The sequence below is a fragment of the Brassica napus genome, chromosome A2, assembly GCF_020379485.1.
Source record: "Brassica napus cultivar Da-Ae chromosome A2, Da-Ae, whole genome shotgun sequence".
Classification (NCBI taxonomy): Eukaryota; Viridiplantae; Streptophyta; class Magnoliopsida; order Brassicales; family Brassicaceae; genus Brassica; species Brassica napus.
The window spans coordinates 15,299,995-15,368,063 of NC_063435.1; the positions used below are offsets into that span (position 1 = coordinate 15,299,995).

At 33.9% G+C, this 68,069-nt stretch overlaps 8 protein-coding genes, 1 long non-coding RNA gene, 2 other non-coding genes and 1 pseudogene across 28 annotated transcripts; 5 read left to right on the forward strand and 7 right to left on the reverse strand.

The window, feature by feature from the left end:
• The first annotated feature begins 2,043 nt into the window (after positions 1–2,043).
• LOC106399247 (putative lipid-binding protein At4g00165) lies at positions 2,044–2,660 on the forward strand. Its single transcript, XM_013839725.3, has one exon. The coding sequence runs from the start codon at positions 2,066–2,068 to the stop codon at positions 2,531–2,533; it is 468 nt and encodes a 155-aa protein (XP_013695179.2). The 5' UTR covers positions 2,044–2,065; the 3' UTR covers positions 2,534–2,660.
• A 4,508-nt stretch (positions 2,661–7,168) lies between these two features.
• LOC125586449 (low-temperature-induced 65 kDa protein-like) lies at positions 7,169–10,066 on the forward strand. Of its 17 annotated transcripts, none has more exons than XR_007323076.1 (8): positions 7,170–7,779; positions 7,954–8,000; positions 8,357–8,419; positions 8,566–8,614; positions 8,717–8,766; positions 8,858–8,973; positions 9,057–9,272; positions 9,367–10,066. XR_007323076.1 is itself a non-coding variant. In XM_048756544.1 (4 exons), exons 2-4 carry the CDS (start codon positions 8,964–8,966, stop codon positions 9,522–9,524), a joined length of 384 nt encoding a protein of 127 aa, XP_048612501.1. In that variant the 5' UTR covers positions 8,701–8,766; positions 8,858–8,963; the 3' UTR covers positions 9,525–10,066. The 17 variants fall into 17 exon arrangements, 1 of the variants encoding a protein (XP_048612501.1); XR_007322998.1 differs by having other exon boundaries at positions 7,172–7,779; positions 8,299–8,419; positions 8,562–8,614; XR_007323010.1 differs by having other exon boundaries at positions 7,173–7,779; positions 8,562–8,614.
• A 3,981-nt stretch (positions 10,067–14,047) lies between these two features.
• Positions 14,048–15,324, reverse strand: LOC106401984 (glutathione S-transferase F3-like). Its single transcript, XM_013842613.3, has 3 exons — positions 14,920–15,324; positions 14,766–14,814; positions 14,048–14,690 (listed from the first exon to the last, which is right to left on the reverse strand). Exons 1-3 carry the CDS (start codon positions 15,067–15,069, stop codon positions 14,248–14,250), a joined length of 642 nt encoding a protein of 213 aa, XP_013698067.2. The 5' UTR covers positions 15,070–15,324; the 3' UTR covers positions 14,048–14,247.
• Positions 15,325–21,577: 6,253 nt separating this feature from the next.
• On the reverse strand, positions 21,578–22,111 carry LOC106403879. The gene has a single exon (XM_013844659.2). The coding sequence runs from the start codon at positions 22,109–22,111 to the stop codon at positions 21,578–21,580; it is 534 nt and encodes a 177-aa protein (XP_013700113.2).
• A 1,764-nt stretch (positions 22,112–23,875) lies between these two features.
• Positions 23,876–26,008, reverse strand: LOC106401411. The gene is made up of 3 exons (XM_013841924.3): positions 25,777–26,008; positions 24,660–25,015; positions 23,876–24,588 (listed from the first exon to the last, which is right to left on the reverse strand). Exons 2-3 carry the CDS (start codon positions 25,011–25,013, stop codon positions 24,001–24,003), a joined length of 942 nt encoding a protein of 313 aa, XP_013697378.2. The 5' UTR covers positions 25,014–25,015; positions 25,777–26,008; the 3' UTR covers positions 23,876–24,000.
• Positions 26,009–26,491: 483 nt separating this feature from the next.
• On the forward strand, positions 26,492–26,578 carry LOC125589604. Its single transcript, XR_007325774.1, has one exon. It is a non-coding gene; the product is annotated as a small nucleolar RNA R41 (small nucleolar RNA).
• Positions 26,579–26,648: 70 nt separating this feature from the next.
• Positions 26,649–26,721, forward strand: LOC125589613. Its single transcript, XR_007325788.1, has one exon. It is a non-coding gene; the product is annotated as a small nucleolar RNA Z155 (small nucleolar RNA).
• Positions 26,722–31,910: 5,189 nt separating this feature from the next.
• Positions 31,911–36,686, reverse strand: LOC106401410 (homeobox protein LUMINIDEPENDENS). Its single transcript, XM_013841923.3, has 13 exons — positions 36,367–36,686; positions 36,229–36,256; positions 35,747–35,877; positions 35,243–35,625; positions 35,054–35,147; positions 34,884–34,977; positions 34,657–34,786; positions 34,525–34,558; positions 34,404–34,447; positions 34,232–34,320; positions 33,424–34,011; positions 32,829–33,346; positions 31,911–32,598 (listed from the first exon to the last, which is right to left on the reverse strand). The coding sequence occupies exons 1-13, from the start codon at positions 36,532–36,534 to the stop codon at positions 32,074–32,076; spliced, it is 2,826 nt and encodes a 941-aa protein (XP_013697377.2). The 5' UTR covers positions 36,535–36,686; the 3' UTR covers positions 31,911–32,073.
• Positions 36,687–37,864: 1,178 nt separating this feature from the next.
• On the reverse strand, positions 37,865–40,198 carry LOC106398478 (transcription factor UNE12-like). The gene is made up of 6 exons (XM_048756545.1): positions 39,665–40,198; positions 39,433–39,558; positions 39,257–39,322; positions 39,104–39,169; positions 38,507–38,587; positions 37,865–38,437 (listed from the first exon to the last, which is right to left on the reverse strand). The coding sequence occupies exons 1-6, from the start codon at positions 39,983–39,985 to the stop codon at positions 38,198–38,200; spliced, it is 900 nt and encodes a 299-aa protein (XP_048612502.1). The 5' UTR covers positions 39,986–40,198; the 3' UTR covers positions 37,865–38,197.
• An 11,207-nt stretch (positions 40,199–51,405) lies between these two features.
• Positions 51,406–52,863, reverse strand: LOC125586605. Of its 2 annotated transcripts, none has more exons than XR_007323153.1 (4): positions 52,464–52,863; positions 52,206–52,362; positions 51,952–52,137; positions 51,406–51,783 (listed from the first exon to the last, which is right to left on the reverse strand). It is a non-coding gene; the product is annotated as an uncharacterized LOC125586605 (long non-coding RNA). The 2 variants fall into 2 exon arrangements; XR_007323147.1 differs by having other exon boundaries at positions 51,407–51,783; positions 51,952–52,130; positions 52,464–52,803.
• A 7,580-nt stretch (positions 52,864–60,443) lies between these two features.
• LOC125586621 (probable serine/threonine-protein kinase PBL19) lies at positions 60,444–62,506 on the forward strand. Its single transcript, XM_048756546.1, has 4 exons — positions 60,444–61,026; positions 61,108–61,359; positions 61,533–61,655; positions 61,789–62,506. The coding sequence occupies exons 1-4, from the start codon at positions 60,661–60,663 to the stop codon at positions 62,185–62,187; spliced, it is 1,140 nt and encodes a 379-aa protein (XP_048612503.1). The 5' UTR covers positions 60,444–60,660; the 3' UTR covers positions 62,188–62,506.
• Positions 62,507–62,714: 208 nt separating this feature from the next.
• LOC125574930 lies at positions 62,715–63,781 on the reverse strand (annotated as a pseudogene).
• Between the last annotated feature and the right edge of the window lie 4,288 nt (positions 63,782–68,069).

Sequence of the window (68,069 nt, forward strand, 5' to 3'; positions counted from 1 at the left end):
ACCATGATGAGGGTCGTTGTAATGAGTCGCACAAGGAACTGGCATGTGGTCACAAAAAAACCGGCTTGACCAGTAATATTCAACACCAAGGGAGTAAGAGAAAGCGTTTAAATAAGTATAGGAAAGTCATAAATAGTTTGAGGAAGGTATACAAGATATCAGAATGATTGCTTGTTCGTGTTCGAATGTTATTATAGTTGGGCAATGCAACTTTTTGCCTGATATTTTTTGTAATATTTGACATGAAAATAAAATTTTATTTTATTGGCGATAGATACAAGTATATTTAGGATTTATCTGTATTGTTAGATAACGATAGTTGTGTCTCTATCTCCTATTTGTAAGGGGTTTTAGAGGTTCCTCTGTTATGTATATATACGGCAGAAGCCGGTGTGAATAAAACACAAGTGTTCGATATCTTATTCTACATGGTATCAGAGCATCGATCATTCTAATCACAAAAAGTTCGTTCAAATTCTTTTGTTTGTTCAAAGTCAGAACAAAGTTCGTCAGTGACGATGTCGGACGTAGACACAAAGAGTGTAGAAGAAACTACGGCCATAGTAAAGAAGACCGGAGGTTCTGTCGCTGAGTCAGCGCCACCTTCACTGTATAGATTGTATGGATCCGATAATCCAGGGTCTATGATTACTTCAGTCACGTTGACTCGAGATAATTATAATCAGTGGGCAAACGAGATGCTTAACGCACTCCAAGCCAAGCGCAAGATAGGGTTCATAAACGGAACTCTACTGAAGCCGACGATGGAGAGTTCAGACTATGAAGATTGGATGGCTGTAAATTCAATGATCGTAGGATGGATACGTTCTTCAATAGATCCAAAAGTCAAGTCGTCTGTGTCGTTCATATCTGATGCTAGTCAGCTGTGGTCAGAATTGAAACAACGATTTTCGGTTGGAAACAAAGTAAGAATTCATCAGCTCAAAGCTCAATTGGCTTCTTGTCGTCAAGATGGGCAGAGTGTGCTTGACTATTATGGTAGGTTGTGTTCGCTCTGGGAAGAGTATGCGATCTACAGGCCGTTGCCAATGTGTACTTGTGGAGTTGCTTTAGATATCTCAAAAGAAAGAGAAGATGACAAAGTACATCAGTTTCTGATGGGTCTTGATGACTCACGATATGGTGGGCTGTGTACAACGCTTATTGGGACAGATCCGCTGCCAACTATTGGTGAAGTGTACTCAAAGGTAATCAGAGAGGAGCAGAGGTTGTCAGCTTCTCGAGTTCGTGAGCAACATCAGGAAGCAGTTGGCTTTGTTGCTCGACAAGGTGAAGATTCTTCTCGAGGTGAAAGTCAAAGCAGCTTGAAGAGTGACTCAATACTCCGTCCAAAGGATCGTGGGGTCACCTGTTCACACTGTGGACGTACTGGTCATGAGAAGAAAGATTGCTGGTCTTCGTGAAGTTAAATGGCTTCGCAAGCTGTTAAAAGGATTGGATGTTGAACAACTTGCGCCCACTAGGTTTTTCTGTGACAGCAAAGCTGCTATTCACATCGCTACAAACCCAGTCTTTCATGAGCGTACGAAGCACATCGAAAATGACTGTCATTCTGTACGGGATGCTGTCAAAAGTGGTTTGATTAACCTTCATCATATTCGAACAACAGAGCAGGTTGCAGACATATTGACAAAGGCGCTTGGTGTGCCCAGTTTAGTACATTGTTGTCCAAGTTGGGCTTTCGGAACCTCCACTCTCCAACTTGAGGGGGAGTATTGGCGATAGATACAAGTATATTTAGGATTTATCTGTATTGTTAGATAATGATAGTTGTGTCTCTATCTCTTATTTGTAAGGGGTTTTAGAGGTTCCTCTGTTATGTATATATACGGCAGAAGCCGGTGTGAATAAAACACAAGTGTTCGATATCTTATTCTACATATTTCTTTGGTGTACTTCGTTTTAGTAGATTAGATTATATTTCCTTAGCTCGTTTACGAACATAAAAAAAGTCATATTTTTGCCGCCGGATGTTCCATCAGTTTTCAATATTACGACAAAAAACGTTTTCCAGACTAGAGATAACACAAATGATTGCAGCCACATGCACGATGATAAATACCCCACCAGAGAAAGCAAATTAAAAGGCCTATCTTCTTCGATATCCCGTAGCTATAGAGCTTCATACGCAAACAAAGCAATGGCTATCTCAAAAGCTTTTCCATTGCTTCTGGTCTTGTTGCTAGTCCTCAACTCAACATTCTCCTTTTGTCATGCCGTTAAGCAATGCCCTCCTCCCAGAAAACAATCATCCATGAAATGTCCAAGAGACACGGTCAAGTTTGGAGTGTGTGGCAGCTGGTTAGGTCTAGTTCATGAGGTCATCGGTACACCACCGAGCCAGGAGTGTTGCTCACTTGTCAAAGGTTTGGCTGATCTTGAAGCTGCCCTTTGTCTTTGCACCGCCCTTAAAACTAGCCTACTCGGAGTCGCTCCGGTTAAACTTCCTGTTGCTCTCACTTTGCTTCTCAACTCTTGTGGCAAGACTCTTCCTCAGGGATTTGTCTGTTGATCTTGAACCAATTGTTATCTTGTAAACGAATTGTTTCTTTTTTTCTTTTATTGTATTTCATATTCCTATTTTTATGCAACATCTATTTTTATATAAAAGTCTTTTTATATAAAAATTTCTTCTTGAATTCTTTAGATTCGGAAATCTTAATTGTGAGGTTGCGAAGACAAGCTTAAACTAAAACCTAAAATTAACAAATCATTGATAGGGGTAAAAAATGTGAAGATATTGTAAGCTTCAAAGTCAATGGAGATCTTTCGTCTTTTACATGGTTTGGAGAAACAAAAAATTAAATGTATTTCAAAATGTAATGCTATTTATACTTATAAATGATTATTCTTGCTTGCACAGAAAATATAAAAAAAAAACAAATCTGGGATTTATATTTTGATTTGCTTCAAAATATTGTATAGGACAAAAAAAATCTTCAAATATGATGATATTCCAAAAAATCTCTGTAGTGAAGAATTTACAATTCATGGAAAACATAGAGCATAACAACGAAACAAAGATGGAACAAAACCAATATGATGACTGAAGTTATATTGATTGTGGACACTTGATTGTGTTGGATTAAAATCTAACGGAACACTTTGTCAAGTTCATGGTTGTATCAGTCCAGGGGCGTCCCTGAGGAGAGCCATTTGAAACATGGGCCTGGGGCCCCCATTATTAAAAGGCCCCCATTTTTAAAAAAATATTTTGTTTTTTTTTAAAACATTAAAAAAATATTTATATGTATAAATAATAAAATCGAGCAACAGAATTTAGTGGGACTTACATAAAATAAATCTTTTCTCTTCTCACATTTACAGTTTTTTTAGCTTTTTGTTTGAGAATTAGTTTTTTGTTTTCTGTTTTGCTTTAAAAAAAAAATTCTTGCTCATGAATTTTAAAATTTCAGTTATGTTAGAAGGGCCCCCATTTTTTCATTTGTTTAGAGCCCCACTTCTTTCAGGACCGCCCCTGTATCAGTCTGGCAGGAGGATTGTTCTACTTACTTGTTAATCCGTCAGTGGGATGGTCTGAGGGTATCAGAGTATAAAATGGTTTTATTGCCTTCACTTCTTTGGTTGGTTCTGATATGATATTTCCAGGAATAAAATTAAGTGTGTTTATTCATGGCTGGTCTAACTGTGTCCTTTATGTGGTTTCTCACTTATTTGCGAGTTTTCTAGCTGGAAGGGTGGATTTTGTTTCTCGAGTTAGGGAACTGGAAGGCTACTTACAGAAACAAAAAGGAAATGAGGATACAATTAGTCGGGGAGGGTCACAGGCTGGGGATGTATGTCTTTGGCGATTTTGTATATAAAGGTTGGATGGATATTTCTCAGTGTTTTTGAGAAAAAAATTATAGTGCTTTGTACAGATCAATTTTCTTTGCAGAGGAAGATCATGAGGAAAGTTAAATCGCAAGGGGAATATAGATACACACGGGATTGTATTCAAGCGTACAGGTGCATTACGAGGGGCATGACTTATATTAATTAGCTAGAGGGTATTGACTATTGAGGTTCAGACAGGAAACTACGGTTTTTGGAGAGAACATAGCAAAGCGAAAGATTGTTCTAAGGAACAGATAGACTATGTGAACGACCACCTCCCCAATCCAGCTATGGTCTGCAAAGTTTTGACACTTTGACAAAACAGGTGGTTTGCTATGGTGTTTACAGGTTCCTAATTCAAAAGAAAATGTTCATATGCTGGGGTTTAGTAAAGGATTTAATTCAGATTTTGACGAGTGGTGCGAGATCTTAGATCGAAGTTCACTTTGTTAGGATCGAGAGATGGAGATTGGTAAAATCGAAGGTTTCTTGGGATTCATATGGACAAGCTATATTTGGAACGGTTTGAAATTTTGGTGGATGATGTGTTGATTGGGGATGTCAAAGGATTTCGTTCCACTATGCTTACACCTATTATGCGATGACCACTTTCAAGAGCAGAGAAACAAGATCAAAGTAGATATGAGGACAACAATAGTGACAATAACAGGAGTAAGGATCTCTTTTGAGGTTCTTTCGCTTTTTAAATTTCTTATGGATAAGTGTTGGACTATTGCTAGAAAGTCCATGGTTTTTTCTTGGTTTTTATGTCTTGGCTTTGAGTTTGCTATATTTTAAAGAGAAACTAGATTCGGACCCTGCGCATTTGCGCGGATATCTATCCTATATATTCATAAATAAACATATGAAAACTATATAATTTGATGTACTCTGGAAGTAAAAATGATTTTTTTTATGTTTGTGTTATTGGTCATAATAATTTGTAACTTTATTGTTTCTGTATTTTGTTATTGATAAGTTTAGGAGTGGACAAAAACTCAAATCCGAAAAACCAATTCGAATCTGATTTGAAAAAAATAATAACCAACCTGAATCAAATTTCTTTAAATATCTGAGTGGATTCAAAATTTTGGTATCTAAAGAACCAAAACTGAACTGATCTAAACCAAAATGTTTTGGGTACTCTAATGTATCCTAAATGTATTTATAAACTAAATAAATTAGTAATATTTTAGATTTAATATATAAATGAAATATCCAAAATATATAAGATATTTTAATTTTTTCCAAAAGTAAATGTTTTAAATAGCTAAACATTACTCAAAACACCAAAAATATTTGAAATATCTATTGATTCTCTATCAATTATTTATACCAAACCAAGTTATATGTTAAGTTTAGGTACTTTGGCATACATTATTCAAATTTATATCTAATATATTATTTTAATTTTTATATTTTGAGAAATTTAGAGTACATATGAATTTAATTTGTGTATAAATACTTTTAATGGGTTATCCGAACCCGAACCAAATCCGCAAACATATGAATTTAATTTTTTTTTATTATATGGTTAATGTGATTGTTTAATTTATTTTAAAAATATAAACTTTCAAATATGAGAGAATCTCGTAATAAATAAATTGTATTAAGTTGTTATCGATAATTTGGTGTGCAAGTCAAGTTAGTATGAATAATATCTTGTTAAAAATCTTGTAGATAAGGATTATATTTTTGAAATATTTGCTGAATAATATCTTTGTAATTTTCTTGTAGATAAGGATTATATTTTTGAAATTAGTAGTTACAAATATTTTTTAAATAAATAATACATGTAATTCCTAACTTCTACTCTATTTTTTTTAAAATAGATTTTTATAAATAGATATCATATTTTGGCACTTTTGAAATTATATTATTGAAGTTTATATAATGACATGTATCTCTAAGTCTCTAAGTCATGTGTTTATAATGGCATGTATCTCTAAGCCTAATACAAAATCAATCAACTTAGAGTCAAGTAATGATATTACATGTATACGCACACCAAATAACCAAATGTGCATACTACCACAATCGAATGGTATGTCGATGTAGCACTTTAGGATCGAATCCACAGAGACCAACAATTACACTTTATCCTTATGGGATCAATACTTAGCTAAAACAATGATGGAGTTTTGAGATTAAGGTTTCGTAACAAGCAAGTAATAAGATTAATTAAAGATTTCAGATGATAAAAATGCTAGCCTAGGGTGGTTTGGTCGGGTGTTAAACAAGTGTGAGCCAAATAATTATTCAAGTTCGATTAAAGACCAGTCTAGAACTCGGATCACTCAAGTAGAACAGTCCACTGTCGTGGTACTGCTCCCTATGCTGGTCGATCTTGATACCTAAACTCTCGTTTGGATCAAGATGCGACAGCAAGCAATAGAGGTCAAGTCCGATATGTTCACAAAACACCCTAACATCTACTTTCGCTGGTTAGGGATGCAATGCTCATTCAAGTTATGTCTAGCAACCTATAACACTTTTGATGAATAGATTAAACCTAGAATCATGCACTAAGTGGTTAACTTGATGCAAGCCTTAAGAACAACAGTGAATGAAGACAATCGATTTATAACTTATTTATGTCAAGCTCACGGATCTAACACCCTAACACCCTAGACTAAGCAAGCTGACTACTCAGCCATGGAGCAAGAAAACACAGAGACAGAGACTGAATAAAACATGTGTAGATAAAATAAAATAAGGGTTCAGGGGGTTCTTCTCTATGGTGAGAGAGATGGAGCCTTCTCCCTTTACAAAGTATCAAATCACAAGTCTCCAACTCTAAGGTCTGGTTCCTTGTCTCCAAAACAGCGTAGTATGATAAAGAGAAACATAAAATATGATATATCAAAGCCACAGGCGGCTGGGAGAGAAAATAGGGATAATTAGGGCAAATCCCGTAATGATTGTAGTTCCTTAAAAATCTCTGCCGCTGGAACACTCACTCGGAACAATCACTCGGGTTGCTCCGCTATCCGGAACAGTCATCAAGACTGTTCTGCGTGAAAACCACCAAATTGCACTGTTTGCTGTCTCTTTTGTTCCAGCTGGTTCATCTTCCATCCAATGCAACTCCAGACCTGTAATGACTCGAAAGGACTAGAAAGACACGATAAAGACTTGAAAACCAATTTAAAAGCATATATACAAGATGTATAAAACACCATATATCAAGTAACATATATACAAAATGAGTTATCATATCTAATCTATACTATATTAAAAGGGATATATAATCAACAGGGAGACTGTCCACGTAGGACATTAAAATCATCCAATCAAGAGATCCCTTTTTGACACGTCATCAAGCCCAGCTCCGTAGCTTTGGTTCTTCTTCACGCCTTTCGCGATCCGAGAGGCGATAGATTCGACGTTTCTTTTTTTCATTTCTCCAGATCCCGTTTTGCTAGATCCAATCGTGAAACCCTTTGCTTTTCCTCTCTTAATCGACGTTATCCGGTGATTTTAAAAGAAGTGTTATTCTATCTCGAAAGATTCCGATGAGATCTAAACGCAGCGATGGAGGCTTGCCGCAGAAAACCTTGCCGTCGCCGGCTCAACCTCTGTCTGGAACCAGAGAACCGCGGCGGAGGAACAAAGAAGAAACGAGAAGATCGTGAGATTCATAGAACTTTCTCATGGATCGTCAACAAAGTACCTCAGCGACAACAATTGGAGACTAGAGCACGCCGCCCGTGCTCTCTGTGAACACCGCTATGATAAACCTGAGAAGAAGTCGAAGCCGGTGCCATTATCACACGATGGTAGTCATACTGAGCCGTGGTATCTGCACGGGTTCTAAGGGTATGAAGGATCGGCCGATACGATGCATGACGTCTTCAGTAAAGTGCCGCCGTTTCGTAATACCTCGACGAATTTCAGAATCGGGAGCCCTCCTTCTGCTAGGTCATCGTTTATTCATTTACGGTTTAGCGTAACTTTCTGTTTTGATTTATGGTTTAACGTGTCTTTGTGTGTTCTTGATATAGGGTTTAGCGTACATTAGTGTTCTTGGTTTAGGGTGCTTTTGTCTTCTGATAGTGTTTTGTTCTGTCTTTTATATGATCAAAAAAATTTTAGTGGTATGGCTGTTGACCAAGATTCAAGCAGAGTCACCTATAGTGGAGGTAGTAACCGTCTCTTTCTCTTCTCTCTGCACACTATAAACTACTGTCTTTGCTATTTATCTATATTTTTTGTTTGCTAAACATAAACTTAGCAAACAACCTATTGTCTCTTGCTGCTCTTTCTTTGAGCTGCCGAGAATGGAACTCAATGTTGATGTATACACTGCTTTCAATATAGTCTTTCATAAATTCAGAGGTTTTATACCAATAGAAATTGTCTTAAAACGGGACTTTTGGGGTTGGATACCATGATCGAAACTGAGACCTTTTCCTCTTCTTTGATATCATTACTCATTAGGTTGTTTGATTTCTGAGCAATCCAGACTTCTTTGAACGTGTTTACACTTTATAAACAGAGAGATCATGCAGATTAAGGAAGCAATTGGCATCCAAACAACTTTGAGTAGGCATTAACTGGTGTAAGTGAACTTTTATTTTTATATATACGTTGATTGGTATACTATAATGATTCAATGTTTTTTAGATGCCAATATCTAAGATTGTGTTTGCCTCTTGGCCCTTGATCGTACAGTTTAACCAATATCTGAGAACGTGAATCAGGTAGGAAGGCATTGCTACATCTCAATAAGGAGAAAGTCATTGTCTGTTATGAGGTTACATAGAACCAAAATAGTTTTTATAATGAAAAGGATTTTCTTCTCATATTTTTCTCTCTTGAGAAAACACTAAATATATCTTCTTCTATCTTTTGACAGTCTGATTCACACCCGAAGCTAGCAAATTGTTCTACGTCATCTCATGAAAGGTATACTTGTTTGCATAAAATATATTTTTTACGTTTGTTTAAGAAACATTAGAGTTAAGTATCTAATTGGTAATGTGTAATTGTTTATCAGGGTTCAATGCATGATAGTTTTGGAGACAAGGACAACTGTGTTTCAAAAAGAACAATAACAAAGACACACGAATCTTGATACTTTCAGAGTGAAACCCATCGTGAAGATGCTATTAGGTAATTTCTTAACTAATCTCTTCATCATGTATCTATATTCTATCTTAAAGAGTGAAAAAAACGTGAATTGGACTGGAGTTTAGTCAATGTGATAGAAACAGGTGCGAATCACGCAAGGTTCATGCAGAAATTAGGACAAGAGTCATGGAAAGAAGAAGAAGAAGAAGAAGAAGAGGATCAAGATATTGGAGCAAATAAAGTGTTCAAGAAAGTGAGAGAAAAATCTAAGATCAGGAACAGTCTTGATCATGAAGAAAAATATGACGAGAAAGAACCAGAAGAATGGCACAGTGAGCCAGGTTTGCCATTTACCTTAGAAAAAAAACATAAGCATTAGGTTTTGTGACATTAATGGTTTATTTGTTTTATCTGAATGGCACAACATATACACAGGCGGTGTAACAGATCAACCTGAGGCATTGAGTCATTCCGGAGAAACTAATTTTCGGCACAAGAGGAGATCGCTCCACCATGGAAAAAAGTTTTTCAGTTTGTGTCTTCGGATTATACCAAATCCATTGAAATGGAGCCATTACGAGATGATGAGATGATGGATACTTCGGATTTGATGATATGATGCCTCTTACATCTTTCCCCAAATCTTTGGAGTATAAAGTTTGATGCATGAAGATTTAATCTTTTCACCTATCATTTCGTTGTTCCGTAACCAAGAAGCTCAAATCCAGGTGTTCAAGTTTAAAAGAATCTTTGAGTAGACTTAGCTATCTCATGTTCTGCTTCATCGATGTCATAGGATGTCTGCTTAAAATTCATGGACGTGCATGAATCCAGCCGGTTTCTTTGAAATCAAGCAAGAGAAGTAAGGGCAAAACAGCCAAGCATCTCTGCAATGAATGACTGAAGGTTTATGTTCGTAAATGCTGCAATCTTACTATTGTGATTATAGATTCTAATTTTTTTTTTCAATCTGGATAATGAAACCATGACCTAATGTCACACAAGAAAAACCACTAAGGCTATATTCGTCTTGCATTTTTCATAAGTAATGAACACATTATTCCTAAGTAGTTCCTACAAACAAGAGTTGTATTCACATTATTCCTAAGTAGGGATACTCTCCCTGTTGATTTTATATGCTATTCTCTTTTTTTATGGTTTCCTTCTTGAATGTGCACTCAAAAAAACCTATTTAGAACTTATATATTGTGTGAGAATATTTGTTTGCATAGTCTAATCGTAGTAATTCGTTCAGGGATTGTAACGTATAAACGGTGTTCTTTATACTATGAGGCTGCAAGCAACTTGGTGTTTAGTTGGAAAACAGCTTAATTTAATTTAGTTGGTCATATGTTTTTGTTTGGTTTGTAACGTTCTCAGATCTATTAATCCCACTCAACTCTAAAATAACATATTAATTTAATCATTAGAGTTTTTATGAAAAAGAATCATTAAAATTACAAACTAACATAAAGAAAAGAGTAATGTTTTCGAGACAAAGCCAAAATTATTAATTGGAGAGTCATTGTTGGTTTGTATGATTTAAATTTCAAGTTTTGGTGATGGTTTGTTTAAAAAGTTTTTTATTTAATTTGGCTTGGTCTGTTTTATTTGTTTTTTATTTATAATATGTTTTCATGAGCTGGTTTGGAAATAATATTATTTTAGGTATGAATTGATTTTGATTCATTTTATGGTGTTCAAACTCAATGATTCTAAAGTAAAAACAAAGTTCAAATTAGTTTGTAAATTTTAGTATTGCTTTATTCCAAACCTAAAACATAAGATAAAAGTATTTAAATCCTAACTAAGTTTAATTAGTTATTAATCCATCTTATGTATATCCTATATTTGATTTCCAAAAAAATTGTGAGTTTTAATTATGTTTAATTCGGTAGTCACAAGATAATGAATAGATAAAAACCAATTTTATTATTCTACCAATTTGATAGTTTAAAATCGATTGCAATATATATACACAATTTTTATCATATATAAGTGCAAAAAAATAATTAAGTTAAAATAAATTGATCCAAAAAAAATTAGTTAAATTAAACACTTATACGATTATACGAGAACCCGGGCGTAGCCCGGAAAAAGTCTCTAGTCTATTATAGAAGCAAAGAGGAACCAAACATATACATGTTCGGTATAGAGAAAATAATATGATGTTGATAAGATAAAATTATAAATCAACTTAGAGCAAAGTTTAATCTATAGTAAAAGAGGTCCAAGTGAGAGTTATTGAATTGCTAGTATAATTGTAAATATACAATCGGTATAGTTTAATAGAGTAGATAGAAGATAATTCAATAGAACATAATTCGTTTGGTTGTTATAATATAATAGATTGTTGGTTTAATTTAAGTTATCTGGTTTTAATTTTATTGTATAATTAATTGTAACTAACATGATATGGTCCATAAATTATGTAACACACTAACAAACTTGAAACAGTCCAAAACTTAAATGACAACTTCAATGGTAGATAAATTTAGGACTCTATTTTAATAGAGTAGATTTGTAACTTTATTGTTTCTGTATTTTGTTATTGATAAGTTTAGGAGTGGACAAAAACCCAAATCCGAAAAACCAATTCGAATCTGATTTGAAAAAATAGTAACCAACCTGAATCAAATTTTTTTAAATATCTGAGTGGGTTCAAAATTTTTGGTATCTAAAGAACCAAAACTGAACTGATCCGAACCAAAATATTTTGGATACTCTAATGTATCATAAATATATTTATACACTAAATAAATTAGTAATATTTTAGATTTAATATATAAATGAAATATCCAAAATATATAAGATATTTTAAATTTTTCCAAAAGTAAATGTTTTAAATAGCTAAACATTACTCAAAACACCAAAAATATTCGAAATATCTATTGATTCTCTATCAATTATTTATACCAAATCAAGTTATATGTTAAATGTTCGGGCTAGTCTCACTCCCCTTCACGCAGAGATGGAAGCGCTACTCTGGGCAATGGTATGTATGAGGAATTTACGTTAATTTCAGGTTACGTTTGCAACGGATTGTTCTCAATTGGTGAAGATGGTTTCGAAACCAGAAGAATGACCAGCTTTTGCAAATTATTTGGAAGATGTCAAGAACCTGAAAGCGAGTCTCACCCGATCAGAGATTATCTATGTACCACAGACGCAAAATACAAAGGCGGATAGACTAGCACGCAGTGTTAGGAATCAGCCGTCTTTCATCGTTCACATGGATACAGATCACCCGGTTTGGTTTACAGAGTCAGTATGAGTCAATATAAGTCGATGACAAAAAAAAGGTACTTCGGTATACATTATTCAAATTTATATCTAATATATTATTTTAATTTTTATATTTTGAGACATTTAGAGTACATATGAATTTAGATTTTTTATAAATACTTGTAATGGGTTATCCGAACCTGAACCAAATCCGCAAAGATTTCATATGAATCCAATCGAAAGTTTATAAATATCCGAATGAGACTGAAATTTTTAACTCTGAAAACTCGAAACCCGATTAGATCGAACCCAATCCAAATAACCTCGACGCCTAGATAAGTTGGTCATAATAAGATTTAAAAGAAAAAAATTTAAATAAAACATTAATTTCATATATATTAACTCTTTTTATTTTTAAGGGTATTATTGATTACCGAATATATTATATATCTATGTCTAATTAATATTATATTCTAATAATTATTTTTGTGATAAAAGTATAGGATGATTAGTTAACTATGGAATATACGTAGGATTATAGGCAAGATCTTTATTATATATGTATTAGTTGTTAGGTTAGAAACTATAAAATTGGTTAATTTCCATTAATTTGGTATGAACATAACAAAAATATCTATTTGTTGCTATTAACTTTATTTTTATGATAAATGTTTTAATTTAATTGGAGTTGGACCATTAAAAACTTAAGTAACAACCTTTTAATAGTATATAAAAATATAATTTTATTTTAATATATTAGATTTGCCAAAACGGAACAGAAAAACATCATGCTTGTCCCTTTGGTATATTTTTTCCATAATCCCAAAACAAACCCTTGATTAATCAATTAAACACATTAAACTCAATTTAAAAGTTTGATTAAAACTTAAAATTTTTAATTAAAAAACGTTAAAATTTAAAAGTTTAATTTTTTATAAAAAAGTTTAATAAAACTAAAAAGTTTACAAACGTTTTAAACTTTTTATAAAAATAAAACTTTCTAAAACCTTTTTTATAAAGTTTTATTTAATGTTTTTGATTCAAATTTTTTTATATATTTTTATTTTTATATTTATAAATTTTACAAAGTTTATTTTTATTATTTTATTTATTAAAAACGTTTTACAAAGTTTTATTTTTATCAAAAACGTTTTACAAAGTTTTCTTTTTCTTTTTTTACAAAAAATTGAAAAAGATTAAAATTAAAAAGTTTAATTTTTTAGTTAAAAAGTATAACAAAAAGGAAAAAAATGTTTTTAAAGAAAATGTTTAATAAAAAGGAAAAATGAATACACTTTTTAGGAAAGTTAGAAATAGAATATTATAAATATTTATTTTGATATTTTTGACTAGGTAAATTGACATATACACGTTTTAGAGAAGTTAGAATATTATAAATATTTTTAAAATATTTTTTTATTCGAAATTTTCATAATTTTTGCCAAAATCAAGTTTTATTATCCGTAGAAAGACACTTTCACATTGTATAGAACCAAGACAAAATTCTCGTAAACAAATTTTACCTCATGTAGTCGTTTGCTTTACCTACGCTTAAGTTGGTCAAGGTACAGACCAATCCGGTTAGGATTCGTTTCTGTAATTTATATATTTGAATTTTCTTGTGTTCATTAGAAATCTAATGTGTGTTTGCTTTGTCAGACTTTTAGCTAAGAGCCTAAGACCATCTCTTACTTGTCTATCATTTTCAGATCCGACAAAGCAAGGAGACTTTTTAAGGATGAGAATGTCCAAAGTCTTATGCCTACAAAGTAAGCACTAAAAGTCTTTGCATACTATTCTCTCACTAACAAGTAACTCCTTAGTTAAGACATTGCAATCTTCTGTAATATTAAATAACTAACTAATCTGTTTTATTATAGAAGAGTTTGAAGATTAGGAAATAACTTTTGATTCAACAAAGATCTCTCAAGAACACAAACACATACAACATTAAACTGAAAATAAAAAACAGAGGACATAACAGAAAGACAAAACAGAGCACTGAGAAATTGGGCAATGAGGCAGCCACTTATTTAGTTTGAGCATATTATTACTGTGACTGAAGCAGAATCATTTTCTTTTCCTTTTGTCTCACTGAAGGATCTTCTGGGAAGCTGGCCTGTTGGTGATCTCTGCCACCCACTCGCTGACTAGTGGACGCTCGTCGAAGAGCTTTTTGGTGGGAGTTCCAAGCAAGTACTGAATCACTGGAATGTGGTGAAGATCGGTCAAAGTAAAAGTTTCACCAGCCAAATACTTGAACTCCTTGAGCCTAGCCTCGTACACATCAAGGACCGTGGCTAACTTGGCCTCTTCTTCTTCAACAACGGCTTGGTCTGTGGTCATGCCATAGAAGAGCTTGAACACTTGTTCCCAAGCAAGCTTTGAAGCCACTGGGTCGAAGTGGTGAGCTTCTACTTCCATTCCAATGGCCATGATTGCGTAGTGGGATATGTTCTTGGAGTCGGCTGGGAGAAGGTTGGTTCCTTCCTCTTCATATCGGTGAGCTATGTACTGAGTAATCGCTCTTGATTCTACACGAAAGGATCAAATCTTGTTAGTGAAATTTTCAAATGAGAGATGATGATGATGCAAGAAAACGTTCATACCGAAGAGCTTGAGGTCTCCATCTTCAAAGGCGGGAACTTTACCAAAAGGCTGCAAACATCAATCAAACACAAAAAAACATTCAAGATTCAGACCAAGATTTGTCAAAAGTGGTTGGTCTTGTCTCAAAACTCATGGTTATATATAAATACTTACGTTGCGGGAGAGGAAGGGCTCTTTCTTGTGCTCGCCGTCTTTGAGCTCGACATGAACGAGCTCAAAGTCGAGGTTCTTCTCGTGGAGGGTGAGGAGGACTCTCCTGGTGGCAGTGGAAGCAGCGTGTCCGAAAACTTTGATACCTGCCATTGATTTTTTTTTATTACAAAAGAAACTCTTTGAAATGTGATGTGTTTAATTAATGTTGAATGTGAAGGTGATGAAACAAGAGACAAGTAATGATCGTATTTATACAAGTAATAAACAGAGCATTTTAATGGATTCCCATTAATGTTTAATATTGTTTTAGCTGATCAATAATGCATCTACAAAACCGTCGCAAACCAATATTGACTAGTCTTCTTTGGAGGATTTGTCAAATTGGAATTGGATTGTTTAAACGTTTGAATATTTGTTTTTTACAATTTGGTTATGAGATATAGTTTTAAATAATAAAGCATTCAATGAATGTCATCAAAGAAAAGATCAAACAAGTGTGTACTAACGCCCAAATGTCTCAAACTTCCACCTAATAGTCATGCTCCACCTAGTAACGTGACATACACCTTGGTTATTACCGGTTCAGTATTGTTTCGGGATGCTTTTAACCGGCATGATTTCTCGGTTAAATGGGTTTCTATTGATGTGAAATTTGGTTGTACATGTTTTACCCGGGTTTTGGTTTACAACTTTACTTGATTGACACACTCTTGGTTAGCATATCGGGCATGACTTCTTCCCGGTTCAAAGGTTTTTTTATGTGGAATTCTGGTTGAAAGGTTCCTTTTAATGTTGAGTTATTACCATTCAAACTCGTGACTGAAACTTTTTAAAAATTAGTCAATGCAAGGTAAGCATGAACAAATGTAATAAAGAATGATAAGCAAAGCTGTTAAGATGGCATTTTCAAAGGATTGTTTTGTTCGTTTGTTTCCACTCTTCTTTTGTTGACCATCTGTAGGAAAAATAAAGACAATTTTGTAAGGCAGCCTATCATATTCCCTTAAGCTGTCCCAAAAGACCTGTCAAGCTCATCCATTTCTCAAATGCACTAGCCGATGACACAAACGCGAGCTTAGATGACTCTCTATCGTTCTTGTTCACTGCGTAACCAAGTTTCAGTAAGATCTTTATTATGTTTTTTTAAATGGATGAATTTGATTCTTGTGTATAGGGAATTTAAGAAGAATAACGAACCTGATGTAATAAGAGAAGCTAAATATGAATTAAATGTTTCCACTTCTGTATTTTTTTCTGGGTTTGAACTCAACTGTCAGTACAACACAAAGAAGGAGCTTCAACATACAGTAAAAAATCTACCTTGTGGAAAGTGAGAGAGGAAGGGAGACAACATGGATGTTTTGACATATAAATATAGTCATTTGATTTGACCATTGTGAGTTGGAAGGAGCAAGCAAAAGACCTTTGTGAAAGCCAAATTAACGGTTTTGACCCATCCGGTATCAATGCCTTTCCCTAAGACCAAACATGCAGCTTCCAGATCATTGTTCTCAATGGCTTGTCCTACTTTGCTTAACTTGTAAACAAGATCCTGCAAATACCCTACAAACAAAACACTCACAGAAAAAAACAAAAAGGTCAAAAGCTTTTCCATCTATTGGTTCTGATTACTTAATCAATCATCATCAGATTAGTTCGATGTAAAGTAACAGTAGAACAAGTTAGATAACAATATGTAGACCATATACCACAAAGACAAGACCTATATCTCTTCTTTTTTTTTGAAACATACTTATATTAATGAACTCAAACTAGAGTAGGTGCAGCCGTTAAGGCTAGTTCAGCAGACAAAATCTGCTTTGCTAGCAAATCTGCTTCTACATTTCTCAATCTAGAGATCAAAACAAAGGAGATACATTCAAAAGATGAAGCCAAATCTTGAATATCAGCCAAGATCCCATAGAGACCAGTGATGGCAGTCAGATTCACATTTGATTCGCGCCAGACTGAGCTCCCCGCATTTTCAGGTTGCTTCCCGTAGCGCGAGTGCTTCAGCTGCTAACAGTGTTCTTACATGCATGGTGCGCCGAGACCGAGAACGATGAAACTCTGTTCTGAGAATCCACTGTCCAACCTAGACCTGCAATATTTAAGTTTTCATTCCAAGCAGCATCTGATTTGATTACAACACAGTTTGATGGTGTCCCAAGCGGCTGTGGCCCGTAATGCTTCTCTTGCCGGGATTGCTCCGTGAACAACTTTCCATGCGAAAAGCTTTGTCTTTGGTGATGTCTTGAGGCTCCAAATTTCCTTTTCCAGTTAAAACTGAGGTCTTCTTGCGCGATATCCATCACATCTGATCGTTTTGATATAGCTGGTACATACCCAGACTTAGTTGAGTAATTCTCCGAGGATGCACCTAGCCAAGATAGCTTGTCTGGAGCTCTAGAGACATTAGGCTTAAAGAAACTGATTTTTTGTTCCTCAAACGGGAGCACTAGTCGTATCGTGTCAACATTCCATTCCCTGCTATCGGGTAGGAGAAGATCAGAGACAGTGAGGCTTCAGAATTCTGATGGGGCCGGGCCCATAGGTCTTTCCAGATTATCAACGCTGAGCCACGGTGTATTCCAGATGTTAATACTCTCGCCATTGCCAACCTCCCAGCCTGCATTGCTCATGTTGATGTCTCTTCCTATTAAGATTCCTCTCCAACTGTGGGATATGTCACTTTTTTCTGAGACCGTGAGGAAATCTTCATTGGGGGCAGTACTTGCCAATTAGGATCCGTGCTAACAACATCTATGGCTTGTTTATGATCCTCCAGCTGAGTTTGGCTAAAAAGGCCTCATTGAAGCTTTGAATATCTATGAAGTCAAGACCGCCTTGCTCATTAGGTCTGTTGAGCTTTTTCCATGCAATCCACATCATTTTCTTGCTGTCCATACGATCGTCCCACAAGAAACGGGTCAGCACTGATTGAATTCTTTGACATAGGGAGATTGGGGCGTGAGAGGGAACAGCTGAGAGGACACTTTTGAGCATAGCCATCTTCCATGCTGTTGATAAGAACCTATTTGACCAGCCTCTAGCTTTTTGTCGGATGCGATCCACAATAGAGGACAAAAGGTCACACTTCGATCTCCCGAAGTGCTCCGGTAATCCAAGGTATTTACCTGTCTCTCCTTCCTTTTGGATTGATAGTGTATCATGTACTACCATTTTCTGTGATCTTGGCGTCCTTCGGGAGAATGTGAAAGAGGATTTATCTGTGTTGATTGATTGTCCAGAAGCTGTCTCGTACCGTTTGAGGATACGGTTTAGCTCTGCGCTGCATTCCTTGCTGGTTCGTACGAAAAACATTGTGTCATCCACCTGAGAGGCGATGGTTTAGTCTAGGAGTCCCCTGAGCTACCCGGACCCCTTTGAGAGATCCGTTCTCTTGTGCTTTGTTACATAGACCCGAGAGAACCTCGCTACATAGTATGAAGATGTAGGGAGAGAGTGGGTCTCCTTGACGGATACCACAGCTCGGTGTGACTCTTCCTCTAGGTGAACCGTTAATGAGGAAGAAGTACGTAGCAGTAGATACACATTGCATAATCCACGAGATACACTTGGGGTGGAATCCTAATATCTGAAAAACCAGTTGTATGAATTCCCATTAGAGTCGGTCATAAGCTTTACTCATGTTGGTTTTAACCGCCATGGAACATCTCTTTGTGCGTCCGATGTTTTGAGATAGTGCAGTATCTCGTGAGTAATTAGGACATTGTCTGAAATTGCTCATCCCGGGACGAAAGCGGACTGGTTCTCCGAAACTATATCTGACAGCAGAGATTGGAGTCTTTTTGTCAAGATCTTGGAGATGATCTTATAATAAACGTTGTAGAGCGCTATGGGTAATGTACTCTGTAACTCACTGTGGGATGGGAATCCTTGGTATGAGCTTAATGTGGGTCTCGTTGATCTTGGGTGGCAAGCTATCCGAGATGAAGAAGAAGTCTTGGATCTCTACCACGATGCCATTACCAATGGTGTCCCAGTTTGTTCGGAAGAAACTTTCCGAGAATCCATCAGGTCCGGGAGCTTTGTCCGCGTGAATTGAGAAAACTTCTTCTTTGATATCCGATGCAGTCGAAATCATGATAAGTTTTTCATTCATCTCATCGTTCACCATTCGTGATAAGGCATACATCACTATCGCTTCTCTATCACCCTCAATCGCTTTGAGAAGTTCTTGGAAGTAGTTTACAATAACTTTCCCTATATGATCTTCCTGATACACCATCGTTTCGTCCTCGTCTTCAATAACAGAGAAAGCATTTGATCTCTTCCTGTTATTGGCAATGGCATGAAAATAACTGGTATTGCGATCACCGAGGCTAAGCCATAGAAGGCGGCTTCTCTGCCTCCAACATTCCTCCTCGGAGGCATAAGGATCATTTAGTTTGTTGGACACCCTCGTGATAAGCTCAATATCGTTTTGTGGGTCAGTAAGTGTTGATTCCAGTTCTAATCTATTTTGCTCGATTTTCTCTCTACTATTTTGGTATTGCTGCTTGCTCCATTGTATTAAAGCTGATCGTACCACATTAATTTTGTCATTGACAGAGGTATTGGAGGCTGATTTCCATGCTTGGCTGATCAGCTCCTTAACCTCTGGATTATCCTTTAGCCTTCTGTCGTAGCGAAACATGCCTCGCCTCTTCTTCTTATTCGGCTCAAAGAAAGACTCAATGGGTTTATGGTCAGACCCTTCGTACGTAAGGTATTGAGATCTTGCGTTTGGGAATAACTCGGCCCAGTGCATGTTTGATGCTGTTCGGTCCAAGATAGGCAATCACCATGGTGTTGCAGGTCATATAAGTCGCCTTCGGAGTAGAAGGTTCTCATGTCCGTGAAGGAGCCTTCTGGCCGCGCTGGTTTTGCGACCTTCTCTGTGTTGTTGAGAAGATCGTTAAAATCTCCGGTTATGAACCAAGGAGCATCTCTTTCTGCATTACATTCAATCAGACATTCCCATAAGGACCTTCTTTTTGGTATGCCAGTATCCGCATAGATGAAAGAGGCAAATAATTTTTTTCCTTCAAACTCAATACATGTATCAATACAATTAACAGAGGAATTTAGAATTTGAAGATTAATTTCATATTTCCTGAAGAGAGCTAAGCCGCTAGCTCTGTGTCCTGTTAGTGGCACTGTGTGAGATTTCTAATACTGAAGTTGTTCCGTCTTTTTCATGACGAAACTATCAGGTTTTTTTTTGTTCCATCATGAAAAGAATGTCTAGGTAGATGTCTCTTTTCATCTCCCGTAAACGTCAAACTGTTCGGGGATTCTCCAACCCCTGACAGTTCCAGCTCGCTACTTTTAAGGACCGAGAGTAGATGGATTTTGAAAATCCATCTTTCTTTTTGCCGCCGCTGGTATCATCCTGCAAATTGGTTGATCGTCTGAGTTTGCAGAGCCACCTGGGTCCCGAGAGGGGTGAGACGCACGGGATGCTCCCGATAAAGGTTTTGTGCGGCCTTTGGGTGAATCAGCAGCTCGAGCTCTGCGCAAAGGTGGCGGTTTAGTCGTGTAAGTTTTTCTCCTTCTAGAGGTGGATCCTACCAACAACTTCTATTTTGATTGGTCCGTCTTTTTCCTCGGGGGACATCCTGGTTTGCGTTTAGTTTGAGTAACATTGTTACTCTGTAGCTCACCTTTAGTTGTTTTTTGCGTTCCAAGCATCTGGTGAGCTGGGACTCTATTAGTTGGTAACGATTCGAGAATTACTTGTGTTCCTAGTCTTTGGCTTACTGAGACTCTTTCAGCGGCGGGGGTATAGTCTCTGATCCAACTCTATCCCCCATTGAACAGAGGACATTGTTCGGTTGAGAGTTTTCGACTTCTCCCATAGTGTTTTCGACTATCCCTGCTGCTACTATTTCAAATTCGTCAGGTTCTTCAGCCCTGCACATTCTATTTCTTCTTGATGCACTTTCAGTTGGGTTTGCAACCTGAGTGTACTGAGCCATAGCTTCTCTAACGTCCCCTAGTGCTTCGTCAAACGATTTGCGCTGTGTGGGAGTGATTGATGTCTGCGGAGGATTCCCTCTAGCTGACTGTTCCCTAGAAATTTTTGTAAAGCTAGTTTCATCTCTCCAATTAACTCTCCTATCTCTTGAAGCGTTTAAATGATCGTTCCGGTTTTGGGTGCTAATGCGATGTCTAGCATCATCTTTTGTAAGCCTGGTGTGATGAGAACCCTCATGTCTTTTGTTATAGGAGCGACTGTAACAAGAGTGCCAGTCTCGGGGAGGCTCCTTGTAAGCTCACCTGGAGTGACTTTCTTGATCATGGTGTGGCTTGTAACGCTCTCCAGAGCGTCTTACTCTGTGCCTTTGCTCCCCACTCTCATGTCTATGTTGTCTTCTATGATCCACTTCTTCATCTTTGGAAGCTGCAAAACGATATGGTTCCGATCTTTCAAGGGGCCAGACTTTGTACCTCCTTCCTAGCACCGTCTATAACCGAGTCTCTTGTTGACTGTGCCTGCATTTGTTCTCCTCGGGCTTAGTGTTTTGCTATAAGGCAATCTTAACTTTGTGGTCGAATCGGAAACATTTAGAGCAATGCTTACCAATTCTTTCATAAATGAAGGAGGCTGTAACCTCATCATCATTCGGGTACTCAATAATTGAGGATTTTATCAGTGGTAAAGGCGATTGACCTGAACACGCCTTTTCACTGAGAAATCATTGATTTCCGCTTTCTCAAAAATCTCAATATCAGCACCTAGACTCTCGATTGTGTCCTCTGCCCACAGGTGAATCAGGATCCCTTGAACCTTGATCCAAAAAGGGATGAGAGATGGGAAGGAGGAAGCAGTAGTAGGTTCCCATCTCTGTAGGATAACCATCCATTTAGCATAATGGAATGGTCTTTTTTCGAAGACACCTATTAGGTCTGATTCGTTCTCAAACTGGAATTGAAAGCATCCATTCCCTAGGTCTGAGCCCATTGGTCTTCCATGGGGCTTCCACATCTCAGTGAAGATGGGAATGAGCGACCAAACTTTTTGAGCAGTACGTTTTGTTACTCTCCCGATGATTGTGAGTGAGAGTTTGTTATAGCGGTCATTGTTAACAGGAGCCTGAGCTTTAATCCATCCTGCGCGAGGTGGTTGGAGAGGGTTATTTGCGTTTCTTTTTCCTTTTGCATCTTTGGAAAGTCTTCTTTCCATGGTTTTTGAAATGGGTTTTGCTCTTTGGATTTCTGGGAGGCACTAAACAGGACACGAGAGAAAATTTCTATGCTCTTGAAAATTTTGCTTGTTTGAAAGTAACTTGCAGAACAATACTTTATGAGGCAGACTTGTATACAGACTCGTACATGATTCCATGTTTCCAAATAAATCAGCTGAAGAGATATATCTTCCCTTTTCTCTCAGTGAAGCAGATTTCCGCTCTGGCATATCCTTTCGTATTCTTCATATTTGCTCCCTTTCGATGAGACAAGCAGCTTTTCCAGCTGCGAGGAAAGGACCCTCCAACCCGGGTCGGGGGCTGAGCCCGGCGTATAAAAGGGTTGCTCGCACTATGGACCAGATGATATTCTAGGATTGGAAAGTTATTTGAAAGTGGGGGAAAAGGTGTCTGACTTTTTGCTAGAATAAAGAGAATGTCTCCGAAAATACACTGGACAAGACTGAACTCGAGTTACGTGCCTGGGAGTAAAAACCTTTCACCTCTCACTTGTTTTTCATGGCTTTTTTCATACAAAATAGAATGACCCATATATCCGTAAAAGAGTAAAACTTGTCCATAAATATCTTATGATTACTTCATGTAGCATTGTAAGCATACAAAACCAGAGTAATTTTTTAATGTAAATGGCATTAGAACAAAGCCAATTAACTAACTATGAAGACCATAGCACAAAGAGGAAATATATTTGTCCTTTAAAGAGTAAACTTTTCATCAACTTGTTCTGATTACTTCTTGTTGCCTTCGAGGATACTAAGTGAAACAAAAGCAGGCATTGGAACAAAACCAATTAACTATAAAGACTGTTGATTCTTCAGGTTACTGCTACATGTAACTTCAAAGTCTGAGTAACTTTCTTCTAAACACAATCCAAACTTTGCAATTCTCTCGAACACAGAAAAAAAAACCAACAACAAAAAGATGAAAGATTGATTGTGACAAGAAGTACCATTTTCATTGACAGCAGAGTTAAGAACAGCTCGTCGCTCAATCCTCTTTTTCCGATCTTGCTTCACTTTCTCCAGAAGCTCTCCATGAGACCAAACACAAGAAAGTTAATCATAAACCCAAGAGACCGTTCTCGTCTGTTTCATGACAGAGACGATATTGTCTGGTTCTTGATGTTTGCTGAACATGCAATTTTATTCTTGGAAGAAGTTGATGAAGAGAGAGTGGAGAAGAAGAATGAGTTTAGGATTGATGAACAAAAGAGAGTGACTTCATCATGTTTCCTTACCAGTCTTCAAAACAATTCGTATTTTGCATGGTTTTTAGATGGTGATGATCGATGAATGATGAAAATGGGAGATAACGTGTCAGTTGCGTTGTGTTATTTTTCTCCGATCAATTGATTAAGTTGATTTATTTTAGAGAAACCAAGCGGACCAACCATACTAAAATTCAGTTAAACCCAACGAAACTGCAGTTGTAAATTGAGCTAAACCAAACCAATTTAAATATTTTAAATAAAAATATTTAGATAATTTAAACAACTATGAGTAAATTCCTTTTGTATATATTTATAAATATTTTCAATAGATATAGTTAATATTTTAAATATAAAATTATATTTTATATATTCAGCTATCTATTGATTTTGATTCAGTTAGAATATTTCGGACAATCAAAAACAAATCAACTATTTATAAAATTTTGATTCGATTTCTTCTTTTAATTGGGTTTGGTTTTTGCCCGACTACAAAATTGTTAGGACTGAAACATTGGTTTTGCAATGTTACTACTTGGGATAAATCATTTTACCATAGACAACAATCACGGAATACACAAACTCTAGACTTTAAATTACCTTAAAACAAAATTCTACTACTAGGTCATAGAGAAGCAAGCAAATCCACATTTTGTGTTATTACTTCCACCACCAAAACTGTCGAAACAAAAACAACTTCCTCATCCTGCTATTATAAGCCATGAACGCTCTAGCTTTCACCGGATCACCATTCAGATACTCAAACGCATACATCTGCTTCGCTTCTTCCAATCCATCAATCTCCATCACTGCTTCAAGCAGTTCCTCTGTGTTGATCAAACTTTTGCTTCCTTCCACTGCATCAGCTAGGCGACGAATGCTTGAAGCAACCGCTAACATGGCTTCTTGGAAAGGATCTGAGTTTCTAGGTCGTTTAAGAGGCTGCTTTAAAGGATTTCGAGGAGGGAGATCTTGAGGCTCTTCATGCAAATACTCATCATCCCCTCCTCCTCCTCCTCCTGCGTATGACTCTGTTCCATCTGTATCGCTATAATTGTCTTCTGAGCTTGGTAAAGGGAATGAAACAGATCCTTCTTCAAAGTGTTTAAAGTCGTTTAGGTGATGATTGCTTTCAGCTTTCACCTTGGCATATCGACCTGGGGCTTGATGGTGGTCACCGCATACTATTCTAAGTTCCTCGTACATCTCAATTTGCTTTCCCTTGAATGCTTTCGCGTCTGGGTGTACCTGTTCCAACCGTTTTCAATAAAAAAAGAGATGATTCTTTAAAAAAAAAAAAGAGAAGGTCAAATACTTACTGCAATATATCTTTTCCAGAGCTCATCAGTTTCGCAATCGATCATTTTGGTGGTAGCGTTCCACCAGAAACCATCACGACTAAGTATGTCTTTCATGACTCTGTACCGTTTCTTGATTGTCTTGAGGCGATTGATGACTTTTTGGCTATTGAGGTTAAGGTTGAAACGAGTATTAACAGCAAGACAAGCAGCGGAGTATGCGTTCTCGTTGAAGCATCTGTCAACTTTGTTCCCGTTTTGGGCCTGGAAAGCCAAGGCTTCGATCAGACACTTGTCCATTCCAACGGACCATACAACGTTTCTCCCTTTATGCTTCATCTCTCTTCTCTGTACTGGCAGCCCGTATTGATCCATTCCTGATTCATATATGTCAAAAAGTGGGTTGCCCATTTCATCACAATGAAAACAATAGATGATCAAGCAACAAAAGTACAACTGTTTGCATAAATAATCTACAAGGCTTGGTTGGTCACATACACAAAGAAAGAAAGATGGGTCGAAACGAATCTGTTGCAAGATGAGATAATATATAAATCTATCTAATCATATAGAATTCACATGAAATTTTAGTTATAGTGAACTTTATTAATGTATTCTAATTTTTCTACTCCATTAGTGCAATGTCCAACAACAAGGTCTACAGATTTCAAACTTGGGAGAAATAACATCACGGAAGCACATGCAGTGGAATGACTAAATACACTAGGTTAACAGATAGTACCATCTATATAGTCATATAGAAGTAGATGATCATGGTATGTAAAAGGCATTAAACTGAGGAATAGACAGCTAGTAAGAATGATTGGGAGCACCACAATTCAAACAGTAGTAAGAGAGGAAGCATTTACATACTAGTGATACTGAACAATGAAGAGAGTAGTAGCCTTCAAAGTTAAAACATCTCTCGACTAATGTAAATACCTCATTTACTAGGCACTAAACACTCAAACGTAGACAGTGAGGGGTTTATGCGCTTCTTCAAGGCATGAAAGCAAGCATCTATAAACTAGTGATATTGAACAATGCCTTTAAAGCAAGATTTAAATATATCAAACTCCATCCAAGCTAGACAGTTACTGAAGAAACAAACAAGGCGGAAGCTAAAATGCGGATATACCTTGGGTGAAGACGACGAGATCAGATTGATCCAAGTCTCAGATCGCCGATGATGAACGGAGGAGGACGAGGAGTCAAAAGTGGCTCATTTTCGACGAGGACTTCGATTTAGGGTTGGTTTGTTTGGTCTCTTCCTTCCCCTCCCTCTTTTTTACTTTTAAGTAAATTTTCTCGAGAAAACCAAAGTCGTCGACGAAATTTCCCCATTTGCGCTTTCACAATACGCTGCGTTTCAACCGTCATCTCTGCTCTTCTTTTCTTCCCCTTTCTTTCTTTTCCCGGAAAATTAAATGAATATATATATTTTTCTCTCTTTTTATTTCTCGTCTCGGTAATGATCTGCCACGTGGCATCATTACCAAACTTTGAATGGACCGGGTTTTAAATAAATTCCCTACCTAAGAATTGGAAAGCCCCCAGAGGTTATAACTTATAACCCAACCGGCCTAATAGGCTAATACACTTCTTAACCCTAGCCACCTCCATCCTCGTATAGTCATATATATACCCGCCTCCAACTCCATCTTCTACTTACCTCAACCATATCAATTGAGAACTATCTTCATGCTTATTTCTCTACTCTTTCATCACCTTCTTGTTTGAATCGTTCTTCTTCTTTCCCCCCTGCTTTGTCTTTTTATTTGTTTTCATTTTTTTTTTAGTGTTTCTTACAAAATTTCCAATCTTCGATTTTTTGGAGTAAATAGGGCTTTGTAGTGAAGGCAGTGATGATGAAAATCTACCTATTTTATGATTATAACCCTGATTATAAAATTTTACCAATGGATCCTTCTGAGCCTTCTTCCCTTTACAAATAGAGTTTCTTACAAATATTGTTTTTTTTTTTTTTGAGTTTTGATAAAATATAGAGCCAGTGGAATGATGATTACTCTTATTCTGAATTATTCTGTCGACCAAAACTCAGACTACAATTATCTGATCATCTGGCTCTCTTCTCTCTACAATTACCTTTGTCAAGTCTATTTTTCCTCTATTATTTCTTCTTTTGAAACTAGTTTTCAGGTTCTCATTGAACATAAATGGATCAATTCACTTATCTCATCATTGAAATTGGAGATATACTTGTAACGAATTAGTACACAATTGATTTTTTTGACCAAATTAAGTTTTTGACATTTTTGAGACTTTATCTTTCATCTTTGACACGAACATGTTACGGAATGAGCACACAGTTTAGGACTCTCAGACTTTCAAAATTTATTAGTTAACTTCTCTTAAGATCAGTTATAAAAAGTACAATTATTAAATTTAGTGGGAAAATTTTTGATCAAAAATTCTAAAACATCAACACATGAATATTTAATCTTTTAATGAAAATAAAACACTTATTGTACTGTTAAATTTATCATGCAATTAACAGGTTAAATAGTTTTTCCGTTACCGGTATGTGTTGTTTTTTGTTTGTTGCCCGTTGTTGTTTGCCAGTAATCATCAGTAACTAGTTCCATTACTTTATATTGCTTAACGTGTTCCAAATTAGGCTTCCTATTCGTTACGATTTAGTTTAGCTATTAGTTTTCACTTTTTTATACATAAATTATTATTTTTAAACATTAGTGGTATATATTTTTAATGTTAATCATATACTTAAATGTTTATATAACTATTTCAAATTCAATAATTTTATAATTTACATGTTATAATTAATCAATTGTTTAAAACTGTATGTATTTTCACTTCTTATTATTTATTTATCTTATTGTATTTTCATTTAGTTATTAAACAAATTTATATATGCATGAGAAAACATATTTGAAAATTATTTTGTATTTAATTTATACTAAATTTTGATCCGTGTCTCAAAGCTGTATTTTTTTACTAATATTTTTTTATGCTTATTTATTTTAGATAATATATTATTTTATATACAAAATCTAAGATATGTTAATTTTTAGACATGTATTATATGGTTTTCTAATTTTAACCCGTTTTATCATCATATTTTATTTTTAAAATAAATATTTATACTAAATTCTGATCCGTGTTTCAAAGCTGTATTTTTTACTAATATTTTTTATGCTTATTCATTTTAGATAATATTTTTGTATATATAAAAGTCTATGATATGTTAATTTTTAGACATGTATTATATGGTTTGCTAATTTTAAGCCATTCCATCACCATATTATATTTTTAAAATAAATAATTTATATTTATGAAAATAAAACTTATAAATTTATCAATTGAATATACTTTTATCATATTTATTTAGGCATAATAAATGTATTTTAACATGATCATGACTATAAAGTAGATAAAATATGATATAGATTATTTATTTTTATTTTATAAACGATAACTTAAAATACATTAAGTTATTGTTAAAATAATTTTACACAGATTTATTAGAATTTTAAAATATAATATATAAATATATATAATATTTAAAATGAAAATATATTATGATTAAAGTAGTTACAAATATTTTATACTATAAGCTTTAAAGAAATACATGTTAATTTTTATACATGCATTATATAATTTGCTAATGTTAACTCATCTTATCAATATATTAGATTTTATTTTTTTAACACAAATATTTTATACTTACGAAAATAAAATTTATAAATTTAATACAATTTTATTATATTTAGCTCAATATAATAATTTTCTTGTAATATGATTGATTATGATTATTTAATATATAAAATACTACAGAATTTTTTATTTTTCATTTTATAAACGATTACTGAATTTATTAATGTATAATAATATTTCAAACGAATTTTGAAATTAGTGAAAATATTTAAATATAATTTTGAAGATGAAGATCTTGTAATAATCTTTTAAACAGATTTGTTAGAATTTTAAAATAAATATATTTATATTTAAAATGAAAATATATCAAAAGATATTATGATTAAAGTATTTTAAAGATTCTATGTATTATTAGTCTTAATAAAATACATTTAATAAGATTTCTAAACGATGGTCCATATTAAGAAAATCACACATGAAAGAAGTCATGACTTCTATTTTAATATATAAGATACCCAAACCATATCAATTCTAACCAAATTATAAACTTAATTAATCAATTTTTAACCAAAATAATCGAAAACCTGAGTTTTTAGTCAATAACAAACCAAAACCAAAAACTTATATTAGTTTTAGTAAAATTTTAGTTAACCAAACTATTTGAATATTGACAGAGAACCAACTAGTTTAGAGCATTTCCGAAAGAAACTCTACAATTTTAAATACATAACTTTTTGTTCTCTAAAAAGAAATTTCAAAACTTCAAATCTTCAAATTTATAGTTTTGAGTAGTAAAACCATTCAAAATTCTAAATTTGAAGTTTCAACTTTTTATTTACATTTTGTTCTTTATAATTAATTACACATCACATTTATGATTCTTAAGTATTTTTTTCATTTATCGTTTTAATCTTTGAAAACTTTTGTTTATCATAAATTTTTTAAATTTATTTTTATAAAATCAAATTTTACACATACAGTTAAATAAAAACTTTAAAATAAAATTTATAATATTCTAAAACTAGAATTAGAAAACAAGAATATTACAAAAGAAAATTAATAAAAAAAACTTTTTTAAAAAGATACATGAAAACATAATTATTACACAAATTTAAATATTGCAACACCACTAATAGTCTAGTAAATTTTCTCCGGAGCCTCTAAAATATTGTTCAAACAAATTTTGTATAACCGAAGATGAAGCATTACAAAAATAGTTGTATGAAATAATGAGGTATTTGTCTTGTAGTTTAATATTAATAATGTATTTCTATTTATAATTTTCTATTTTAGTGTAAAATTTTATTCATTAAAATTATTGTTATGTTTTTACATATGTGCTAGTCATTTATAAAAAATTTATGGATTTACATTAATTATGACAAATATAAAGATCATAGCGTAAATTATAAATAATTTTGAAATTAGATTTAAAGTTTTGCTTTTGAAAAAGAACATGTTGAAACTTTAAATATAGAGATTCTCTTAGTTCATAATAATTTTGTACTAATCAAATAAATCAAAACGTCAAACAGATTAAACTAAATTACACTATTCCTTTTTTTTTGTAACACTAAAATAAATTAAACTATTCAAAAAAAAAAAAAAAAAAAACAAATTTTATTCAAAAGTTAGTATATGTATATTAATTTCTGAATGAATTTAAATCTTTATTTTTTTGCTAAAATGTCATTAAGTCAATAATGATGGTTTGATTACAAGTTTGAGCCTGTAATCCAGTTTGCTCGAGAGCCAAACCGATGCTTAGGCTGCAAAACAATTTTAAAAAAAACCCTAAGCATCAAAAATTCAATGCTTGTCCAACAAAGCCAAGCAATGAAACACAATTCAGCAACAAACATCAGCAATATTGGTCCAAATCAAAGCACTTCCTAAACCCGAGAGGATAGAGGAGAAGGTCCAAAGACCTATGATTTACCGCGGTTAACCCGGAGGTCTCTCGTTAAGCGACAACGGACGGCTGGCAATACGCGCTCCGGTGCTAGTCGAGGGGGACCGCATTGAAAACAATTGCCTTGCGACCACTCGGAGATAGGACTTCATGACCAAACAAACAGACACACACTTGCTTGAAGCACAACTCTGATCAAGCGCGTGCGGTACAATACACTCCCCAAACCGGCCACACGATCAATAATATAAGCACATACGTCCACATAGGTCTCAAAGAACTCAGTGGAAGCTTTGAAATGGAGGTGAGATGCAGGAGGAGCAAAACGTCTCCTCAAAACAGGCAAGTCCACGGTGGCTACAGCTCACCCTTAGATCTAGGGGGAAACGATGGGTTTGTTCTCTAAACATTTGCTTCCAAAAATCCCATATGAATTTAAATCTTACATGAGCACATCCCTTATATTAAGAGATTGAAAGTGATTATCGAGAACTTTTTTTAAAAACATTAGTCATCCATTCTCAAACATTTGGGCTAAAATTAAAAGGAGAGTTAACCAAATTTTTTCTACAAACAAAAAAACAATAAGACACAAAAGAAATATGTAGAAAGACTTATAGGATAATCGAAAGCTTGAGTCAGTCACTTTGAAGTGTGGAGGTTTATTGAGGCTCCGTGGCTCAGTCCTTCGTATTCTCACCATGTATGGAAGAAGCTCTCGCGATCAGAGAAGCTCTGCTGCATGCTGCATCTCTTAACCTCTTCAACATCTGTGTTCGCACAGATTTTCAAGTGCTCGTTTGAGCGTTCTCTTTTCGCTGACGCCTGCCAGAACTCCACGGAGTTCTCGCTGATATTGACGATCTAGCCTTTTTTCAAGTTCTCTGTTTACTTCCTATTGTTTTATTTTCATTTCTCGTAATTGTAATAGTCCGACTGATAGGCTTGCTAATGCATGCTTTTCGACCCATTTAACCTAAAACCCTTTAAGTTCTCTTTATGAATGAATTTTATGTTTCTAAAAAAAAAGTGTGGAGCACCCAATCCGCAAATCAAAAAATTGCAAAACTAAGTCTATTTCATTTTTAGGCCTGAACATACCACCACTCCACAAAATAGCAAATCAGTTATGGAAATGGACAGACTTCTTCTCAAAAGATAGAAAGGGGACGTGCACCCAAGACAAGCGACAAATGATTGTGATGGTGATGGTCGCGATGGTGATGATCGGGATAGTGATGGACCCAAATGAATCCACGGTAATTGAGAACACAAGATACTTTTTGGTAAAGAGAAATATTGCAATATGTACAAGATATAAAAAATGCAACATTTGATCTAAGGCTTGTAAAGTTAAGTAGGTATTATTATATTGAAGATGTGACAACAAACCTAGACCCTCAAAATAAATTAAAGATCAATGGTTACATGAACTTCAAAAAAAAGTGCCTTAGTTTAAATAAGTGATTCATGTTGTAATATACAAGATGAAAAGTGGCAGGTGGCGTATTATTCTCTAATTATTATATGGATATTCTTTGAATTTTGTCATTCAATGTAGACTTTAAATTCACCCAAGCAAATTCACCTAAATATAAAAATACACAACTGAATTTGGGCAAGAAAAAATTAGAGTTCGGAACATTGCTTTTCTTTTGCAAATTAGAATTAGCATTTTTTTTAAATGATTTTGGGGGGTGTCAAACAGTTACTTTTGAAACCAATTGACGGTAAAATTGAGTTTGCTTATGTCACGGAATCTTTTAGTTTGTCATCTCTTATGAATCTTTTGTGAGAGCACATGTGCCTCTCATGACAGCAAGATGCTAATGGAACAGTTAAAAACAAGTATTTGGTATCAAAAGAAACAAGAGTCTCATATATGTTTTAACGCCATCTTTTATTTTGGTTCCAGTACGGGTCATGTTTCCTCGATGGTTGTTGTCCCCTCATGTTAGGGTGGTTTCTACTTGGGCTATGATCAGGACTCCATGATTCATATCCTGGATTACTACTACTCATGTACTGCTCATTCCCTTGGTAAGAAGCAGCCGACCCAACCCCGTTTGCTTGATGTGAGTAGTAACTATTCTGACTCTGCTGGGACCTCCATGAAGCCGATGTACCTATGTCCATCTGTCCTACTGATTCCCTGACCATCGAGATTGGTTGTTGTTGAAGATGTTGACTCTGATGAAGTCTTGTTTGCATAGGTTGTTGCTGTCTCTCTGTGTGAGGCAATGTGAATGAGTTATATGCTGATGGAGTATGTTGAGGGATCGATTGTCCGTTTGATGATTGCCATTGCATAGACGCAGCAACAGGAAGCTGAGTACTCATTCTAGCAACTGCGGCTCCAACTTGGGTTTGCCTTGAAAATGGATTCCGAGTCACTTCTTGCCCCCACCCGCTCTGCAAAAGAGGAAAAAGAATAAAAATCAGTAAACACTTGAGGTCACTAAGTAAGATCCAACAGCTAAAGAATCACAGTCCCAGTTCTGAGATAGCTATAGCTTGTATAACTGTTCCTTTTCTTCAACTATGTTATGATTTTCGAATTACTGATTATCATGTGATTCAATTTAGCAAGTATAAATATTTTTGTGAACTTTGGGGGTGTAACATAGATTTGGAAAACGCACCATTCCAGGATTGGTTGATGGAGTGGGAGATGGAAGGGAAACTTCAACATTTTCTTCAACCTTCTTATTTGAGCTACTGCTTAAATTTGGTGCACCAGTTTTAATCACATCAAGCAGTTTTACCATATCTTGCCCCGCAAAATTACCGGGATTACCAGAAGTCAGCGCGTATAGAAGATCCGGGTTCTTAAGTAAGGCGGCTAATAACTCATAATCAGGTTCAACGGAGCCACTTTGAGATGAAGAGGTTGAGGCAGCACCAGCAGCAGTTCTCCGTTCGTCAAGTGAATCCTGTTGTTCTGTTATACTTTCTTCTTGTGGCTGTTGAGAAGGAATTTCAGGTGTCAAACTGTCATCAAAGTCCATTTCCCTGTCCCATGGTTCTTTAGGATTCAGCGGTATTGTTTGCAGAGATTGATATGTTGTTTCTTTTTCTCGACGGTTTCGGTTTTTCTGAACATCAGCCTCCTTGCTATTAGCACCAGCAGCTACTCTCCAGAGTTCGTCAAGTACCATTCCTGTAGAATAATAGGTAATTAGCCACCAAAATACAAGTGAACTAATGTTTCCATAAGTGGTCAATGAGATGGTATACCTGGTGGTACATGCCATTCAATCTGTTTTCTCTTGCAATTCTTTAGAATAGTATGTGGGCTCATTCTTAACAAAACTCCGACCTTACTAGAAATACTTTTAGGAGGTGTTGAAAGTTTTCTATTTCTAAATTCATCAGCTTGTACTGGAACATTTACAGCCGGTGAACTCACAGTCTGAACCGGGACATTTACAGTGACAGGCTGCTGTACAGCAGAAGGTTCAGGTGTGTCTTCAGTCTTAGCTTCATTGTTCTGACTAGGTGGAAACTGCACAGTAGAAGGTTCAGGTGTATTTTCTTCAGTCTTAGCTTCATTTTTCTGACTAGGTGGAGAATCCTTGACTGACTGAATAGCCAAGGGATTTTCAGGAACAACGGTTCTCGTATCACCAATGGCACTTGGTAATGTATCCTTTTTAATATTCTTGCTATTCATATATTGAGCACGCATCTTCGCTTTCTGAATATCATCAGCAGACATAGGGCGGCTTCTACCTGATGTTCCTATTCTAACTGTCTGAGGACCCCTTCCAGCAGCTTTTTGGCCTGGTTGCTCCACCATCTGAACTTTCCTGCGTTCTTTGTTATCTGTTGCAAGCTAAGGAAAATGATTTTGAGCTCAAAACTACAAGACAAGGTTTACAATGAGCTATGACGAAGTAGTTGGTCGCTCTCTTGACGTAGCAGGTTTACATGTATAACAGCGATTCAGTAACACAAGAAGCCTATTATGAGTTCAATATGCTTAAATTTTCCTATGCATTGAGAAAAGTATAAATCAAATAAAAGAACTCAAACACAAGGATACATGATGGAGTAGAACCAAGCATGTGTTTCCTGGTGGAATCATCTGCAGAAGTAAGCAACAATTCTGGACCCTGTAACGATTTCAATCTCCTGGACCAAAAAAAAATCAATATTATGAAACAACCTAACCATCAAACGGGAACCTATTCTAGATGGAAGACAACAATTAGTACCTGCCGTTGTCTGACCTTCCATTTGAGAGACTAAGAATATCTTCCTGTTACAGCACAAAACTAGGTTATAAAGAGCTGATGTAGTGAACATCGTTACAGATTCATATTTTGATCCACTTACAGGATTGGTTTTATCACCCATGATTTCAGCGATACTGCATAACATGACAACACTCTGTCAGACCATGTCACTAAAAACAAAATGAGAGGTAAGTAAATAATTTATCTAGCCAACGCATAAACCACAACTTGCCTCTGTTTCAGAAGCAATTGACTCTGCGAATCAATTTGCGAGATGTTACGATTTTGTTTCTTCATAGCTTGTATTTTCGCAAATAACTTTGTCCACCTTGATAACAAACCTTTTGCCCTGTTTGATATGTCTGATCATCAAATCAGATAATGAAACCAAAGAAATCACAATACGTACTTTGACATCAATGGGAGATACACAACACATAAGTTTTTCAGGAATCACACCTGATGTCCTATAGAAACGAAGCCCATTGACGCTTTGCAATATGGCTGACATATTTTCCGGAGATGCCTTGTGGAGAGGCAGATGACAAAGAACCTGCGTTCTATATATATCAATTATCCATAATACAACAAAATGAAATTTGTTTATTGCAAGTAAATTAATCTTGTACCTTCAGGATAAGTAGTAAGACACTTGTTTGCTCTTCAGTAGCAGCTTGACTCAACCATGTTGTAAGTATCAAAACCCCTCCCTTCGATAAAAACCTGACCACAGACATATAAAATGACAGTCACGACGGGAATATGAAAACAAGAAAATAAAACACGACATAGAGTGAGAAAAAACCCCCAAGTAGTACCAGATCAGCACAGAAGAATCTTGTATCTGCATGATCCACTCCATTAATTTCACCTGTCCTGAAAATGTCTCTTCTTTGCGCAACATCGAAAATATATTATCGACAAAGTATTTGTCTGAATCACTGATATCAGGTGGAATATCCTCCTGTTGTACTTCCTCCTTTGGCATAAGTGCCACGTTTTCAGTTTCACCCCAACTTATGGAAGATGGCTCCGGATCCATAGAGTTCAATGGAACGGGATCAGCATGAGGTACTGCATTATTCTGTTCCGGAACACCATCACCTTGTATAGCATGGGTACTGGACATCATCACCTTCTCCTTTGAAAGCCGAACCTGTTTCCTTACTTTTATCTTTTGAGTAACAACAAAATCTCGAACCTGGCATCGAAAAAAATAATAGAGATACCACCAAAGTCTCATGAGAAGCTCAACATGACGGACATAACAGTCAAAAGCATTGCCAAAATAGAAAACTTATAAAGAAGAAGAAGAAGAAAACCTGGGCGACTGAGATGCCAAATAGAGCACTTATCTCCCGAGATTCCTTCTTACTAATAGAATCTTTAATTGCAAAAAGGGATTGCATATACTTAACAGCCTTAGGATTCAACAAGTCTCTTGGCCGCTTTCCTGAAATATTTAAAAATTCATCAGATATGAAGCGTAAGCAACATTATGGTATGCTTGTTGTAAGGAACATGAAGATTGAAGAGAAGCAATGAACTGAAACACTATCTGTGATATACACTATAAGAAAGAAAAAAAGAGAAGAGGGAATGCAATCATGAAAGAGATAGCAGTGACAAACTTAGATTACCAAGAAAGGAAGTATTAAAACAACCGAAAAATGATTCAAGGAACTACATATACATAGCCAGGCTTATATGCACAAAATTGCCATTAGATCCCACGAATTCTAACAAGGGTAAGCATGAAGCACCATCCTATTAACAAATGAAACAGAATCCTAACAAGACTCACCAATTTGAATGGACAAAGCACCAGCAGCCTGTAAAAATTGAACACAAGAAGATCAATCAATGTGTTGAACATACAAGGATACAAACCCACATTTACAAATGGGCAGAAAAAAACACGATATCTAAATCACAGCCGCACCATTTCCTGAGCGAGAGGGTTAACGCCGGTGAGTTTGCATTGCGTAACGACGACATGTTGGAGCTGATCGATCTGGCTGTGGAAAAGCTCCTTCTGCGAATTCAACAGCTCCATTAACGACTCCACCGAGCTCCCGATTTCTATCTCCTCCTTGAACGCGCCGTCCATGGCCGCCGAGGGAAAACTGGAAGAGCAATACGCAACCGTAACTCAGAATGTGCATCAGAGAACCCCTCCCGACCCGAGCCAATCGAAGGAATTCAATGAAACCTAATTTTCGGATGAATCGGTTAGGGTTGGGACGGTGAAAGCCAAATCCGAGTAAAGACGCCAAAGTTAGGGGCATAAAAGTGAATAACGCAAACGAAGGGGTACACAAGTAAATAACGCCTCTTAAAGTTTGATTCTTTTTCTAACCAAGGAAAATATACTGAAACGCAGCGTTTTCTGAATGTAGAAGATCTGCACCTAATTTTTTTTTAACGTCTGATTAATTATGATATTATAATGAGAGTAATTCTTGGGTTCACCCCTAAGATGAACCTATAAATTTACCAACCAATAAAATTTAGTTATTTTAAATCTGATATCTTTTAAAAAAGGAAACAAAATATTGTCAAATTATATTACGTTTTTAAAATTAAAAAAGTACAAATAATTAAAAATAATAGTAGTTGCAAAAAAAAAGTTTTCAAAAAAAATTAATACCATAAACAAAACACTTAACTCTAAATCTAAACCTTAAACCCTTTGGTAAACCCTAAACTCTTTGATAAATTTTAAATTCTTGAATTTAAAAAAAATATATTTTTAACACAATCAACAAAACACTAAACTCTAAATCTTAATCCTAATCAGGATTAACAACTGTGTCACTAGTTTAGTTGAGACTGTATGGATGCACTTAATATATAGTTTAGAATCGGTTTTGTATAATGGTCACATGTATCTCAGAACCCAAATCAAACTTTTGAGTTATGTAATTTTGTGTTTCAGCATGGAACTCAAGACCCGAAGAAGATCAAGTGCGGACCTGAAGGAGGAAACATGACACTGCTCGGCAAGCCAAAGCCACTACAGTTCTGTGATCTGGATGCTTGCTAAGCTAAGTTCTCTAACCGGCCGGTTTTATATGGTCCAATAACGCGAAAAATGCTACAGGTAATGTTTGAAGCCTGTAAGCATACTTTTACACCACATTTTTAAACGAATGACCAAAAACATTCTCTTTTGTTATTATCTCATTTCCAAGATTTTATTTAGGTTTATGTAATAAAGACTTTTATGTTTCTCAACAAGGCTAATATTAAAAATAAGTTATTTATGCAAGAATATTTTATATTCTTATACGACATATGTGTCTTTTTTTTTTTTTGCACCAAACACCAAACGACTATTCTATTACCCAAGCTTGAGGTGATCTATTAGTTCAATATAAAGCCTAAGTTCATATTAATAATATAGATTCTAATATAAAAGACGATATTTGCACTCCCAATTCATACAAAATAAATAATAATACTAATTCAAGTACTTATTTTTTCTTCCAACGTGTACATAAACTCAACAAGGTCCTACACCTTCCCACTACTATTACTTCAAGCTCCTTCATAAACCTCCCACTAAAGCCATGAAAATAAAAAGTTGTTTTCATCAAAGTCCACCTCAAAACCCTTTCGACATATTCTCCCTTTTACTGCAAACCCTGCCTACATAGGTTCCATCTCCATTAATTTACCAAACAAGTGGATGTGGGAGGGAAATGAAACATCAACAAACCAAAGTCATGCGTCGTTGTGTTGCTGTACAAACCCTTACTTGCACAAGAATCCTACGGTGGAGGAGGATTCGTCTCCGGTTTAACCACTGATGATGAAGTATCCGGAGGCTGAGAATGGTAAATAGCCATAGCCAATGAGATTGGCATCATACAAAGAGTCTTAGACTGAAGTAGCTGCATTGCAGCCCAAACATTTTTTTCCATCAGTTTAGCCACTTGACGTTCAGTACCATCATTAGACCCTTTCTCCCACGCTGCTTGTGGTGTCCTTCCACCCTCACTCCCTTCATCCTATTGAGGTTTTAACAAACAGTTTGAATCAAAACCCCATTTTCTAAATCTTTGATATTTTCTTTTTACCTCAACTGATGATGGCAAAGGCATATCAGTAACTAGTGGAGCAACAGCACCGGCTCCACCAAGACGACTCATGCTCCAAACCTACCAAAAGTTGACGAAAGAGAGACATAAACCATCATTCAAATGGGTAAGCTTTATCCCACGAAAAAAAGCTTTTACTATTCTTAGATGAGCATGGAAACTTCACAAAAATATTTTATTATGTAATCAGAAAACCATCATTGCATACTATTTTCTTTACTGTCTACATTATCTTTTAAAGTAAAGAGAGACTTCCTTTATTTTTGTTAGACAGGAGCTTTAAACAACCTATTGCATTTTGATATTAAGAAGCGTTTGCTCTAAGAGATCTTATATTATAACGTGATCATCAAGATTATACTTGATGCTTTTAATATATGGTATTTTAATCTTAAACCATGATTATCCTCCAATATGAAACAAAACAAAAAGTGAAAAGAAGAGAGACTAAATGTCAAAGTACAAAAAAGGGCAGTTCTTTGTTTATTATTCTGTGGCACATTAAAAAAAAATCAATCTAGATTCAAGATTAAGGCTATTAGATTGGTTATGTAGAGACAAGTAATATAATATTACCTTAACTTGGAGCATGAGAAACTTTACATAATCGACAATCTCATCGATCATAGCAGCTCTATCTGTCTGCAGAGAGAAACAGCAAGTGTTAAACCTTTGTGAAGAGATGACAAAAGTTACAAAGTGAAGCTCAAGGTTAAGAGATAGACCAACCTTGTTAACAGTAGGAACAAGTTCTTGAAGCGCCCTGATCCATTCTGCTATTCTTTCCCTACGTAGCTGTGGCAAAGTTAAAAGCATAATTCCCCACAATAAATATGAACACAATGGTAATAAATAAAGCACTAAATCTTTCGACTACATCTTGCATGTATATCAAATCACATTACCCTTTCAGCGATGCTATGTGGATCGGTAGCCTGACCACGCCTAGCTCGAACCCTAGGTCGGATGGATGTAGGCTGATGTGGGGGCGCCGATGGAGCTGGCTGTTGCATCGGCTGCCCAGGGAATACCTTCCACCAACACAAAAGATGTAAGAATGGATAATTAAACAATGTCAGACAACATGATGAACCACACAGCTAGTTCGAACCATAGCAAACCAAGAAGTTTACTTACAGGTTTCATAGAAGAAGAAGGATGATCAAGAACATCATCTGAGAATCGTTTCCCACTTCCAAGACCACCACCACCTTCAGGTCTAAGAACGCCAGGTCCTTTCCCTTGTTCAAGACTCAAACCTAAAGGAAACATCTGACTGTGAAACCCACTTCCTTCCTCGCCTGAACCCAACTGCAGCATCATCGGCGGTGCTCCTCCTCCTCCGCCTAACCCACCAGATAAACCGGCGGCTGAAGAGGCTGGGAAGTTGGGAAGACCGAGGATTTGGTCGAAGAAATCATCCGAAGGTGTTTGGTCTGAAAGGTTCTCATGAGCCATTGGTTTTGAGTATGAAAATGGAAACTTTATAACTCGAACGAGTCAGGGTGAGTCACGATGAGCGAGTTTGAAGACTTTGAAGAGAAAAATCTACACGAGAAAGCTTACTGAAATAAAAAAAAATTAATTTGTTTTGGTGAATTGATGATGCTCTAAAACGAATGAGGACGAACAAGATAGACAAGACAAGACCATAAAGGAGGACAAGAAAAGTGTAAACTCTATGCTCTATTTTATAAAATTGTCTTTGCGCTAAAGGACCTTGCTTTTTCAAACTATTTACACGTTTGCCAACGTCTTCTTTATCTTCCAGAAACAATAAGTGGGCTTATTAATTAAATGGGTCTTCGTGACGGTATTTTAGTAGCTTTTTCGCAACTATTTCTTTGTTTGAATCTTTAATTTTCAGTAATTAGTTTTTCTTTTCTTTCAAATATACACTTTCAGTTTACAATTATTAAACTAGATTTTGACTTGTGCTTTAAAATCGCAGAATTATTTTTTATTAATAAATTTAATTTTTTATAGATGACATCTAATTTGTTAGAACCATCATTTATTATATGTAAAAGTTTAACTTTTCTTTTTTACATTTTATGTGTATGTTAAAAGTTTGTGTATGTTAAAAGTTTAACTTTTTCCTTTTTACATTTTATATGTATGTGCTTTTCTTTTTTTTATGTTAATATATTAGTCGACTGAGCTTATGAAGAATAATTTTCAAGACAAACTTAATATATAGGTTTAATCTGTATTATAATGTATGATCTTAATTTTGAATGGAATTATAATATTTTGGTTTAAGAAAATAATTATTTTAAATTTAATATGTATTGCGTTAATTTATAAAATTTATATAAAGTTTATATAATTTTAAAATAACATATGGTCATATATTAATTATAAGAAAATTAAAAAAAAAAGAATAATCTATTTAGCTGAACTATTTTGTAATATTTTAAGTTTTATTTTTACCCATATTTTAAAAATGTATGATTAGTTTCATAAACCTACTTTGAAATATATTTATAAATACTTTATAGTTTTAAAACGATGAGTTTTCACATTTTGTGCGCTGCTATTCCTATATCTATATTTACAATGTTTGAATTCTCTGATTATACATTAAATAATTTTAATTTATTGGATTTTATCAGTGGAGTTAAATTATTTGAATCTAATTTAAAGTTCTAAATAGGCTTGCTAAAATCTATCCATCATTTTGTCAATTTAGATTTACTGTTATATGAAGTTGGACTCAAAATGTTGTGCAAACTAAAACATAGTTAGTCAATCTTGTCTTCTTTTCATTAGAACCGTTTGTATTCTTCCGCAAAAAAAAATCAGAAAAGTAATCCCTTTCTTATTAAAGGAGGAACATTCAAAGAAATAAACCTTGGCCTCATGTGTTTATTACATGAGTGCCATTTCCTATGTGTCATCACCTCATGCATTCTCATTAACTTTTTCAAAAAACCCTTTGTTCCCTAGAATAATTACAACCAAATGCCATTGGTCATATACATTATACTATATGCTTACAATTACAATCCGATTTGAAAAAAAAAACGGGTATTTATGACAGTCAGAATATTAACTCTGTTGTAAAAGGCAACAAAATAAGTTCGACATCTATCAAATCGTTTTATGAACATTTTTTTTACGTGAATTATAATGCAAGATTTTATGAACATTTTTAAACTAAGATCAAATCATATTATAATGCAACGTTTTATGAACATTTTTGAAACCGAGTCAACATTTTTTGAACATTCTTATGCAACATTTTTAAATTAATATCAAATTTCTTTATAATGCAACTAAAGAAACGGGAATAATTTTAAGAACAATTTTCTACTTATTTTAGGAACACGTATTATAATCCAACGTTTTATGAACATATTTTTCAACGTTAATTATAATGCAACATTTTTGTCAACGTTGGAAAAAAAAATTAAACGTTACGGATATCAGATATATTTTGGTTATTTGGTCAAAAGAAAAAAGAAACACAATTGAATTTCAAGTAACTCGATTCAAACTCGATATTTCAAATTACAACCTACGCTTAATTGGTCAAAATATTAAGGAAACACAAGAATATTCAAAACGTATAAAAGGAAACAAAATTCAATTGTGTTGAAATACTTACCTTAATCGAAAATATAATATTTCACTCAATATTTTTGCGTGACCATCACGGATCTTATAATACCTATTTCACGAAAACGCATCACTTCCCTTTCTTATTATTTGAGGAGAATTTTTATTAATTAACCTCATTCTCATATGTGATTAACATTCATATAAAAATGTTGTCTCCGATATATGTTGCTCTTCCTATATAAACATGAGTTTTGTATATCGAAGACAACATATTCATTAATTTTTTGTGCATATTAATCCATGAAGTTTTGGCATTAAACGTTTTATATTATAAATCAAAAGAATATATTTACCTTGTATCTACTTTTATATGAATATGAAAATTCTACTTCTATAATTTTTTTAGGAATGAGTAAATTATTTCCATTAATATCAATGATTCGATTATTCAAAAGTTACATAATTCAAGTAAATAAATAGGGAATCAACCCAAGAATTTAAATTTCAGTAAATAAAATCAACCCAAGATATTAAATAATTACTGTTTTGATGGCATTTGAATATCAAATCCAATAGATCTTGATTTCTATATTTAATTGATTCCTTTTGCTAATTTAAATTTGACCGTAATTCACGTAATAGCCAAAAAATAGGAAACTGATATATGCAATCTTCATAACGCATTTTGGTTTCGGTTAATATAGGAAAGTTACTATAAATTTATTTTAAATTCTCATGGCTAATTAAAAATCACACGCAAAATTTTAGGGATTTACTTGAGAAACATTATTAAACAAGTTTTTTAAAAATTTTTTAAAAAATATAACCAATTACACAAGTTTTAAATTATTCATATAGATTTACTTCCATAAAATTTACTTCAATTACACCTAACCAATTACACAAGTTATTTTTAAAAAATATCGAAGCTTATCTTCTATAAACATGCACATATCCTTCAATCTTTCGTTATATAGCATGAAATATTTATGACTATAAATTTTGCCTTTCTAATATTTATAAATTAAAAGTTTTAATCTCTATTTAGTCCGCAATTTATTTAAATGCTTGGCTTGGTTTCCTATTTATTTACTTGAATTTAAATTCTTCGATTGATTCCCTATTTATTTACTTGAATTATATAACTTTTGAATAATCGAATCGCTAAATTAATGAAAATAACTTACTAATTTAATTGATTTCTTTCGCTAATTTAAATTTGACCGTAATTTATGCAATAGCCAAAAAATAGAAAACTGATATATGCAAACGCATTTTGATTTCGATTAATAAAGGAAAGTTACTATAAATTTATTTAAATTCACATGGCTAATTAAAAATCACACATGAAATTTGAGGGATTTACTTGAGAAACATTATTAAACAAGTTTAAAATAAAAAATAAAAAATCTAACCAATTACACAAGTTGTAAATTATTATTATAGATTTACTTTCATAAAATTTACTCCAATTACACCTAACCAATTACACAAGTTAAAAAAAAAATCAAAACTTATCTTTTATAAACATGCACAATGTCCTTCAATCTTTCATTATATAACATGAAATATTTGTGATTATAACTTTTACCTTTCTAATATTTATAGATTAAAAATTATAATCTCTATTTAATCTATTCACTCCGCGCATGGCGCGGGTACCACCTAGTGTTGCAAAGAAAATAAAAACAAAGAGACCTACGTAATAATGACATGTCATACACTTCCCTTAGTTTATAATTTTTGTTTGATCAAAACCACTTTAGTATCATAGCTATATCTATTTTCTACACAGACTCCTCTGTTGCATGTCTTTCGATGACAATACCTAGTGAAAACAGTATAACAACAATAATATTGTAAAGCACACTATTAATAATAGGTGTTTAGATTTTCGTAAGAACAATAGAAGACCAGAATGACGACACCAATAAGAGGTTGTAGATTCTCAAAATATAAAAAATATTGTTTTCCAAAACTCGAAGTAATTAAGTGGTAGAATCTATATTATTAAAAGAGAAGTACAAAATAAAAATACCCCTTAATTTTACCATTTATTTACATTAGAATACCACTGAAATATTTTTAAACTAGCTTGTATTTTTCTAATTTAAATAATAGATTTAAGTATTTAATGTTTTTCCTAATTTAAATAATATATTTCCTTAATCAAATGTTAACCGAAATAGATTTACTAATATATTTTATATTAACATATTATATATTTTTAATATTTGTTAGTAATAAATAATAATATAAAATATTACACATCATAATGAATTTATATACAATATAAATAAAATATAAAATACTTTATTCATATATTATTAGTATAGTGTTTCATAATATAAGTCTAATTAGTTATAAATATTGGATTTTTATATGATACATTGTGATATAATAGACAATTAAAATCACAAAATATAATTATTCAAAGTAATAAATAAAATGGTTATGCTTTAAAATGTTATATTAACAATTATGTTATATATTTTAATTTACAAATATATATTATACCATTAGTACAAAGAAAAAAATTAAAGTGAAAGCAAATATTTATACGGTCACGGGTCAAGTTCTAGAAATAAACAACAACAGCGCAAGATTATTTTTCTTTAACAAATTTATTTTAGTAGATATTATAGTTCCAAATATGTTTATATATTTATGTATTTATAAATTTATTTTCTTTGTTTTAAGGGATGCTAAGATTTTGAAAATGGAAAAAGTTATGACCCACCTCAATATTATTTTAATTAGGATAAAATTTATATCATAATATTTTGTTAAATTTTTAATTTTTATTTTTATTATAACTGCAAAGATTAATTTAATATAAATTTTTTGTTTAAATACTACAAATACATCATTTAATATAAACTAAAAAAACTAAAAACATAAAATAAAATACCCGTCCGGTCGGACGGGTCAAGGTCTAGTTTCATTTAAGGTAAATAAGGAATATTTGTTTGTCTTCATCAGATAATTACCATAAAATTAATAATAAAATTATTTAAAAAAAGAAATGACTTAAATTTGTAAATAACTCCAAAAACTAAATGCATAATCCTAGGAGTGATTCTGCTTTAATAGTATAGATTGGGTGGACATAGATTACAATCATCAAAACAATTTCATTAGATAACATATTAAAAAAAATATTAAATTTCATTTTGCGTTGAGGAGAAAACTAATGATACATTGACAAAACTAATGATAGCTTTATTTCAAATTTTTAAACAATTAGCAAAAGAACAAAAACATTTTTGTACCTAACCTTAATAGTATACAGATTTGAGATTTCTAATAACTTTTAACACCAGCATAACAACAATCATTCAATCGAAAGTCAAACTCAACCAAAAACCCAGTAGCCGCAAAAGAAAAAAGGGGTTTTCCGATCCACTCTCTCCGGCGTCCGGGGTTCATCGTTGGTGCTGTGAGAAGGTCTGTAATTTCTAATAGTATTTTTCAATTGTGATGGCTGGGGATGGAGATGAGTTGTTGTTTGGTTTCGTCGTCGTCTCTGTGTTTTTCTTGATGGCTTTGTCTGATCCATACTTTTTTCTGGTGAACAGTGCAAGTTCAAGCCGACTCTAATGTGGGGTGGTACTACTTCCATCGTATTTGGTAAGGCATATGTCAGGTGAGGCTTTTTATGTTCAACATGTCTTCTTTCATGCTCAAATATCTTTCAATTTTGGTTTGTTTTGTTGTTTTGATCCTTCACTTGCATCCCTCTGCTCCCAGGCAGGAGTGGACCCAGTAAGGCCCAACTGGGGTCACCTAACCCCAAATATGGTCAAATAAATAAAATTGTAATAAGGTTTGCTAAAGAATCTGTAGCAGGATTATTTCATCTCAACCCTTTGACACTCCATAAACTAAGGTTCAAAACCCCATGACACCCCTTTTTCTTTATATTTTGAAAATCATATATATATATGACCCCACTAAAATAATCTTTGGATCCGCCACTGCTCTCAGGCCATGCTTAACAGATCTTGATTTGTTTAGTAGACTCTCGTTGGAATCTGGTAGCTCTCAATTTTGTAAATATTTATTGGTGTGTATACCTCTATGTTGTCCTCTGGTAGCAACGGGTTGGGTTCAAGACTTGTCACTGTAGCTTTAGTCGTGTCTACTTGGTGCATCTTCTTCTTATCTTCCCTCTCCGCTTCGTCAGCATATGGGCCTTACTCTTATCTCAGTCATGAATGTATCTAGTATCTTGTCGCTCCATCCAGCTTCTTTGATGGTCCCTTCTTCAGTGGTTGAAATGGTTTAAGCGGCGCAGTTAGGTCTCTTTTGGTAAGCATCCGGTCAGGTAAGGGGGTTCTCTTTGTTCTCAGGGGTTCTGAAGTTTTCTTCTAGTTTCAATCAAGTTATGGATGGGTTTGTCATTGTTGGTCCTTGTTTGAAGTCGCTCTTCTAGTCTTGCTGACTCTTTTCGACCGCTTTGGATGGTTATAATGATGGTCAAGACATGCCTAGATGCTTTGATATGTTGATATGCTACTGCCTTGTTTGTGATGCTAAATGAATTATCTTTTTCAAGTTTATGTATTAAGTCTTGTTTGAATGTGTCCGGGAATGTCCGACTAGTGGCTTCGTTTGTCAGTTTTAGTATTTTAAAGGCTTTTGGTAGTCTTGTTTTATGATCAGTCTATCTTAGCATAAGATAGTTGATGTGTTGTAATGAATTCTTGATTCTATGTTTAGGTGAAATCTATAGATGGCAAAAAAAACAATCATCATAATTATTGATTAATATATTTCTTATTTATTGTCTTTATCAATTTTGTATAAAATAAAATCCAATCAATAATATTAATCTAGAAACGTACAAAAACCTAGTAAAAGAACTAAAAAGAGAGCCAGACATATGCAGGAATGTAGGACAGGAGAAATGCAGAAAAATGCAGGAGAAAAAAACACGCAGATAAGACTGCATTTTGTTTCCATTCATGTTTATAGATAGATGCAAAAAAAAAAAATTTCTCCTACATGCAGATTTTTTTGTTCCTTTAATTTATGTTCTGGATATATGAGAAGAAAATGTTTGGGCAAAAGATAGAGGCCCAATGGTTGCTTTATATTTATTTTAGTTAATTACATATACATATTCATTATCTTTCTTCATTCACTTTCAAACTAAAATCCTTTTTTTTTTTTTTTTTTTTTGACAGCAAGAACATTTACAGACTCATATAGACTCCGTAAACCATAGTGGCAACTCATCCATCCATGTGTATGACGAACGACGGTTGTATCCGAGCACTGCGTGCCAAACGATCCGCCATTTTATTGTCCGTCCTCGAAACATGAACAATTTCTGAGTTGATGAAGCTTCTTCTCAAAAGCTTGATATCCTCCAGGTAACTTCCAATGCTGGCCATTCCTCTGGTTCTGAAACCATCTTCACCAGTTGAGAACAATCCGTTGCAAATGTGACCTGATATTGTCTTAAGTTTTTCATACATTCCATTGCCCAAGTCAATGCCTCTATCTCCGCATGAAGAGGTGATAAACTTGCCCTTACATTCCTTGCCCCTAACAAACCCTCAAACCCTGGAAGGGTACTGAGCCAACCTTGTCCTGAAAAAACATCTTTATCTTTCCAAGACCCATCCGTGAAACACCATCTTCCTGTGGTCACTAAGGGCAATCTAAGCTGTACTTCAGGTACGACCCTTGGATTATTGATATTTTGTGCCTCAGCCCAAAGTCTTGACTCCAATTCTGCTAAGTTTAGCGTCTCTCTCGGTTCAATATCAATATTACTGAAAACTTTATTATTCCGGCCCTTCCAAATATACCATAGTATCCATGCAAACTGATGATCCTCCATTTTGGGTTAACTCTCCAAAATAAATGATCCATATTAGTAAAAAGAGAACCAGTTGGAAAAAAATTTGGATTTGATGGAATCTTAGATAGTGCCCACACTTGCCGTGCCGGAGGACACTCAAAGAAGACATGATTTATTGATTCCTCTGCGTCTCCACACCGTGCACAAACTGTATCTCTTGTATTCCTCTAGATTTTAGATTCTTTGTCACTGCTATACAACCTGTCACCAACTGCCATAGAAAATGCCGTAGTTTTGGAGGACACTTCACTTTCCAACAAAATGCCTTGAGTATATCCACATTGGGACCATAACAATCTGGTGGTTTTTCCTTGTCAGGATAGATCCTTTCTACTTGATACCCTGATTGTACCGAATATTCCCATTATTAGTGAAATGCCAACCATTCCTATCTTCCATCTGATTTCTACTCAGAGGAATACTTTCAATCAACTTTGCATCGTTAGGCTCCACCAAAGTCCTAAGTGCCTGTAAATTCCAAGTGCGGGAATCCTGATGAATAAGGGAATCCACTGTAAGGTCCGAATAACTGTGATGAGAATTTTTGTTAGCTGGTCTCGGGCGAGTGGATGGGATCCAAGATCATTCCATACTGAGATAGATGATCCTGTACCCACCTTTTAATTAGTCCTTTACAAACCAGAGATCTAGCAGAGGTGATGATACTCCTCCAGCCATACGACGGGGAATATGAGCGAATCGGATCCAGGGGTGAAGCATTCCTGTAATACCGTCCTTTGAAAACTCGAGAGAAAATAGAATTTGGCTTCTCGATCAGCCTCCACAATTGCTTTCCAAGCATTGCCGTATTAAAATCATTCAGATCCTTGAACCCTAACCCACCATTATCCTTATGTTCACACAATTTATCCCATGATTTCCAATGCATACCTCGTGTGCTTCCTCCTGGACTCCACCAAAACTGGGCTACCGCACTCGTTAGTTTCTTCACTGTAGCTTTCGGTAACGATACACGGACATCACATGGTTTGGTAGCGCAGTTATCACAGACTTAATAATCACCTCTTTCCCCCTTTAGTGAAAAAGCTAAAGGTCCAACCATTCACCCTATTATTCAGACGATCTTGTACAAAACCAAACACTTGAACCTTGGATCCTCCTAAACTTTCCGGCAGACCTAAATAAGAACCCATTCCTCCTAAATTCTGAATTCCCATATATCTCGCAATTCCTGACGGCTTGATTCCTCAATCTTATGTCCAAATTGAATTGAGGATTTTTGAAAATTAATTTGTTGTCCTGATACAGCCTCATAATCCTTTAGTATCCTAAGAATAGTGTGGCACTCTTCTTTGTTTGCCTTGCAAAAGAACAAACTATCATCTGCAAATAGCAAGTGAGAGATAGCTGGACACGCTCTGGCTACCTTCATACGGTCAATTGTTTCATCCGCTCTGCTTTTTTTATATTAATAATTAGAGCCTCTGTACACATAATAAATAAATAAGGAGATAATGGATCCCCCTGCCGTAGTCCCCGCTGAGGTATAATGAGACCTCGTGGCTGCCCATTGAGTAAAACTCTATATTGAACTGAAGATATACACTCTCGCATTAATTTGTAATAAATATTTGCCCAAGGATCCAATAAATATTTTGTTAATTTGTAAGAATTTTGTTTATTTGAATTTTCTTTGCATTTAAATCAATGCTTTTAAATTTGACCCGAATCCGCGGTCAAATCGGTTAATCCGGTGATTCGATAATTCAATTTAGGTTTTAAAAATATCCATATTTATAAAAATCACTATATCCGAGACTAACCAATTGAACCGATGGATACCCGATATGTTAACATATCAAATTTGATTTAAATTGCTATAGTTTCATAATTTGTCACCTTATAATCCAAATTTTAAAGTTTATTGTCTTACAATTTTATTAAATTATGACATTTCTACAAAATTTTGATAGAGAAAAAAAAAAGATATAATTAACAACTATAAATGTCTTGATCATATTACTCCATTTTATATAACTTAATTAATTTTATTATGACATTAATTTTATTGAATTGTTATCTTACTTAAATAAATGATAGAACCATTATGTAGTAAATATAAATAAAATAATATGTTAATTTAATTTATTTATCATTGATTGAAATATTTTGTAGTATTTAAACCTGTAAAATTAAGTTTTATTTATTTTCGTTTTTTATAAATTTTTTGAATATTTTTTTTTATTATTTAATTTATTTAAATATTTGGTTATTAAAAAGATAAGTTCTAATATTTTATATTGTTTGGACATAAGACCAATTATAGTGTTGTTTGGGAAAATGGATAATAGTATAAACAAATGACTATATTGTTTGGAAACATTGATTGTAGTATAAGGAAAAGAATATTAGTGATTTAATATAGGTTTAACTATAAAGTAGGAAGATATATTTAATTTAAAAACTTATAAAATAAATGTTAGGTCCAACACAATGTTTCTGTTTTAATAATATAGATATTTTCTTATCAATAACCTTTTTTTACATATGATTAGGGATTGACATTCTGATACCATTTGGTTCGGTTAGGTTCTATTATGTGCGGATCTTTGTGGGTTCGAATCTTTGCAGCTTCGGTTTGGGTTTAATTATTATGAATAATAAATATTTGATAACAATTTTGGTATCTTAGTCCTTTTTTTTAATTTTATATTATTGAAAGATATTAAAAAATCACATTAAATATATAATAAAAACATTTATATTTTTTCTTATATGTTATATTTGAATGTTTCAAAACGTCTATATATTAGGGCATCTTTAATGCAACACTAAAATTTACTCTATATTTTACTCTAAAATAGAGTAACTCTATTATAGAGTTGAATTTACTCCAATGGTTCACTCTATAATAGAGTTACTCTATAATAGAGTGGAATATAGAGTAACTAGGGTGAGCCCGCCCTACGGGCGGGATGTAAATTTATAAATAATAAAATAGTTCTAGCTCAATTTTATAAATTTTCATATATAAATAAAAAATCTTGGTGTTTATATCTTTAACTATTAGGTTAGGTAAATTAATTATTCAGTTTTTCTAAATACATTACTTTTAGTGATAAATTTCAAATTTAAATTTTTTTTGATCTTTACTAATTTCTTTTCATGAAATGTAAAAACAGTTTAAACTTTTTAAAGTTATAATAAGATGTAAATTTTTGTTACACCATGAAACAGTTATGAGGAAAAAGATTATTCTTCTTTACATATACAAATTATTTGATCTTTACTAATTTTTTTTCATGATAATATTTGTCTGTTGATTTATTGAATTAAAATAATTGCATAAGCATGGACCTCAAGTCCATTTTTAAAAAACCCTCTATTATTTTAATTTTAATGGAATAAAGATCGAGATTGAGGTGCCACTCTAGTATCCAGTTAGCTACTTTGTCAAGTTTATATAATCCTGCAGGTTTTAAAAATAAAGGTTAAATAGATGATATTAAGCAACATGGTATGTTTCCGTTACTCAATAATTTAAGATGGTCTCGTTACTATACAATAAAAATGTTGTTCAATCTATATGAAATTGATATTCACATGAAAATGTTTGTCATAGAACCATTACAAAGAGTGACCAGTCTAGTGGATAGAACAAAAAATTTGGGTGAACCCACTATAAACATAAAAGCATAGACTATTCTTCAGGTTAAGACATAGCACAGATATGATACAATAAATGTACTTGGAAGAGTGTCGTATTTGCAAGTAATCCTTTGTAATTATCATCACCTCGTTTGACTGAAACAACCAATGCTCACCGGATGCATCCCACGCTTTCTTATTGATTCCCTGGCTGGTTTGTCAGTTATGAAAACCACAACAACTTTAGCATATCGTGTCTTGCTTTAGCATATTGATCATGCTCTTCAGAGACAGAAATATGTTCATGACATGGACACAACAACTTTTGGATCCATTGGATCCAGACAAAAGCTCTCTAGTACAAACAAAAAAAGCATACCTGATAATCAGAAGGATTCGTTCATTAAGCCGCACGTTTTCAGACACATTACCACTGCAGAAAAAGACACGGTTCAGTGGATGTGAACGATTACCAAGAGGCGGCATGGGGTTTCCAGATCGCTCATTTCATGTCTTCACCGTGGTTGACTAAGGTCCGTACGGATCTCGAAGTAAAACCTATAATCTGAATGAAGTGGCTTAAATGCAAGTTCAAAACATGATGTTATCGAACAGAGATACTGATCCACTCACAGTGAGTTTGTTCTCCAGAGAGTTGTCGGACGCCGAGTTCTTCTCGAGATTCATCGTCAACGAATCAAATTCTCGATGGCTTCTATGCAACCTTTTTGCAGAGACTGATCTGAGTCTTTCGAGTTTCCATCCTAGTAGGACTGATCATAGCGCAATCCTGGTTCAAGCACAAACAACAAACATCAATATCAAATTTTTAAAAGCAGATAACTTGCAAGAGTTATTAGGATTTGTGAGATTCATGGGATGAAAGCTCACCTTTTTATAGCTTAAAATGCACCGCCTTTGCCGAGAGGTGCATTGAATGAGAAAACATGGTTGAATTAGCTTGATGGAGTTAAGAGATTGTTAATGGCAGTGAATCAATTCATCAAGTAACGGTTTCGGGTAAAGCAACGGAGACGAAACGATGGCACAAAGACAGATCGAACGTCATGACGATCCGTCTCAAATAACTCTCCCAAAAACTCCATTGTTGGAGATTACTCAGATGTCAACGAACAGGATGACTCCATTGTTGGTTTCAGAGAACATTTAAGAACATCATCTTCGAGGAAGAAGCTCGATGGTCACTGTTGCCGCCTAAGGAAGAGCTGCGAAGAACAATTTTTTTTTTTACTTAGGGTTAGGGTTAGCGCGGAAAAGAGTTGGCTGGGCCAAAATCACGTTCTGAACAGAAGCCCAATATTATTGTACAGACACATAATGACAAAGGCCCAAGCGATACACAAACGAAGAATGCCGCGTTGTGGTGGTTTTTACACGTGTCATCACGTCATGCAATGAATTTATGCGCTGGCAGCTGAGGTGGCTTCACCAGGAGGGATTCAAACCCTTTTTTATATATAAAGATCTTATTTTTTCACTCTATATTTAGAGTAAAAAGACAAGATTACTCTATATTCCACTCTATTATAGAGTAACTCTATTATAGAGTGAACCATTGGAGCAAATCCAACTCTATAATAGAGTTACTCTATTTTAGAGTAAAATATAGAGTAAATTTTAGTGTAGCATTGTAGATGGTCTAAAAATTTGAATATTCCCACTCTGAAATTTTGTGATCAATAGATTATTTTTTTGTTATAATAAGTTACAAATGATCATAAAATATAACACATATGAATTTTTATTTAATAAATATTCAAACTAATAATATATATATATATATATATATATATAAACACTAATGATTTAAAGCAACAAGATTGGCTGATCAATTTAGTCGTCCAGTTGAAATCTTTCAAAAGTATGTGAAAGACTAAAGTCAAAGTAAATATGGATTTAGAATAGTAATTATATTTTACTAACCAAATACCGAAAAAAACCGAACCGAACCGAAACCAACCCGATATCCGGATTGAACACCCGTAATCCAAATGAAGCCAAACTATTGTTTCATTCTCCAAAATATAATAAAAATAATAATTTAATCCCGCGCAAGGCGCGGGTCTTATCCTAGTCTATGTTTAAAAAAAAAATCACGAGAAACATATAGCAACTTAATAAATCTGCATTTAAAGTCTGATAATATACGTAAATGGAAAATATGAGCTTGATGACGATATATAAATATGTGTGTATATGATTTACCACTACGCTCATTCTTTTTATATTTTGAGAACTCCAGTTATCATATAAAAATGATTAAATCCATATTTTGTGCTATCTTTATCATCCTTATTCTAGGTTTGTTTGATGTTTTACCATCGTTAAAGTAGTGTATTGTTTCCACGGCTTGTGAAAAAAAAAAAAAACGTTTCCACTGCCAAACAAAGAAAATACTTATATGTTTTTAATGTTTGTTTGACACTAGGGCTAATGCCGAATGAGGTTCAAGGAGACATGTGTGGAGAGGTTTTACGACAAGCAGACTGTGGTGCTCAGGGTGCTCGCTCCTGTGGCGCTCTGTGCGGTTATCTAGAGCGCGGAACTGTTCACTGCGTCCGGGTATCTGATGGAAAATTAGCATGCTTCTGTGTTTTTAAATGCCCTTCTTTAATTTTTGTTTCACTCTTTAAAACGGTATCTCACTTTTGAGATAATACGAAATATAAAAACACGATAAATGTTTTTTTGAGATAATACGAAATATAAAAACACGATAAGAATTTTTTTTAAAAAGTATCTCTCAAAAATTTGTTAGAAATTCCAGTGTCATATGTTGTTTTATAAATGATTAAATTCTGTTAAAAAATAACCATTAATAAAAAATATTAATACTTTAAGGATGAAAAACTTTAATTGAGAATTCCCCAATAAATATGCTTTAAAAATATAATTCTCCATGATTTAATTAGCCATTGAGAAATATAATTAAAAATAAAACTAATTTGTTATGACTAGTTTTCTTGAAATAAGTATGAATCGTATGACATAAGTCTTACATTGGTCAAGAATCAATCACTCTTCTTTCACACGTATACGTCTATTTCCCGTTACGCGATTTCTTCGTCTTCCTTTGTAAAAGTTTTCGATTTCCGGTTATAGTTTTTTTTGATATTAACAAAAGTTACAAATAAGGACAAAAACTTTACAAATATATATATAAATACATTTAATATAGGGCAATTCTCTTAAATAACCATTTTTAAGTTTTTATCACAAAAAATAATCCTCAAAAAATAAAATGATCAAAATAGCACCTTTTATTTTGAAACTTTTAATATTTATTTTTTATTTTTTTGATATTTGAAACTCCATCCCCAAAACCCACCCCTTAATTTCAAGATTAGTTAACCCAAGAGATATAAATACATATTTTACCCTTTAATAAAACTTCTTTTTGTCATTTTGCTTTTTAAAGGCTATTTTTGAGAAAATAAACTAAAAATGCTATCCAAAGAAATTTTTCTTTAATATATTATACAACACACACAGTATTACAATATTATATAACAAAAGATGATATAAATTTTATGTATAGTAAAACAACACACATACACATAAATTTTAGAAAATTACATATAAAATACCAAATTCTCAAGCATTGTTCATGTAATACTCTCATACTAGGATAAGACTTACGCCTTGCGCATGGTGAATTTATATGAAAATTATTTAAAAAATATTGTATGGAAATATAAAATTATATTCTTGATCGAATTAATATTTTGGCCCTTAAACAATTTTTTAAATTTTCTTTTGTTAATTACATAATTTGTTTATTGATGAGCTGATCCCAATTTTTAAAATATTTCAGGTCAAAAAATCACTTATTGCATAAGAACCTAACATTTAAGCCGAAGAATATCATGCCTAGTATTTGGTTACAATGAAACTATGCCAGCTCGGTTTTATATCATGATTTATCAATTTTAAAAGTTAATTACGATTATGAAAAGTTTACGTTCACGTGTCAATCCTATCTATCTTCACATTTTTGTGTCGTTTTTCATTTTGGTTATTGTGCGATATAAATATTGATTTTTGAGATTATTCTCATCTTTCGTTATTTTGTTTTGGCATAAGATTTAGAAATTATTTAAGATTTTTAATAATATTAAAGAGATACTTAGGTTAAGATCCGCGACTTGTACAGAATAAATATCTAATATTTATTATTTATTTTATGTTCTTCTACATATTATGAAATAATTAAATAATAATTATATATTAAATAACTAAGAAATCAATTACTATTATGTAATAAATTGGTGTGCGCATATAAATCAAACGACCGCTCTTGTTTATTCGCAATCATTTTAGGGTAAATAAATCAAAACAATCAATCTTATCTATCGTATATGATATATAATTAAATTAAAATGATTTTAACATAGATATATAGTATAATTTTAATATGGATATATATTAAATGAGGTTTCTACTCATATGATTTTATGATTATTTGCATATTTGTGTAACAAAATTTTAAACCAACGATTTTTTAATGTGGAATGTTTAGTGGTTTTTAATATTATAATCATTTAAAAAAAACAATGAATATTTCAAAATTAAAATATTAACTTTTCAATATATGTTCAACGCGTATATCAAAATAGAAGTATGTATTTTCATATGATGTATAATTTAATTTAAACGATATATATATATATATTAACATAAACAACTATTAAAATAAAATTATTTATTCATATAATTTTATAATCATTGTATCTTATTATAGAAAAACAATTAAACCTTGATCACAAAAGTTTATGTGAGACTTTTAATAGTTTTAGTAATTTATACTCGTTTGAAAAAATCCAAATACAACATATACAAAAAAATCTAATTTTTATTATATGATTAATGTAATTGTGTAATTTATTTTAGTAATAAATAATAAACAAAAATGATAGAAAGTATACAGATTGTAACAAATATTTATTATTTTAAAATCATTAATTGCCTTATATATCTTAATCACATTAGGCAATTCAGTAATGATTTACTTAAGAAAAAAATATATAATAATTTCAATTGATAAATGAATGGTCTATAATGGACATATTATATAATATAACATTCCCTAACAATTTAATTTTGGACTAAAAAAAATCAATTGATTCTCAAGCCGCCACGTAAGCAAAATTAACATTCCAATTACGTGACAACTCAACATGACATTTTTTTAATTATTACAAACTACATGTTATAACTTTTTAAATGTTTCTCTATGAATATATAGGGGATGTGCTCAATCAACACATTCCAAAGTGATAAATGAGGTTCCTTATTTTTAATTTGTAGATTACGAGCTAGAAATTATTAAAATCGAGTATGTTCATTACCGCAATTTGTAAGATATGTAATATTTAAATGTTTATGTAATTTGCTTTAATTTGTGCTAAGTTTGTAAAAGGGAATTTCATTTTTTTTTGTGGACTTTATTTTATGTATTTTTATATTGTGTGAACTTTATTTTAATGTTATGTAATATTTATCTTATTTTTATTTTTATTTTTTATTATTTATCTTATTTTAATTTATTTTGGTGTATTTAAGTTATTCTAAATTAAGTTTAGCATATTTATTTATGAAAAGAAATAACTATAAGGACCAAACAGAAAATAAAAGATAGTTTTGAGTTTGTGAATAGAAACCTCAATTTGAGGTTTCACTATTCACAACTTCAAAATTTGAGAATTTGAAGTTGGGTTGGAATGACACAAAACCTTAAAATTCGAGGATTTAAGGTTGGATTGGAGATGCTTGTAGGTAGGGGTGGACTTTTGGGTTTGGATCGGATATTTTGGTATAGAAGCATAAAACCCGTTCGGGTATTTTTACACTTCGGGTCGGGTTCATGTACTTTTAGTTCAGATTCGGGTATTTTGGATATAACCGAAAAACCAAAGTATTTGATAATTTTTTTTTGAACTATTGATAAAAAAAATTAAAGCCACATAATTCTTGCAAAAAAAAAAATTGTTACTTCTCTTGCTTTCGTTATGTAACAGATCAAAAGTAACAAGGGAAGCTCAATGGATGGAAACTACCCCTCCGTAAACGACTAGATGGTTCGAGGTGGCTCTGGTTGTTACAGTGATGGTGGTTATCGTTGATGACAACAACAACTAATGTCTCCGAAAAACTTTACATGGATCGTGAGAATAACAATATTTTAGAAAAGAAGATCTTGTAGGAAGAAAAGATGAGAGATGGGAGATGTAGATAGATGGTGCCTTAATCTCTCACGTTTAAGAAAGAGTACATATATATATATATGTGCACACGTTTAAGTTAGGAAAAATAATGATTTTGTATTGATTTTATATAATATTAATTAAACCAAAATCGGTTTAGAGAAACCATTCATTACATATTGGATGAAAGATGTATATTTGGGTTAAAGTATACATATGTTTGGATGACGTATTATTTCGAGTTTGGATATATCCGATCGGGTTCGGGTATCCAAACATGTTCAATAAAGAACCTGTTTGGGTATTTTGCTACTTCAGTTTAGATTCAGGTTCGGGTTCAGATTCGGATTTAGGTTTGGATTCAGGTTCGAGTATCGGATAAAATGCCCAGCCCTATTCTTAGGTGTAACCATTACTTAATAGCATCTCCAATGGAGAGTTCTATCCATTGGAGTAAAAAAAAATTGGATTGAATTTTCCATAAAATTATGAACCCAACACAATTACATATGCATATATAATATATATATATATATGTGTGTTTTAGGAATTCAATGGATACAACTTTCCATTGGAAATGCTCTTGTGATCCATCCTTGGTCTTTTCAAGTGAGGGAGCTGAGCACGTGGGCGCTCAATCAAAACATGACAATTTTTTCTTGTGCATCCAAAACATGACAATTAAGATCAAACTAGAATTTGACCCGCGCTTTAAAAAGCGCGGGATTAATTTTCTTTAAAATTCTACAAATTTTTAATTATAAGACTTTTTTAATTATAAGATTATGTGTGTTTTATATATGATAACTATATACATTTAAAATTTATGATTGTTTATGTTATAATTATAGATATTAGATATGCTATAAAAAAAAATTATATTTATATTATGAAGTTATTTTTAAAGAAGTTAAGCTTTTAGAAAAAATATTGTATTAATTTTAATTTATTCTAAAGTATTATATTTATATAGTAAAGATATTTTCTTATTACATAATTTAATATTTTTTCCACATTTTATTTTTAATGATAATATTTTATTAAATTATTTAGATGCATATATTTGTTCCAATTATATAAAAACACTACTATATAAGTTGAAAAAATGAAAGATATTTCTCATTACATATTTTAATATTATTCTTTGCAGATTTTTTTTCTTTGCAGATTTTAACTTTTAGTGATTATTATTTATTTATTTGCTTAGATGCATATATTTGTTTCAACCATATAAAACTCAACTATAAAAATTGTAAAAAGGGTAGTATTATGATTTTGTTATTTCTCAGAAATAGGAAATACACTACAAAAATACATATCAATTCATTTGTATCTCATAAATAAATTATATTAGTTTAATTTATTATTACCCGCAAAATTAAGTATACTTCATATGATTAGAAATATCTAATTATTCAAAACAAAAAAAATCTGGTCGAAAAAAGAATTGTTATAGGTATGATAAATTTTACCGAAATAAATGCTAATAGTTAATTAGCATTTATGATTTTATTTTGGTTTGTAAAGAAAATTTATTTGTTACCATAAATATAAGATATCTCTATTATTTTTGTAAATATGATGAAAATCTAAAGGTAGAATCTTAAATTTTAAAATAGGATTATGCTTTAATAGTATAGATTTTAGATGCACTCAGATTTTAGGATCCTGCTAAAATTGGATCCTGATTTAATAATATAGACTTTAATAGTATAGATTTTAGATGCAATCATTATGACATAGATACACTTAGATTCATGCATATATTCTTAGTTTTTGAATTTTTCTTAATACATTAACGAGAAAGATATAGCAACTTAAATATGCATTTAAAGTCTGATACATTCAGATATCGCACTATCATATATGGTATGTATTGATTTCCTAAAGATATACATAAATGGAAAATATGAGCTTGATGATGATATATAAATATGTGTGTACATATGATGTACACTACACTACGCTCATTCTTTTTATATTTTGAGAACTCCGGTTATCATATAAAAATGACTAAATCCATTTTTGTGCTGTCCTTATCATCCTTACTCTAGGTTTGTTTGGTGTTTTACCAACTTTTAAAATACTCTACTGTTTCCGCTGCCAAAACAAATGATACTTACATGTTTTTAAATTGTATTTTTTTTTGACAGGGCTGATGGCGAATGAGATTCAAGGAGACATGTGTGGAGAGGTTTTACCACAAGTAGATTGTGGTGCTGGCTCATGTGGCGCTCTGTGCCGTCAACTAAAGCACGGAACTCCTCACTGCGTTCGGGCATCTAATGGGAAATTAGCATGCTACTGTGTTTATCCTTGCACTTCTTGAATGTTTGTTTTACTATCTAAAACTTTAGGTATCTCACTTTTGAGATAAATACAAAATTGAAAAACACGATAAGAAATAATAAAGTATCTCTCGAAATTTGTTAGAAATTCCAGTAATATATGCTGTTTTATAAATGATTAAATTCCTTAAAGATAACCATTAATAAAAAAAACTAAGTTGATATGACTCTTGAAAATTACAGTACGAGTCCCTACACTTACTACCTAGTCTGAAATTGTCCTACATTGATCAATAATCAATCACTCTCCTTTCACACGTATACGTGTATTTCCCGTTACGCCATTTCTTCGTCTTCCTTCGTAAAAGATAAGGAAGAGACCGTCACGCTCTTTGACACTTTCCCATCTATAATTTTTCTCGACAAACAATCAATGTGAATGTTCCACTTGTTTTTCCTTACCTAAAGTTTCAATCTTTCTAACTCTCCCTTCTCTACAAAGAATAGTATAAATGTTCCCCTTGTTTTTCCTTACACAAAGTTTCAATCTTTTTTTCTCTCTTCTCTCCTTGAGACATGAACTGTCTGTTCTTGTTCAAATCCAAGAAACCCGAACCCAGAAACAAACAAAAAGACAGAAGAAAAGCACAAAACTCAGCTCCAGAACTGAGGAACAAGAGCCAAACGCCGTCGTTTAACCTCCACAAACCGAGATCTTTGCCTTCTGGGCGAAGTATCAGAGACTTGGATAGAGAGAGAGAACAGAGTCTTAGGGTATTCACTTACGAAGAACTCAGTGAAGCCACTTGTGGGTTTAGCAGAAGGCTTAAGATCGGTCATGGTGGATTCGGTAATGTTTATAAAGGAAAGATTCCCACCACTGGAGATTCTGATCCTCCACTTGTCGTCGCCATCAAGAAACTCAATCCACAAGGTTTACAGGTAACTGAATTGAGAGATTGTTTTTTTTTTAATGAGTTTTGATGTTTTCTCTTTCTTCTGTGTTGTAATGGTGTGTATTAGGGTCACAAGCAATGGCTAGCAGAAGTTGAGTTTCTAGGGGTAGTGAATCATCAGAACGTTGTGAAGCTCTTAGGTTATTGCTCCGAAGATGGGGAGAACGGAATGGAGAGGCTTTTGGTTTATGAGTACATGTCTAATCGAAGCTTGGAAGAGCATCTATTCACGCGTGGAGCTCGCACGTTACCATGGAAACAAAGGCTTGAGATCATGCTTGGTGCAGCTGAAGGATTGGCTTATTTACATGAAGTTAAGGTGCAATTTTTAAACTGAAACAAAAACCCATTAGAGGTTTTAAAACAGATCCTATTGATTGTTCTTGATAATTTAGGACAGGCACAATGTGAACACATAAACCCATTAGGAATGAGACAGTTTTATGAACCGTTAATGAGTGGTGGATTCTTGTGGTATAATTGGTTGGGCAGGTGATATACCGTGACTTCAAATCCTCTAATGTGCTTTTAAATGATGAATTTTGTCCGAAATTATCGGACTTTGGGCTTGCAAGAGAAGGACCTCAGGGCGACAATACTCACGTCACAACTGCAGTAAGTATTAAACACTTCTTTTACCTTCTTGGGTTAATTGTGGTGTGCATTTGGTTATGGTTTTTACATAGTTTTAGATGAAGAATGGTTTGATAATGTCTTCTTCTTGATTTTTTCTTGGTTCTCTTTGTAGAAAGTTGGAACACAGGGCTATGCAGCTCCTGAATACGTGCAAACAGGCCATTTGCGGTTAAAGAGCGATGTATATAGCTTTGGTGTTGTGCTTTACGAGATCATAACCGGACGTCGAACCATTGAGAGGAACAAGCCACCCGCTGAACGGAGACTATTGGAATGGGTCAAAGAGTATCCTCCTGATAGTCGACGCTTCAGCATGATCGTTGACCCGCGGCTACGCAATAACTATCCATCTGCTGGAACGAGGAGTTTGGCAAAATTGGCTGATATTTGCCTCAAAAAGAACGATAAAGAGCGGCCCACGATGGAGATTGTAGTGGAAAGATTAAAGAAGATTATCGAAGAGTGCGATAGTGGAGATTCTTATATAGCCGCGAGTAAAGAAAGTAGTTAGGTAAGAAGCAATAGTAGAGCGCAGGACCTGGGAGGGGAGTTGAGAGAGGAGGTGTTAGTGTTAGAGAATGATTTTTGAGTTTGGAATATTTTTTGCATAGTGAATATTATACAAATAAGTTTTTTTTTCATCGAATATTATACAAATAAGTTAGTAAATGCAAATCATGAAGTAAGATGAATACTAGAAAAAATGAAGGAAAATGAATATATATGGAAATGATTTGTTACAAGTTATGTCTCATATAACTTTTGTTTCCATGAAAAGGTAAGAATCGCTACACTTTCAAATGATGGTTGTATTGAAATTCATTTGAATACTTGCGTAGTTACGTTGGTAATAGCTCTTGTGACTACAGCAAAAAAACTGATACTATCACTCAATATCTAATATCAAAACACAAAGCATGGTTTGCCAGAACATAGAATAAAGTGTATAAATTTTAATACCTTGTATATGTTTTCATGGTTGAACATGTAAAACTGTCACATATGTTTGTTTTCTTACCCAATAGATACACGAGAAGATTACTCAAGCATGCCCCATGGACTTTATAACTCACACAGGCATATACAATTTCTCTCTTCTCATATACTCCCAAAACTTTCAAGTTAAAAAAAAAGAAAAGAAAACTAGTGAAGAAGCTGATGGATCTTTAGCTTTCCCTGAAACTTCAAGCTAAAGTAATCTTCAGATTTAGAAAATATCAAAAGAGAATCCCAAAACCAGATTCGACACTTTAAGACACAATCTCACTTCTTCTTTTGTTTTTGTCTTTTTGTTTTCCTTTTTATTATTATTATAATTATAATTCCCAAACTCATAATCAGATTCAGAATCTCAAGCAGCAGCAATAGTTCCGTTGTGACATGCATAACCACGAGATCTAGTTGGAGAAGAAGAAGAGCTTCTTTGTTCTTTTCTCCTCATTGCTGATTTCACAGAATAAGACAGACTCTGTTCTTCTCTTTTGCTTCATCTCTCTCTATCTGTCTTGTCTACACTCTTCACTGCAAAACGGCACGTCTCCTCTGCAATTTACACACACAATCAAAACTTTGAATCAGACCATGAATATTTGCATGGCTAATGAGAAAAAAAACAAATTCTTTTCGATTAAAAGGCGAATCTGATGCATAGATCTAAAAGTGTACCTGTACATGTAGATGTCTCTGTTATCACCGAGTGGTTTCTGACAGAGGAAACACGAATCCAAGAAATGAGGCTGTCGATTATCGAATCTGAAATCATGAATCTTCCAGAAACTGCGGATCTCGGAGAGGAAACAGAGTATTGATGGTGATAATAGCTTGGATGGTTGTAGTTGTTGTAATAGGAGTTAGTGTTTTTGCTGAAACTGTTCATTCCGACGTAAGAGAAAGGACTTGGAACGATGCCGTTTTGTGAGTTTACCTTGTTACCAGAACACCCAGCTTCCATCTCCGATAAAGAAGAAGCCAACTTATCTTCTTCTTCGATGAAATAAGGCTTCCTCTCTGAAACCTCCATGTTTCTGATTTTGAGAGAGAGAGAGAGAGAGAGAGAGAGAGAGGTTTGTGGGTAGAATTTGCGAGGAAAGTGTAAGTGCGAGGGCTTTTATAGCAAATAAAAGACACTTTTGTTTCTCTGGGGGTTTAATATAGGGGAAGTAAGAAATTAGGGGGCCAGTTTTGAGAAATAGAGAATCTGTGAGTAAAAAAACTTTCATTCTATAGATCTGATCCTAAATGTATAAAAAAATAGTTCTAGAAATAGTTTTATTGACACAAAGAATAAATTAAAGCGTTTGTGTTAAGATTTGAGAGAAGGTTTGTGAGAATGTGTTGTGTATTTCTTATTGCTTACACCACTATATATAATGGTTCATACAAGGTGGAGTCAAAGAGAGAATTGATTACAAAAATACTTAACATAATGACATGGTCAAACTCATAAAGACTAAGGTTGAATGGGTCTTCCATGTGGCTGGATGTAAACTTTCAATGGACTTTAGTCTTGAACTTGTATGATCTAGGTTATGGACCATCCACTTCATGATTCATAACACTCCCCCTTGGATGCCATAACCATATAGGACTTGTAACATGCTAATATTGCCTCATTAAAACTTCTCCCGGAAAAACCCAAAACCCAATGTGGTAAAAGGGAAACCAGAGAAAGGAAAAATAGTACAACACACATTACTCCCCCTGATTTGGACATCACTGAAGGTCCTTGGGTCTTCGCATGCAAATCTGCTGCGTGAGCTTCCTGAATGTGCTGGTGGGCAATGACTTGGTGAAGAGGTCGGCTGAGTTCTCACTAGACCGGATCTGAAGGACGTTGACCTCTCCAGCTTTCTGCAACTCATGAGAAAGAAGAACTTGGGTAGAATATGTTTGGTTCGGTCACCTTTGAAATACCCGTCTTTGAGTTGAGCAATGCATGCAGCATATCTTCATATATGATGGTCGGACCATTGTCCTTGACCATTCTACTATCTGATCGGATGTGTTGGGTCATAGACCTCAACCATACACACTCACGACTTGCCTCATGCATGGCAAGAATTTTGAGTGATTAAATGAAGTGGCTGCTATAGTTTGTTTCATGGAACGCCATGATATAGTAGTACCACCATGAGTGAACACATAACCGGTTTGGGATCGACCATGGTGTGGATCAGATAAGTAGCCTGCATCTGCAAAGCCTACCAAACCATCTTTGGTTTCATTGGTATAAAATAGACCCAAATCCTTAGTTCCTTGTAGGTAACGTAGGATATGTTTAATTCCGTTCCAGTGCCTTTGGGTCGGACAAGAACTAAATCTTGATAGGAGGTTTACGGTAAAACATATAGCTGGTCTAGTGTGGCTAGCCAAATACATTAATGCTTCTATGGCACTGAGGTATGGCACTTCTGGACCCAGGATATCCTCATCGTCCTTCTTAGGGACCGAATGGATCCGTGTCCAAATCAAGGGATCTCACGACCATTGGACTGGTCAATGGGTGAGCCTGGTCCATATAAATTCTCTTGAGTACTTTTTCAGTATATGCCATTTGATGCACAAGGATTCCTCCTTTCATGTACTCAAGTTGCAACCCCAAACAGACTTTGGTTTTACCTAGATCTTTCATTTCAAACTCTTTCTTGAGATATTCAACTGTTTGGGCGATTTTCCCAGAGGCAACATACACTGCTATGATAACAAATCCATGTTTGCAAACTTCTTTATAAAGATACATGGACTGATAGGATCGTTCTTATAGCCTACTTTGGCAAGGTATTCGCTTAAACGATTATACCACATTCGACCACTTTGCTTAAGTCCATATAAGGATTTGTTCAGCCTTATGCAGTGTTTTCTCGAGAACCTTTGTTAGCTTTAAGCTCAATACCCTCTGGTAATCTCATATATATTTCATTATCCAGTGGACCATAAAGGTATGCGGTTACAACATCCATCAACCGCATATCCAAATTTTCTTTGATGGCCAGACTTATTAAAAAGCGAAATGTAGTTGCATCCACCACAGGGGAGTATGTCTCCTCATAATCGATGCCTGGTATTGTGAGAATCATTGTGCCAAGCCGTGCTTGTATCTTACAATTTCACCATGTTCATTTCTCTTCCTCATAAATACCCACTTATATCCCACTGGATTAATGTTAGAAGGCGTCAGGATAATCGATCCAAAGACATTCCTTTTCTTTAATGATTCTAACTCCATGTTTATGGTTCTTTCCATTTGAGCCAATCAGATCTTTGAGTGAACTCTAGAATAGACGTGGGTTCATGATCCTCATTTAAGTCCATCATATCAAGGGCTACTTTATAAGCAAATATATCATCGATGTCGACATCTTTTCGGTTTCATCTTGTCCCAGACATAAGATAATTAATTGAGATCTCATCATTAGCACCTTCAGTACCATGAGGCTCGGCGTCCCGAGTCTCATTGGTTGGTACCTTAGGCTTGTCTGACAATCTATGACCTCGGTTTCTTTTGCACCTTTCTTTAATTTCGAGGTCCTTTATCTTTGGAACCAATTGGTCTACCATGTTTGAGACGTGCCTTAGACTCTGTAGCCACTTGATTGTGTCCATCATGGACATCAATACTTATTGGTGCATTACAAGCTGGTATATAGGACTTAGTCACTCTTTTCGGGTCAGCAAAGGAATCAGGCAATTGATTAGCTAGCTTTTGCAAATGAATTAGTTTCTGGACCTCTAAATCACATGATTGAGTCCGAGGATCTTGCCATGATAAGGATGTTGATTCCATTTTATTTTTTGCCCAACTTGTTATTCTCTCCCCTAATGTGGGGTACTCAGATTCATCAAAATGACAATCTGCATATCTGGCCTTAAGCAAATCTCCTGTTGTTGGCTCAAGATTTTAATAATGGGGGAGAGTCAAATCCAACATATATTCCCATCCTCCTTTGAGGTCCCATTTTGTTCTCTGTGGTGGGTGCAATAGGAACATACACAGAACATCCAAATGTTTTGATATGGGACACGTCTGGCTCATGACCTGAGAGTAATTGGGATGGAGAATATTTGTGTTCACTAGATGGCCTTATGCGTATCAATTCAGCAGCATGTAATACCACATGTCCCCAAGCTGATACTGGAAGCTTCGACCTCATGAGTAATGGTCGAGCTATGAGTTGGATTCTTCTAATGAAGGATTCGGCCAATCCATTCTGTGTATGTACATGTGCCACGGAGTGTTCAACACTTACCCCCATGGACATACAATAATCATTAAAAGCTTGGGATTGATTTCATTAGCATTGTCAAGACGAATAGTTTTAAGTGGAAAATCTGGAAAGTAGGCTCTCAGTCTTATGATCTGGGCCAGTAATCTAGCAAATGCCAGGTTTTTAGTGGATAATAAACAAACATGCGACCATCCGGTCGATGCATCAATGAGGACCATAAAAATATCGAAATGTCCCACAAGGGGGTGTATTGTCCACATATATCTCCTTGAATCTTTCCAGAAAGTTTAATGTTTCCTTAACCACCTTTTGATGGCCTTTATTAGTTTCCCTTGTGAGCATGGAACACATGGGAAGCTCTTAGGGAGAATTTTCCTATCTTTCAAGGAATGGCTAGTTGAGTTCAAGAGTATTTTACGCATCATAGCCGAACCAGGATGCCCGAGCCTGTCGTACCATTGGTTAAAGGCTTCTCTGAACTCTTTAGTCATTGTGACATTAACCTCGATCAAGTTTATATGGGCACAATAAAGGCCCATAGATATAGCAGGGATAGTCTCTAGGACTTTCTTATGGCTTGGGTATTTTCATAAATCAAAAGGAATTCTTTCTTTCCCTCGCCCTTAGTTTCAACATGTAGACCATTCATACGAATGTCTTTGAAACTTAACAAATTTTTCTTGATTTAGGAGAATATAATGCATCAGAAATTTCTAGATGCGTGCCATTAGGCATCATTAAGTGGGCTGGCCATGGCCTTCAATAAGACTGACCGTGCCTGCTATAGTATTGATATTGGCACTTCTTAGGGTGAGGTTAACAAAATATCTTTTGTCTTTTATATAGTGTGGCTTGATCCACTATTCACCATTAGCATGTTCTTGTCTTCTTTCATTTCTGAAAAATAGACAAGGATCATCATCTTAGACATTTCTTAAGTATAAGAATGTTTCATTTGGCTTTGTTTAAATGTTCTTAGGAAGTTTAACTGGATATATAAATCAAATTTATTTCATAGATAGAACTTTATTTCAAAGTAGTAGAACAAAAAAATAAAGCCAAAGGGAATGCAAAGACAAAAGCAACATGATGTTGAAATTTAATGGCCTCTTTAAGGATATCTGAAGTCTCAAATTCAGTCTGATCATCATTGTCATGGGCTTGAACA

What these genes read in the sequence shown, in the direction of transcription:
- LOC106401410 (XM_013841923.3), bottom strand. Translation starts at nt 36,534, where the DNA reads ATGGACGGCGCGTTCAAGGAGGAGATAGAAATCGGGAGCTCGGTGGAG. An exon ending in TGCTTTGTCCATTCAAATTG is followed by an intron (nt 35,878 to 36,228) that starts GTGAGTCTTGTT and finishes TAAATATTTCAG; the next exon opens with GAAAGCGGCCAAGAGACTTG. An exon ending in TGGGTGATAAAACCAATCCT is followed by an intron (nt 34,448 to 34,524) that starts GTAAGTGGATCA and finishes GTGCTGTAACAG; the next exon opens with GAAGATATTCTTAGTCTCTC.
- LOC125586449 (XM_048756544.1), top strand. An exon ending in AGAATGGCACAGTGAGCCAG is followed by an intron (nt 9,273 to 9,366) that starts GTTTGCCATTTA and finishes ACATATACACAG; the next exon opens with GCGGTGTAACAGATCAACCT.
- LOC125586621 (XM_048756546.1), top strand. Translation starts at nt 60,661, where the DNA reads ATGAACTGTCTGTTCTTGTTCAAATCCAAGAAACCCGAACCCAGAAAC. An exon ending in TCAATCCACAAGGTTTACAG is followed by an intron (nt 61,027 to 61,107) that starts GTAACTGAATTG and finishes GGTGTGTATTAG; the next exon opens with GGTCACAAGCAATGGCTAGC. An exon ending in ATACTCACGTCACAACTGCA is followed by an intron (nt 61,656 to 61,788) that starts GTAAGTATTAAA and finishes TTCTCTTTGTAG; the next exon opens with AAAGTTGGAACACAGGGCTA.
- LOC106401984 (XM_013842613.3), bottom strand. Translation starts at nt 15,069, where the DNA reads ATGGCAGGTATCAAAGTTTTCGGACACGCTGCTTCCACTGCCACCAGG. An exon ending in AGCCCTTCCTCTCCCGCAAC is followed by an intron (nt 14,815 to 14,919) that starts GTAAGTATTTAT and finishes TGATGTTTGCAG; the next exon opens with CCTTTTGGTAAAGTTCCCGC. An exon ending in TGGAGACCTCAAGCTCTTCG is followed by an intron (nt 14,691 to 14,765) that starts GTATGAACGTTT and finishes CCTTTCGTGTAG; the next exon opens with AATCAAGAGCGATTACTCAG.
- LOC106399247 (XM_013839725.3), top strand. Translation starts at nt 2,066, where the DNA reads ATGCACGATGATAAATACCCCACCAGAGAAAGCAAATTAAAAGGCCTA.
- LOC106398478 (XM_048756545.1), bottom strand. Translation starts at nt 39,985, where the DNA reads ATGGCTCATGAGAACCTTTCAGACCAAACACCTTCGGATGATTTCTTC. An exon ending in TTGTTCCTACTGTTAACAAG is followed by an intron (nt 39,170 to 39,256) that starts GTTGGTCTATCT and finishes TTCTCTCTGCAG; the next exon opens with ACAGATAGAGCTGCTATGAT. An exon ending in TTCTCATGCTCCAAGTTAAG is followed by an intron (nt 38,588 to 39,103) that starts GTAATATTATAT and finishes AACTTTTGGTAG; the next exon opens with GTTTGGAGCATGAGTCGTCT.
- LOC106403879 (XM_013844659.2), bottom strand. Translation starts at nt 22,111, where the DNA reads ATGGAAAGAAGACTTTCCAAAGATGCAAAAGGAAAAAGAAACGCAAAT.
- LOC106401411 (XM_013841924.3), bottom strand. Translation starts at nt 25,013, where the DNA reads ATGGATCAATACGGGCTGCCAGTACAGAGAAGAGAGATGAAGCATAAA. An exon ending in TCTGGAAAAGATATATTGCA is followed by an intron (nt 24,589 to 24,659) that starts GTAAGTATTTGA and finishes CGGTTGGAACAG; the next exon opens with GTACACCCAGACGCGAAAGC.